This window comes from Capsicum annuum, chromosome 2 (assembly GCF_002878395.1).
Source record: "Capsicum annuum cultivar UCD-10X-F1 chromosome 2, UCD10Xv1.1, whole genome shotgun sequence".
Lineage (NCBI taxonomy): Eukaryota > Viridiplantae > Streptophyta > Magnoliopsida > Solanales > Solanaceae > Capsicum > Capsicum annuum.
In genome coordinates this window covers 131,766,715-131,838,392 of record NC_061112.1, presented here as the reverse complement: position 1 = coordinate 131,838,392, position 71,678 = coordinate 131,766,715, and the positions used below count along the sequence as shown (strand labels likewise).

General features: G+C 33.8%; 7 protein-coding genes across 10 annotated transcripts; 4 read left to right on the top strand and 3 right to left on the bottom strand.

The window, feature by feature from the left end:
* The first annotated feature begins 13,436 nt into the window (after positions 1-13,436).
* Positions 13,437-19,557, top strand: LOC107859497 (26S rRNA (cytosine-C(5))-methyltransferase NOP2B). Its single transcript, XM_016704536.2, has 17 exons — positions 13,437-13,828; positions 14,278-14,462; positions 14,547-14,610; positions 14,694-14,827; positions 14,924-15,007; positions 15,096-15,170; positions 15,310-15,381; positions 15,469-15,542; positions 15,881-15,933; positions 16,472-16,581; positions 16,854-16,922; positions 16,997-17,071; positions 17,601-17,693; positions 17,786-17,865; positions 17,943-18,042; positions 18,756-19,093; positions 19,199-19,557. The coding sequence occupies exons 1-17, from the start codon at positions 13,588-13,590 to the stop codon at positions 19,257-19,259; spliced, it is 1,908 nt and encodes a 635-aa protein (XP_016560022.1). The 5' UTR covers positions 13,437-13,587; the 3' UTR covers positions 19,260-19,557.
* Positions 19,558-22,004: 2,447 nt separating this feature from the next.
* Positions 22,005-24,335, bottom strand: LOC107859495 (universal stress protein PHOS32). The gene is made up of 2 exons (XM_016704535.2): positions 23,415-24,335; positions 22,005-22,305 (listed from the first exon to the last, which is right to left on the bottom strand). Exons 1-2 carry the CDS (start codon positions 24,097-24,099, stop codon positions 22,286-22,288), a joined length of 705 nt encoding a protein of 234 aa, XP_016560021.2. The 5' UTR covers positions 24,100-24,335; the 3' UTR covers positions 22,005-22,285.
* Positions 24,336-32,323: 7,988 nt separating this feature from the next.
* Positions 32,324-35,782, top strand: LOC107859494 (E3 ubiquitin-protein ligase CSU1). Of its 2 annotated transcripts, XR_007052384.1 has the most exons (3): positions 32,510-32,868; positions 34,550-35,288; positions 35,473-35,782. XR_007052384.1 is itself a non-coding variant. In XM_016704534.2 (2 exons), exons 1-2 carry the CDS (start codon positions 32,630-32,632, stop codon positions 35,223-35,225), a joined length of 915 nt encoding a protein of 304 aa, XP_016560020.1. In that variant the 5' UTR covers positions 32,324-32,629; the 3' UTR covers positions 35,226-35,425. The 2 variants fall into 2 exon arrangements, 1 of the variants encoding a protein (XP_016560020.1); XM_016704534.2 differs by lacking the exon at positions 35,473-35,782 and having other exon boundaries at positions 32,324-32,868; positions 34,550-35,425.
* A 6,785-nt stretch (positions 35,783-42,567) lies between these two features.
* LOC107859493 lies at positions 42,568-45,906 on the top strand. The gene is made up of 5 exons (XM_016704533.2): positions 42,568-43,057; positions 43,823-43,886; positions 44,295-44,459; positions 44,992-45,054; positions 45,231-45,906. Exons 1-5 carry the CDS (start codon positions 42,789-42,791, stop codon positions 45,372-45,374), a joined length of 705 nt encoding a protein of 234 aa, XP_016560019.2. The 5' UTR covers positions 42,568-42,788; the 3' UTR covers positions 45,375-45,906.
* A 330-nt stretch (positions 45,907-46,236) lies between these two features.
* LOC107859491 (pentatricopeptide repeat-containing protein At1g11290, chloroplastic) lies at positions 46,237-51,131 on the top strand. 3 transcript variants are annotated; one of them, XM_047407019.1, is made up of 3 exons: positions 46,237-49,197; positions 50,384-50,584; positions 50,817-51,131. In XM_047407019.1, exon 1 carries the CDS (start codon positions 46,489-46,491, stop codon positions 48,934-48,936), a length of 2,448 nt encoding a protein of 815 aa, XP_047262975.1. In that variant the 5' UTR covers positions 46,237-46,488; the 3' UTR covers positions 48,937-49,197; positions 50,384-50,584; positions 50,817-51,131. The 3 variants fall into 3 exon arrangements, with proteins under 3 accessions (XP_047262975.1, XP_047262976.1, XP_016560017.1); XM_047407020.1 differs by lacking the exon at positions 50,384-50,584; XM_016704531.2 differs by having other exon boundaries at positions 50,384-51,131.
* A 499-nt stretch (positions 51,132-51,630) lies between these two features.
* Positions 51,631-53,793, bottom strand: LOC107859492 (putative cyclin-D6-1). Its single transcript, XM_016704532.2, has 6 exons — positions 53,440-53,793; positions 53,218-53,304; positions 53,023-53,118; positions 52,721-52,922; positions 52,481-52,611; positions 51,631-52,213 (listed from the first exon to the last, which is right to left on the bottom strand). Exons 1-6 carry the CDS (start codon positions 53,593-53,595, stop codon positions 51,977-51,979), a joined length of 909 nt encoding a protein of 302 aa, XP_016560018.2. The 5' UTR covers positions 53,596-53,793; the 3' UTR covers positions 51,631-51,976.
* Positions 53,794-61,785: 7,992 nt separating this feature from the next.
* LOC107859490 lies at positions 61,786-68,417 on the bottom strand. The gene is made up of 2 exons (XM_016704530.2): positions 68,241-68,417; positions 61,786-63,309 (listed from the first exon to the last, which is right to left on the bottom strand). The coding sequence occupies exon 2, from the start codon at positions 63,301-63,303 to the stop codon at positions 62,005-62,007; it is 1,299 nt and encodes a 432-aa protein (XP_016560016.1). The 5' UTR covers positions 63,304-63,309; positions 68,241-68,417; the 3' UTR covers positions 61,786-62,004.
* Positions 68,418-71,678: the final 3,261 nt, after the last annotated feature.

The following is a 71,678-nucleotide window of genomic DNA, read 5'->3' as shown; positions in this document are numbered from 1 at the left end:
AAATTTAGGCATATTCTAAGGATTCGTAATGAAATTGTTGATGTTTTAGCCACTCTGTCTTCAATGCTCCAACATCCTGACAAAGCTTACATCGATCCAGTGCATATACAAAGTCATGATCAGCATGCTTACTGTAATGCGGTTGAAGAAGAGCTCGATGGAGAACCCTGGTTCTTGGATATCAAGCGGTACATTCAGTCAGGAGAATACCCATCATATGCCATCAGCGATCAAAAGAGGACTATTAGGAGTTTGGCTAGCGGATTTTTCTTAAGTGGGGGAATCTTGTATAAGAGAACCCCAGATCTGGGACTTTTGAGGTGTGTAGATGCGAGAGAAGCCTCGGCAATCATAGTTGAAATACACTCTGGAGTATGTGGGTCGCACATGAACGATCATGTCTTGTCAAAGAAGATTCTTCGAGCAGGTTATTACTGGCTTACTATGGAAAGGGATTCTAATCAATATGTTCGAAAGTGTCATCAATGTCAGGTACACGGTGATCTGATACGTTCTCCTCCTGTTGAGTTGCATGCAATGGCCGCTCTATGGCCGTTCGAGGCTTGGGGAATAGATGTGATTGGGTCGATTGAGCCGAAGGCATCAAATGGGCATAGATTCATTTTGGTAGCCATGGACTACTGCACAAAGTGGGTAGAAGCAGTAACTTTCAAGTCAGTGAAAAAGAAGGCTGTGGTAGATTTTGTTCATGCCAATATCATTTGTAGATTTGGAATTCCTAAGATGATCATTACAGACAATGCTGCCAATCTCAATAGTCATTTAATGCAAGAAGTGTGTCAACAGTTTAAGATCGCACATCGAAATTCTACTCCATATCGCCCAAAGGCCAATGGTGCTGTAGAAGCCGCCAATAAGAATATAAAAAAGATACTGCGAAAAATGGTACAAGGGTCTAGACAGTGGCATGAAAAGTTGTCGTTTGCATTGCTAGGTTATCGCACCACTGTTCGTACTTTAACAGGGGCAACTCCATATTTACTGGTATATAGGACAGAAACGGTCATCCCTGCAGAAGTTGAAATTCCCTCTCTTCGAGTCATTGTAGAAGCAGAGATTGATGATGACGAATGGATAAAAACCCGACTAGAACATTTGAGTTTGATTGAGGAAAAATGGCTAACGTCTGTGTCATGACCAGTTATATCAGAGGAGGATGGCTCGAGCGTAAAACAAAAAGGTCCGTCCCAAAAATTTTGAACTTGGTCAGTTGGTATTGAGACGTATCCTTCCTCACCAGGTTGAAGCAAAAGGCAAGTTCTCCCCTAACTGGCAAGATTCCTTTGTTGTAAAGAAAGTGTTGCCCAATGGAGCCTTATATTTGACAGATATTGAAGGCAAAATGGCAGAAATGGCTATCAATGCTGATGCGGTCAAAAGATATTATGTATGATATTTGATCCTTTGTTGGTTTTATTGCATGTTTAGTACTTACATTTTTTAAGATTAACATGATGAAGATATTTTATTCTTCTATCCAAACATGGTGTCATCCTTTGTTTACCCATTTGAGCTTCGTTTTATTTTTCTTTCATATCCCTCTTTTAGAATCAAAATAGAGTCAAAGATAAATGTCAAGAAAATAAGAATACAAGACAGAGTTCGAAAATGAAAAAAAAATCAAAATCAAATCAAAACAAAGAACAAGCTGATGGAACTACGTACGACCTGATTCTCCTTTCTCAGGAGTGAGATACGTAGGCTGCCCTATTTCGGGCTCGGTCCAACCAAATAAAGATTTATGATTCACCCAGTCAACAAAAATGGGGCATGAGTTAATGTGTCATTTGAGTCGATTCCAAAAGTTGTAAGTCCCACCCCCACTTCAAGTATCGTTTGAGCCTCTTACCATCTTTTCTAACCTTAACCAAAAGCCAAGTTACAACCAAAGAAAGTCCTTCAGATCAATTTTTGAAAATGTTAAGGCTAAGCATGCAATGGATATGATGATAAATTGTGAAGTATCGTTTGTCTCCCTCAGCATAAGAAATCGGGAAAGAAATATAAAAATAAGAAAGTCTTATTGGTGAAAACCCCCGTAGGCATCATAAGGCGATGGTGAGTTGAGAGAAATGAAAATGAGAGAGTCTTATTGGTGAAAACCCCCGTGGGCATCATAAGGCGATGGTGAGTTGAGAGAAGATAGAAAAAAGAGAGCCTTATTGGTGAAAACCTTTACAGGCACCATAAGGCGATGGTGAGTGGAGAGAAATAAAAATGAAAGAGTCTTATTGGTGAAAACCCTCACGAGCACCGTAAGGCGATGGAGAGTTCAAAAGAAAAGTGAAAAGTGAAAAGAAAGAGATTTATTGGAGAAGTCATTTAAAATGTCGACAATCGAACATGATGAATGAGTCCAATGGATTTGAAGAAGCGGCTTAGAGGCAAAGGTACGAACTCAACAACAAATGGGGAGTTTGGATAGGAAGATCAGGCAGCTCAATCCAAAATGCATGTCATACTCATTGGAGTTGGTTGTCGTATTCAGATAAGTTTTCTTTTTGAATATGGGACATTGCCCTTTTCTTTCATTTACATATTCATGTTTTTTGTCTTTTTATGTCATTTATCAAAATAAAAGTCACCGTCATTTCTTTACATTTTAAGTCAAGTCTATGTCAAAACAAGCGAGAAAGGATTACAAAATTAACTACCAGTCTTTACAATTATATGAGGAAAAGCCAAGGAACAGCAAAGGAAAGAAATATGATCGTAATTCAACACGAAGCAAAGGAAGTCTATCAACCGACAGGCTATTGGATTCGTGGAAACATTCAGATTTGGGAAAAGAGTGCACCTCAGGGGCATGGTAAAATGGAAACCCATTGTTTGAGTCAGAACTCACTTCCCTCAATATGGATCCGGGTCAATGATGCGGCAAGACAGGGCAAGTGTTAGCAATTTGGAACAAAAATGAAAGGAACGAGTGCTGGCCAGATACCTGAGAAGCCAAGATCTACAAGCCACCACTAAGTTTTTAACTGACAAATTTTCTTTGTTGAAATAGGGGCAAATTCGCTTTACTTCATTCAGCTACCATTGGAAATGCACATCTGTGAGATTTTACTTTCTGCTCAGGACCCTCCTGAAAAATAGGATTTTACTTTATGTTCAGGACCCTCCTGAAAAATAGGATTTTACTTTCTGTTCAGGACCCTCCTGAAAAATGGGATTTTACTTTCTATTCAGGACCCTCTTGAAAAATGGGATTTTACTTTATGTTCAGGACCCTCCTGAAAAATGGGATTTTGCTTTCTGTTCAGGACCCTCCTGAAAAATGGGATTTTACTTTCTGTTCAGGACCCTCCTGAAAAATGGAATTTTACTTTCTGTTCAGTGATTTTACTTTATGTTCAGTACCCTCCTGAAAAATGGGATTTTACTTTCTGTTCAGGACCCTCCTGAAAAATGAAATTTTACTTTATGTTCAGGACCCTCCTGAAAAATGGGACTTTACTTTATGTTCAGGACCCTCCTAAAAAATGAGATTTTACTTTCTGTTCAGGACCCTCCTGCAAAATGGGATTTTACTTTCTGCTCAGGACCCTCCTGAAAAATGGAATTTTACTTTCTGCTCAGAACCCTCCTGAAAAATGGGATTTTACTTTGTGCTCAGGACCCTTCTGAAAAATGGAATTTTATTTTATGTTCAGGACCCTCCTGAAAAATGATATTTTACTTTATGTTCAGGACCCTCCTGAAAAAAAATGGGATTTTACTTTATGTTCAGAACCCTCCTGAAAAATAGAATTTTACTCTATGTTCAGGACCCTCCTGAAAAATGGGATTTTACTTTCTACTCAGGACCCTCCTGAAAAATGGGATTTTACTTTATGTTTAGGACCCCCCTGACAAAATGGAATTTTACTTTATGTTCAGGACCCTCCTGAAAAATGAGATTTTACTCTATGTTCAGGACCCTCCTGAAAAAAATGAGATTTTACTTTATTTTCAGGACCCTCTTGGAAAATGGGAATTTACTTTCAATTCAGGACCCTCCTGGAAAATGGGAATTTACTTTATGTTCAGGACCCTCCTGAAAATGGGATTTTACTTTCTGTTCAGGACCCTCCTAAAAAAATGAGAATTTACTTTCTGTTCAGGACCCTCCTGAAAAATGGAATTTTACTTTCTGCTCAGGACCCTCCTGAAAAATGGGATTTTACTTTATGTTCAAGACCCTCCTAAAAAAATGGGATTTTACTTTATTTTCGGGACCCTCCAAAAAAATGAGATTTTACTTTCTGCTCAGGACCCTCCTGAAAAATGGGATTTTACTTTCTGCTCAGGCCCCTCCTGAAAAATGAGACTTTACTTTCTGTTCAGGACCCTCCTGAAAATGGGACAACGCTTTCAAAAATGAAATACTACTTTACTATAATTTTTGTTTGGGATAATTTTTGTTCTAGTTTTAATTTTGGGTTTCAGGAGCCCGCCTGGAGAACAGAGTGAAGAAATGAAAATTCCAGTAACAAAGTGATAGAATAGCAAGTCAGGAGCCCGCCTGGAGAATAGGGTGAAGAAACGATGGAATAGCAAGTCAAGAGCCCGCCTGGAGAATAGGGTGAAGAAACGAAAAGTCAAGCAACAAAGCAAAGCAATTGAAAGCCAAGTAACAAGTTGGAAGAAATTTTAAGTCAGGAGCCCGCCTGAAGAATAGGTTGATAAAATTCGAGTCAAGAGCCAACAGAAGCTGTATAGATCGGATTTTGTAATTTCATTTATGTTTTAACTTGTAATTTTTATTTTTTGATGTAATGACAGAGCCGCGGACCGGAACCTCGATGGAACCTCACTCGACTCTCCAACTCGGTATAGTCCACTTTTCTTCCAATCCTTTGAAATACCCGTGACTTGATTCTCTCATAACTTGGGTAGTAGGATGTCTTAAGTCAAGACCCGGTTGTCCTTCTTCCTTCTGTTTCTTTCTTTGAATAATGATTGGGTCAAAATTTGGTCTCGCTGTCTACTTCTTTGTCTGAAAACACTTCATGTTTACATTCAAAGGGGGCATGATGTAGACACCTAATTTCGTCCCTCCCCGATATTGTTTTTACCCATTTTTACCTTATCATATCATGTACCCTCACTCACGTGAGACATCCCACAAAAAATACAAAAAAAGTAAATCTCAACAAAATCCCTAGCAAACTTTTATTGTTTTAACACCCTAACAACCATCTCCAATAAGAAAATGACAAATCACCACCTCACCACCCCATACCCTACCACCTAACCCTACCCCACGTCCCCCCCCCCCCCCTTCTTTTTTTTCTTGTCCAAAAAGAAAGGACCCAAAAAGGAAAAATACAATATATATACACAGATACACACATACAAAAGGAGAAGATTTTTTGGCATGAACAGTAACAAACAAAGAGCTTAGAAAAAGAAAAAAAAATCAGCTCCTTCTCTCTCTAGACTCAACTCTCTCTCTTCCTCTCTTAAAAATTGAACTTCCACCGCCACCTCGCGACCAGCCGGCGATGTTCATCGCTCACCGCCGCCTCCATCTCCCCCCCTCCGATTCGCTCCTCTCTCACATCGACGAGCCTCGACGGATACGACTACCGCCACACTGTCCGCAAGCCTCAGTCGCCGTTTTTCTCTTCCCCTCCGGCGAACTAGCACCAGCACCGCTCCATTCTCCGCCTCCCAGATCTGCCTCGCCAACCAGCGACTGGATCTGCCACGCCATCAGCCACCAACGACCAGCAACACGAGCTGCTCCTCTGGCCACCAACCCGACCCGATCTCTTTCCGGTGATGGCAGCAAGCACCGAAAACAGCGACGCCGGTGATCGGCAATGACACCCAGTCCGTTTTCCACCAATTTCGACGAAATTTCGCGTATGGGTCTTCTCGATTTTTCATAATTTCAGTGTCGGTTCTTTTGATATTTCTTATTTCTTAGGGTTTTAAATCCATCCGAGTCGATTTGGTTCGTACAAGGTTAGTTGGAAATCGATGGTTTCGGGGTTTCAAATTTGAGATCTTGGGTTGTTTTTGAGTTTTATTCGGGTTTGTGGGTCATTCATCGTGAGGCTTTGTCGTGGTTTTCAATCGTCCGGTTGAATTCAATATCGAGTTTGGAGTTGTTGGTTATCAAGGTTCAAATCGAGAGTTTTGGATCCAACTTTGTCTTTTGATCGCATATTTTGGCACAATAAAAGCTACAATCGAGGTCCAACTCTACGTTTTCTCTTATTTATTTTATTATTTGGGATGTTTCGTATTTCGATTTGGTTGTTCGTCTATTGCTTGATGCTTGTTGGTGATGAACGTATGTTGTCTTGTTTGGTGATAGTCTGATATTTTGATATGGACTCGTTGTTTAATTTCGTTGAAAAGTGATAGTGGGTCGCTGAAATAGAAATGGTGAGTTGTGAAAATTTAGTTTAAACTGAAATTTGGGGACGGAAATCGAAATTGATAAAAGTGAATATTATGATATTTTTGATACATTGTTGATGTTGAATGCGATGTGTCGTCAAGCGGGTAGGCAAACAGTAAGCTCGGGTAGGCAAGCTTAGGATCGGTGTAGTGTTGGAATAATTGGAATATTTGTTGAATGTCTTGTTTATCGTATTTGGAAAGTGTATTTTATTTAACCGGGGGATGCCCCGAGGTAATTTGTATTTACTCACCGGGGAATGCCCCGAAGAATTTTATATGCTAAGGATGTTCGTGATCAAGGCCCGCGGTATCGGGTAAGGCATGGGAGCTTAGTCTAGATTTAGTTTAGACTAGGATTTATATTTTTGTAGTTTTCTATTTTTGAACTGTATAATTGGACTGGACTTTACATTTTTGGATTGTTTTGTTTTTGTTTTTTGTTTGATTATTTTGCGTGCTTTTGTGTGTTTTATACATTTCATAATGCCAAAATAGTTGATACACTCTACCAAGCGACCGTGGTTGAACCACGAGATCGAGGGGTGCCCAACACCTTCCCCTCGATCAACAGAATTCCTTAGCTGGAATCTCTATTCGCAAACCAGTTTAAGAGTCAAATGGTTTTCGAAAAGGATTTTCCGAAGGTGACTTGGCACACCTGATTATGCCAAGTGGCGACTCTGAATAAAAATACAAATAATCCTTTTCTGAAACAAATTTTCATTTCTTGTCACTTAAATAATAAAATCTTTCGAACTTTAAATTATACATTTTTTGAAGTACGTATAAAAAAAGGGGTGTGACACATGCATGTATTATTTTTAGAACTTTTGAAACACTATTTTTTAATTATGTAATGAAACTTTCATAATCCACTGAAAAATAAAAATTCAACAATTACAAAATAATAAGTTAACATTCCTAATTAAAAGGAAACGTTACATTTTTTCATTATCCAAAAAAAAAAAAAAGCATTCTGATGATTATAATTAATCAAACGAATCAAGAAGAACTATAAGCAAACAACAAGTCACAATATAGCAATTGAAAATTACTTACGAACCAACTAAGATTGCTTTTTTTTGTTAATTCAATACAGTAACAAATTATAAATAAAAAATAGAGCAAAAAAAAACAAAAATCCTTACATAGATATGCTTTAAATATTAAATTATAGAATTATTAAAATAACTTTAATCATGATTTAATTCATAACATAACTTATAAAATAAATCAAAAGAATCTGAATTAGAACCTGTATGATAAGTTAACAAAAGATAAAAATCAGAATGTCGCCATCGAAAAGTTCGAACGAAATCCAAACTCTAATATTCAAACTGAAAGAACTTTTTTTTTTTTTAATGATTTTCTAAGTTTTCTCTTTCACAAAATGTTCTCTGTTTTTTTGTTTTTCAAGTGTTTGCTTTTGTCCGCGTGTGTGTGCCAATGCTAATTTTTGTTTACTCTCCAAAATTATCCTGTCCGTATAGTTTAGTATGTATATATATATAGGGGTGTGGTGTGGGAGGTTCAGTGAGTTGGAGGAAAAATAGGGGGTGGTTGGGGTAGGTTAGGATAGGATAGGATAGGATAGGATAGTTAATTTTTTTTTTAGAAGATAATAATAACAAAATAAAAATAAATAAATATATAAATGAATAAAATAATAATAATAAGAATATAATAATAATAAATTAATTTTTTATTTAAGAAAATATAATAAAAGTTTAGAAATACTTAAAAATAAATATAATTAAGAGAGTAGTAAAACTACTAATTTATTTGTTTAAAATTTAAAAATAAAATATTTTTAATTTTTTTTGTATTATTTTTTTAAATAGAATAAAATAAAAATAAAACATCTCAAAAATAAAATTTATTTATTTTTAACTAAAAATTTATTCAAATAAAATAAGAATTTAAATAATATAGACCAAATATAAATATTTAATATCGAAAAATATATATATTAAATTCAGGGAGGATCAAAATCACGTGTCTACAATTAACACAAATTAATTTATGTTAATGATATCCTAAACAAGATGGATAGTTGAAAAGTAGAAGAATAATGTTATGATCCTATTGCAAGGGGTAACATGAGTCTTATATAGCTTTGAGTTCGCTCACCTTAATAGCTGGCTTTTAGAGTGGGATTCTCTCTAAGATGTATCAATTGTACCAAGTCACCCGTAGCCCGTTGTGACTTGAATGGCCCGTAGCCCGTTGTGACTTGAATGGTGAGGCCGATTTTTTTACAATTTTTGCCCGGGGCTAGAAATCAAATAGTCTAGTGCACAACCGTCGATGCGGAACATTTTACTATGATCCTGTTACAAAGTAGAGCTATTGTGGGGTTTTCTTTGGACGGTCTCAAACAAGAGGCAGTCCATCTCAATTGGAATGTCCAAAGAAGGAAACGAGCTGTATAATTTTTGGACCAAACAAGGATATACAAGACAAAGATGTCCACAGTTTTCTATTGATCGGAACTCATCAGAAGTACACAAGATTTGTCCCATAGTTAATAGGTGTGGATGGTGATGACAATCTCATGAAGTATTTCAATTAGGAGATAAAAAAAAATCCAAATGAGATTTTTCGTCGTTACCTAACCATGGATTTTAACAATACAATACAATAAAATTAAATTAACAATCAAACTAACACTGTATTTCTACTCTGTTGGGTTTCTGGACTAATTGGTATTTTAATCCGTGTTTCCGTTATGCCAGACTACTTAAGAGTTAAAGACTATCAAATACACACATGCATAGAAAAACTATCATATCTTTGTGTATTTTTTGCTTATGTACATGTGCATTTCAGTATTTAAAGTTTTAACAGTGTTAAGTATGTTGCATCTTAAGCAATGTGTTGTGCTTAAGTATCTTGGTAGTCAATTTTTTCCAAGCAAATGAGGAACCTTGAAAAATGGCCCTTTCTTAAGTTCTGCTTTTGATTTATTTACTTAAAAAGCATCACTCGAATTTTTGAGCTGTAATTTGATGCATGTGTTGGTGGACCTTTCACTTCAGGAACATATACCCATATTGACAATTTTCTTTGTCCATTTGGAGAATTCATGATAAAGTCACAAGACTTACAAAAATGTACTCTATTTCTTCCAATTTCTGACGAATTTCGAGTACATATTTTGAGGCCTCCATCTTCCTTTTTTTTGTGTGTGTGTTGGGGGGGGGGGGGGGGGGGAATAAGTTCCCAATCACTTCTTTTTTTCCTTTGATATGACACCTGCAAATAACCAACACTTATGATATATTTGGTCTAAACACTTTTGCTAAATGAACAAATATGTGTTTGGGGATGGTTGTTTAACTTGTGTCCGATTTTTAATTCGTTTCGCAAATTTACTCACTTGGAAAATTTCAGAAGTACACACTGGAATTGAGAATTTGTGTCTGAAGGATGGACACTTCTATAAAAATTTGATATGACTCGTCAATGTCAACTTTAATTTTTTTTTTTTTTTACTTGAGTTTTGATCTTTACAAGTTTGAAATTCGGACGTTTGTTACTTAAATTTTACCTCGTCAAGAATAATTTCACACATTTTAACTTGAGTACATGTAAAAATGATTAAAATTTCACTTTGGTGCATGAAGTTTTCTTGTGCCAGAAAATAAATTTATTTTTTGAATTTCAACAACCCAATACACAATTGGACATTTAAATCTAATTCAAATAAAACTCTAGTTTAAAATATGAGTTCCTTATATCTTGGAGAACAAACTTCAATCATCAGAATAACAACAATTCTAACGAACTCATTTAACTCTAATAATTTCTTTTCATTAGGGATAAACTTCAATCATACATGACTTATCGAAAGACATGTAAAAATTGGTTAAATTTTGATTCACTAAAAAAGCAGCACTCAATTTTTGAGCTGTAATTTGATGCATGTGTTGATATGAAATATGTCATGTCATATTTGTATGAAGCTTTCATTAATTGACAAGTATTCTTGTGGGTCCATGTCCCCCATTTCTCCTTTCACCATTCCTTCCATCACCTCCCGCCCTCACCATAAAATATAAATACACGAAAAATCCTTACAATCTTCATTTGTTTCTTAACATTAACATATGTTTTAGTTTGTTAAAATTTAAATGATACGTTAAAAAAAAAAAAAATCAATTGAAGTCAGTTAAGGCAAAAAAGGATAATGATGAAAATAGTACGTTAAATTTTTTAACTTTTAGCCGCATCATAAGGTAAAATTTTTAAATGGATAAAACAAGCATAAAATTATTTTAAAAAAAAATCTGCCTAAGTCACATAATTATACTTTATAATGAAAAATCATAAAAATTACACTCTATTTATAAAATCATAAAATAATTCAACCATTTCGTGACTGATAAATATTGTTTGAAATCTTTGCCCTCTATTAAAAGACTTCGCTTTAGATAAAATCGTCTTTTTACTATTTTTTCTAATATTTAAGAGTTAAAAATTAATTAAATATATTTATGGTAAAACACTTCCTTATTAGAAGTCAACAAAATTTTACTATTGTTTTTAATTTAAAAGTTGAAAATAAATTAAATATATTTATGAAAAACTTTTTCTTATTAGAAATCATCAAAATTAATGACAACTAAAATTTTTTCGTTAGTTTAAGAATTTTAAATCAACTAAATTTGATTGTAAAAAGATTTGAAAAATCTAGAAATAAATATAAAACTGCTAGAATAAGAAAAATTTATGAAGTACCAGATTTTTAAAGTTTTAAGTACGTAATAAGAATGTCAAAAAATTGACTTTAAAAAATAAGGAACAATTTTAAATATAAGAAAGAAAAATAATCATAAAACAAATATGGTTCAAATTGATGCGTCTCTCTTAACTTATAGCAACGAGGGAAAGAGGTACTATATGTCAAACGGAAAAGTGATAATTCATCAACCACTTGAAACTTCTGATGATAAAATATAGATGTGTATATGTTTATGTTTACATTACAACAACAACAAATCCAGTGTATTCCCACATAGTGAGGTATGGAGAGAGTAAAATGTACGCAGTCCATACCTCTATCTCTAAAAAAGTAGAAAACTGTATTCTATATGTTTATGTTTACGTTAGTATATAAAAATGTGAAAGATTTTTGAAAAGCGATTTGAACGTAAACAAAAAAAAAATATAAGAAAAGAAAAAAATGAGGAGAAAGAATAGTAGAGACAACAAGTACTAGAAAGTGGGACCTAGATTCCACTTGGCAAAATATAATACGCATTTCATACAAGTTTTGTATGCCACATCATACACACAAAATAAAACTTTTCGACCTCTCAGTTCCGGAACATGTACCCAAATTGACAATTTTCCTTGCCCATCATTTGGTTCTTATTCATGATGAAGTCACAAGACTCACAGACATGTACTTTATTTCTTTCAATTTCCGAGTACATATTTTGAGCTTGAAGTTCCCATTTTTAATTTGGTAGGACTTAGGAGGAATAATAGCTTGGTTGATCAAGCTTATTTTTCCTATAATTATTTATTTTGGGGAGAAAATTAAGTATTTTTAGTGAATCGTAGAAACAATTTTTTATAATCTATATTTTCTAAAATTTATTAAAATAATTTTAAAAGTTTGACTAAACACTGCCACTCAAAAGTGCTTTTTAAATATATTGATCAAACACAAATTACTTCTCATTAAAATTATTTTTTTCAAAATAAATTAATTTTACAAGTTTGAGTGTTTGACCAACTAGAATATGAGTTTGCCGTCACTTCTTTCTTCTCATAAGGACACCTGCAAAGCATTAAAACACTTGGAATCCCATGAGTTCCACTAATCACTTTCGCTGAGTGTATAGATATTTATTTTTGGGATAGTTCATTTTAATTTTTTATTTATTTTTTTTGCAAATGTACTCGCTTTGAAACAACCTTAGAAGTAAACACTGGACTTGAAAAAATGTGTCTGGCAAACATTGGACGCTTTTATGACTTGTCAAGGTCAACTTTCGATATTTTTCTTTTATTGAAGTTTTGAACTTGATAGTATTGAAATTAAGACATTTTTTTACTCAAATTTAACCTGATTTGCTAAGGTTAAATTTAGACATTTTGACTCGAGTATACATAAAAATTGACTAAAATTTCATCCATGTGTATGAAGCTTTTTCGTGCCAAAAAAAATAAATTTAATATAAGATCAAATTTAAAGCATAAGCTTCATATATCATAAAGAATAAACATCAAATCATCAATATAACAATGAACAACAAATATATCCCAAAACAATTGATTTTAAAGATTTGTCATTTTTTTCAAGATTCATTTAATTTGAACCCACTTTTTATATTTTAAATTTCTTCAAACTACCATATTTCAATTGTTAAAAATTTGAAAAATAAACAACTAAGAAGATGTAGTGGAGAATAGCAGACAATTTTATCTGAAGTATCTAATACTAGCAAGGGCGAACAACATAAATTTCGACACTTTGGAGCTTGATTATAGAAAATTCAGATACTTTGTATAATTACAAAAAAATTCAATTTTGAATCTGTCGAGATACATAATAGCTCCTGATACATCAAAAGAAGACATATTTTTTTCTTTATAAAGATACATAATTAGTTTCCGATATTTTTTTTTATTTTGAGTATATCTCCTTTGTTAAAAATACATAATTAGTTTTCGATATATTTTTTTAATTTTGGATCTGTCGAGATACATAATTAGCACCCATACATCCAACTAAGATACATAATTAGTTGGAATTTTTATAATTACTTTGTAAGACTGGAGATTTCTGTAAATATGGTAAGTTAAAGGTATATGTTTATGTAGTTTTCCTACTAAATATCAATTAAATAAGTACTTTTTTTTTAGAAAAAGTGAACATTGGTTAAATATGTCAAATAGGGTGCCCAATGAACTCGTGTCAAAGCCCACATTCCTTTTAATTGGGCCAAAATTCCCAAGAACAAGACGAGCCCAATATGATTACTAGACCCAAATCCAAACCCAAAAGGAGCCCTCAAATTAACTTGCCATGCTCAGCCGCTTCCCTCCTTCTTCCTCCTCTCTCCTCGAAATTTTAACTGAACAACTACCAAACCCTTTTGTAAATTAGGGTTTTATTATTTGTGACTATTTTTTTCCGTTGCATTGTACTTGGCTTTAATGGCTGGTCCCAAACTCAGTGGTAAGAAATTAGGGAAAACCCCTACAAAAAAGAAGCAAAAAAAGGAAGCTTTACCACCCAAGCAAGTGGAAAAAGAGGAACTTTTTAGTGACAGTGAAGGAACTGATGAGGATTTTCAAGAAAAAAATGATGATAAAGAAGTAAATTCAGATTCTGATATGTCTTCTGATGTGGATGATGACCCTTTTGCTGCTGATATATTAGCAGCTGATGATGATGGTACTCTTTTACAACTTGTTTGTTACCTCTTGCATTCTATCTTTTTTGTTTGTTTAAATGCCGTAGTTTGTTTTGGTTGTTACTTCTTAATTTTTATTGTATTGTATTGTTAAGTCTATCATTAGTTAACGGTGGAAAGTCTGCATAATTTGTCTTTGTTTATTCTTTTATAATCCTATTTTTATACTTTGTCGGACCTTTTTATAGTAGCTCTACCCGTACCATACTTATCTGGTAGGTTTATCCATCAAATTGTTGATGGAAAATGATACAATTTATTCAAACGTTGTGTTCAGTAAAACAACACAGTACGCTACAATACGATACACTAAGAAACAATATGTAACAACCATCCAGATAGAGTTTCGTGCCATTGGTAGTACTATAATTTTAGCCATCATTTATGACTGACTAGCAATTCTTATTTGTTTTGTTATATTTTGTTGCAGATGATGGTTCAGATGCTCGTTCGGATTCAGACGTCGATTCTGATTCAGATGGAGATGATACTGATCTTGTAAAGAAGTCAAAAGCTATTGATGATGAAAAGGAAAGAGAAGAGAAGGAAGGTGATGAAGAACTGCAGCTCAATATTAAAGAAGAAGCTGATGATTTCAGGCTGCCAGCAGCTGAGGTTTGCCATAATGTTCAAGTTCTTGATTAGTTGTTTAATTTGGAAAAAGAATTATGAATGCCTAATTTGTCAGTGTGTTTTTAGGAGCTTGAAGAAGAAACGCATAGACCCCCTGATCTCTCCAACCTCCAAAGGAGGATAAAAGAGAGTGAGTTTCTTCTCCTTCATTGAATTACTTTTTCTTCAATGAAGTAGGTTATAGCATTCACATATGTAATAAAACAAATGCAGTTGTTAGAGTGCTTTCAAATTTGAAGTCACTGAGGCAAGAAGGTGCGACACGTAAGGATTACATTGATCAACTTAAAAGGGACTTGGGTTCATATTATGGATACAATGAGTTTCTGATTGATGCATTAGTGGAGGTAATTTCCAACTTATAGTAGTCTAGACTTTGCAACCTTTCCCTTTTCAATTTGCATTTGTCGTTTCAATGTGGATGATATGTAACCCTACTGCAGTTGTTTCCTCCTGTTGAGCTGATTGAACTTATAGAAGCATTTGAAAAGCCTCGACCGATCTCTCTACGGACAAACACTTTAAAGGTCATGTTTTATCTGTTTTTTTTTTTTAATCCTTACCTTTCTCCCTGTGATGGTCGACTCATTGTGGATTGCTTTGACGGGATTTCAGACCCGCAGACGGGATTTAGCTGGTGTTCTTCTTAACAGAGGTGTGAATTTGGACCCATTAAGCAAATGGTCGAAGGTACGATTACAAAGATTAACTGTGATTCTATGTTTTTTCTTTGGGTTTACCCATTACTTAGGTATCAATTCGGATCTGTTATTTCTTATTTTCACATGTATGCTTACTTATTTTATCATATGCATTTATGACTTTGTAGGTTGGACTAGTTGTATATGATTCTCAAGTTCCAGTTGGTGCCACTCCTGAGTATATGGCTGGTCATTACATGGTATCTTGACATTACACTTTAAAAGATGTCTATGCTCTTTGTATGCAACTTTGATGCTAATTTCTAATATAACTAACTTGCTTACAGCTCCAAAGTGCGAGCTCTTTTCTACCTGTAATGGCTCTTGCACCTCAGGAGAATGAACGTGTCATTGATATGGCGTAAGTAACTAAGTTTTTGTCTAAAATAATGTTAAAACAAATTGTTTGCTGAAAGAGTTTTCTGGTGCATACTTAGTCTAGGAAAAAGCTAATCGAAAAATAAAGCATCTGTTTTTTCTCTTTCACTTTTAATTTCTCCTTTCGTTAAACTAGCTGCTTTGTCTTGGATATAGCTTTGTCCATATTAGGTTCAAGTGACGCACCTAGTATCTTTTCTTGTGAGAAGGAAGCTAAAACAATTTCTGCCAACTTTTTACTTCTTAGTTCAATAAGCAGAAAAGTGAAACATTTTGGTAACTTTTTGTTCGCCTAAAGTGTTGAATTTTTTCATGGTGCAGTGCTGCTCCTGGAGGTAAAACAACTTATGTTGCTGCGCTGATGAAAAATAGTGGTATGTAATCATTGCGCAGTTAATCGTGTTTTATTCCTTGTTCAGGGATCCATTTTCTCCACAATGCATCCATACTTCTGGATACAGATGGGAGAATGAATTTGAATACATTTGGCTTCCCTGGTGTCTGTATTAATTATCTCCATTTCCTTGTAAAAAAATCCATCAATTTCCAGTTTTTGTCCTGCTATTTTAATGCAGTATACAAAATATTCTGGATTGATCGTTCTATTTTACTATTCTCTCATGGACATCATTCTTGATCAAAAAGTAATAATACATAATAACCTGTTTTGTCAATCTGTTTGCTTGCGCCAGTTGTCATTCCTGATGTGTCTTATATACTTCTTGTTGTTTGTCCTAAGCTTTTGTGACATATTAAATGTTTACCATGGTATTTTTCTAACTTCTCTATTCTCTCTGGTTCTGCTTTTGAAGTTACTCGTAAATAACTCCATCTTCCTTCAAAGTGGTTAATAGCATTTGCCATTTCAATCATTGTCTGAATTACACTTACATTTTCACCTTTAAAAACTAGGTATTATTTATGCAAATGAGATGAAGGAGTCAAGACTTAAATCGCTCACTGCTAATTTACATCGCATGGGGGTAACAAACACCATTGTCTGCAACTATGATGGAAGACAGGTTTGATTCGCCTATTTAATCTTCCCTTTAGAACTGGCTGTATTTATTTTTTATATATGTATTTCATTTGGGGGCAATGTTCTATTTTATTCCCCATTATTAGCACTCATGCTTGTTGGCTGAAGTAGGTACTTACTAACTTCATCGAGCTACAGGCATTGATCTGACAAGATCTAGTTGTCCTTGTTGCTCTATTTCTTGGTTTACATTCTTAATGCTAAGGTATGGACAAAGTCTTCTGATCTAATACCTTGTTTGGGTGATCATTTCAGTTGCCTAAAGTTTTGGGTCAGAATACTGCTGATAGGATTTTGCTGGATGCTCCCTGTAGTGGTACTGGGGTATGTGGCAATATTTTTATGCATATGCTTAGGTTAGATCATGTTTAAAAAGATGAATATTGTTCTTTCTGCAGGTAATCTCCAAGGATGAGTCTGTTAAAACTTCCAAAACTGCGCCTGATATTCAAAATTGCTCACAACTGCAGAAGGTATAAATGAATTTGGCATGTAAATTTGGTGATTTTGTGTCATCCATATTTGTACACTTGCAATGATTTGCGTTGTGAGAGGATATCGTGAAAATTTCCATGAATTAGTTACATGTTTGAGAGATTGTCATGATTCATCACAGGACACCACAAAGTATGTTGCAAGCATCTGATTTCTCAGGCTATTTGAAAATACTAGTTTCTGAAAGTGTGCATTTTGAGAGATATTAAGTTACTAGAAGAATTGAACATTCTTCCATGTCTCCAATGATTGATTCCATTGATCTTAATTGTTGTATAGGAGGACATATTTTACATTTCTAGTTGTCTTATCGCCTTTCTTTTTTTATGTGTTATTAAATGTGTCCTCCCAAAGCAGGAGGGTGTTGGTGATGGTATTGGAAGCTTCATGTCCCTCCTTCAGCAGTGTTAATTTCGCTCCATGATGTTTATTTTCATTATATATTCCCCGGTCACATATTGTTGTGGCCTCTGACTAACCTGTTTCCTCGTCAATTTTCATTTGCAGGAACTAATACTTGCAGCAATTGACATGGTTGATGCCAACTCAAAATCAGGTGGATACATAGTGTATTCGACCTGCTCCATTATGGTTGATGAGGTATCTTTCTGAACGTATATTTCCAAATGAATTCTCAAAAAAGCTGGTGCTTTTCAAAGTGTTCAACTCGTTTGTCTAACTTGGTATTGCAGAATGAAGCAGTTATAGATTATGCACTCAAGAAGAGAGATGTTAAGCTTGTGCCGTGTGGACTTGATTTTGGGAGGCCTGGGTATAACTTGTATTGTGTTGTGCATTTACTTGAAAGGTCTAAATTTTACAACTAATTAAAGCTGCCTTGACTCCCAGATTTATCCGCTTTAGGCAGCACCGTTTCCACACATCTTTGGACAAGACAAGGCGATTCTATCCTCATGTGCATAACATGGACGGGTTCTTTGTAGCCAAGGTGTGCCTCTTATTTTTGGTGATTATTTGTGAGGTCAATAGCTGCATAGCAAATGCATTAGTTAAGAACTTTATTTAAATAGAGATGACTATGTACCCGAGAGAAGGATGAGAAGTGTCAAGTTGAGAGAGCACAAATAGTGGCGTTAAGGTCGTACTTTTACTGGCCATTTATGTCCGTTCTTAAAATTGATTACAGTAAATCCTAAGTGAAGTACAAGAGGATTTATTTCTGTTCTTTTATTCCATTGAAAAAAAAAAGAATGGCAGGAGAAGAAGCCACATTAGTTATTCTGACTTGGCATATTATTGAATTGTCCTCTGAAAATCTCCTCTCTTTTCTTCTCGAAATGTGTTTTCCCTTTTGTTCTGCTTGGTCTATATAGTTTTGGTCATAAACAATATCATTTAACATAATACGCACTAGGTTATGTGTGCTTCTCTTCAGTTTTTAGGCTTCTGTACTCGTGTAGAAAATCTAGCTTCTTCATGCCAAACAAAAATTTCATCTTTTCATTATGCTTGTGGAAGTTGAAAATGATCAAAGATTTTCTTACTTGTAGGAGATGCGAGAAATTATTATGGTTTCTGGAACTGATACTTGTGGTTGCAAAAACAAATGAAAGATTATAAACATATTTCTTTTCTGGAGTTGCTGCATAATTTCTTAAGAGTGTAGAATATTTTGCCCATTATGTCATGTTTCTTTTTCAGTTGAAAAAGATGAGCAACTCCAAGTCTGCAAAATCGTCCGTGCAGTCTGAAGAAATACAAGGTGTTGAAAGCATTGAGAGCAGTGACCAGCAGAACACTGAAGGGGGCGATGACAAGCATTCAGAGCAAGAAGGCATTGCAGACGAGAATGGGAAATTGAAAGAAGAAGTAGCGGTTGATAAAAAGAGGAAGAGGGATGTCCAAAAACATTCAGTTAAGAAAGGCGTCGGACAAAACAGCAGTGTAACTAAAACTGGGAAGGCAGAAAACCAATTGGTGGCAACAAAAAAGAGGGAAAAGAAGAAACCGCCTCCTAGAGAGGAAATCGCAAAAGCTAGGTACTTTTTTGTAGTTTCACCATCACGAGTTGGTAAACACTGATGTGCTCATGGAATGTTCATTTCAAATAGTATAACTTATTCTTGTCTTCAACATTTTTACAGGGAAGAGAAGAGGCAAGCTCTTAGGGAAGCAACGCGAATAGCCATGATGAAGAAAAAATGAGGTCTCTGCAACTTTGGGCGGAGAGGGGGAGGGGTGAGGTGGTGATACACCAAGGATATTTTGTCAGAGTCGACATGAGCGGAAACAGAACTTGAGCTGCTCTCTGGTGATGTTATCAAGCTTACCTCACATATTATTCGCACTTGCCGCCTAGTGGTCATGTATGGTTTGCTATAGAAAAATGAAAGTTAGGATTCATGGTTGCACGAATCCAAAAATTTTGTGTTTATACTTTTAATTTATTTGGGAGTGAGCAATGAAAATTATAAAAGGAAAAAGGTGAGTAGTTTGTATTCCACCATCTATGTCAGTCCGCTTCGATCATAATTGGAGAAAATTTAGTTGATACTTAATATATTTGGAGGAACTCTCTATCATTGTGGTATCTACTCAAATCATCACATCCAATTTTAAGTATTTTGCTAATAGGCCGGGATGAAATAAGCAAGTCAATATTAAGAGAGTCGTTGGCTTTTAATCTAATTAGATTTGGAGCTTGATAGGATAGGATTAAAATTTGGTCAAATCAGTTTTTAATTTTTTCTTTTAAACTTTTTTAGCTTTTTGATAAAATTAAAAAATGTTTAAAAAAGGCCAAAAGTTGATTAAAAAAATTAAAAATTACACAAATATATAATTTATGTTTTCAATATTAAAAAAAAATTTAACTCCCTAAACATATTACAAAAATCTCACATATACACAGAATGTTATGTATATGTCGGTATGTATATTAATAGAAAGAGTAAAGTAATTAAAAAAGTAGGAGAAAATGTAATTACTTTAAAAAGGTTGGTATTTATGTTATTTATATTTAAAAAAAAAAAAGCAAAAAATGAGAAGCTGGGTATCCCAGTTTTTTATTTTTTACATTAAAATTCTTTTAGATTTGATTAAAATATTTCTTTTTTTAGTCTTTATATTTTCCTGCAATTTCAACAATATTCTGAACTTATAACCCTTAAATATAGCGGTGTGTATTGATTGGTTCGGTTTGATTTTATATATTATCGATTCGATTTATCGATTTTCGATTTTTAAATATGCTAAACCAATAACCAAATCAATAAGATATTTTTTGTTTGATACTCTCTTGATGAGAGCTGCGCGTCCACCACCATGTTTGGTTCAAGAAAAAGCATAGGAAGATAGAAGTGAGACAAATATTACAATAACTTGGACAAGTACCTAAAACGCTTCACTTTTACTTCCTCGGTGAAATTGAACCATGGAAATGATATCATGGAGAAACGTACCCCAACGTCTCAAGTAAGGCTATTCATAAAACAAAATCAAAGAGTCACTACAGGAAAAGGCCTTCATTTAGCTTATGGGAAAAAGTAATTTCCTTCGGTAAATTCTTTTTTTTTTGGTTTCCACTCTATGTCTAATACCTACATTGAAAATCCGACTGGATCGCACACTGCAGGGCCTATTCTGAGGATGACGCTTCCAACAAAAATCTTTTCATACTTAAAACTCGAACCTAAAACCTCTGATTAAAGATGAAATAGTCCCATCACTGTACTGCACCACAACCCATGCTGGTTCCGGCACCATATTACTTAAACAAATTGTTGTCAAATACTTACTACTTGAAAAAGATGGTCAAAACATATCGTCATAAACAATCCTACGCTTTCTACGAAAACATGTCATCAACTTTTATACTTCAAGGATTCTTTTTAAACTTACTAAAAATTACACAAATACACAACTTATATTTTCAATATTATAAAAAAAATCTCAATTCCCTAAACATATTATAAAAACCTCAACATATACACAGAATGCTATGTATATATCGGTTATGTTATGTATATTAATAGGGAGAGAGAGTAAAGTAATTAAAAAAGAAGGAGAAAGTGTAATTACTTTTAAAAGGTTGGTATTTATGCTATTTATACTTAAATTTATGCATACTATTCCTCTTAAGTCCGCTGTAAAGTTATCTGACACTATGGGTGTGCAAAAATCGAACCGACCAATAAATCGAACCGATAAAAATGTTATTAGGTTAACGATTTTTTATTGGTTTTATAAAAAAATTTATTGGATAAACGGTTCGATTTCGATTTTAGTTTATTGGGTTATCGGTTTAACCGATAACCCAATAAGGATACACTATATTATTGTTTTATATCTATTTATGTTATATATATAAATATCTCTCTATATCTATCTATCTATCTATATTGATAGATATGTGTATGCATATATATTATATGCACTACTTATTCATAATTCAGTGATTCACAAAGTATTAATCTATTTAGGACAACAAAGACACAATATGAAGCTCGACTATTATCGTATTGAAAAGCTTGAAGCATTTATAGATTCCAACAATAAAGATTTAATTTTTTTTCTAACTAACATTCAATTCAAGTTTGAAGATTCTTGTAAACTAAAATGCATTGCGTAGAATTTTGACGGTAACTAAGATTTCATTTTTTTATGTTAGTCATTACTATTTCTATTTTATAAGAGTTTTCTTATTGGTTAAACCGAAAACCAAACCATTAAGAACCAAAAACCGATAAGAAAATATCTTATTGGTTGATTATTGATTTTCCATATTCAAAAACTGAAAACCGATAAACCGAACTAATAACACATGAAATCGAACCGAACCGAACCGAACTGATCGATGAACACCCCTATCTGGCACACATAGGATCGTCGCAATTGTATCGAGAGGGGGAAGGGGGAGCAACTCTACACAAAAAGAGAAAAGCATAGTCGTAAATGCAATCAATATGGAATGTTGAACTTGCGAAGCAGCATCAAACTTGCAGTTATTCCACATAAAAAACAAACAAACAACCTATGTTAAAACCTAAACAAAGAAAAAAGATCATGAACAATTACAACCATTCCAAACTTCATAAACTTGACACACACAGCAGACAACCATAAGCAGAAAGAAAGCACTGAAAACCACCAAACTCGTGTTCCAAAAGGTGCATGCCAACACATCAAGGCCATCTCACAAGTACTCAAACACCTCTGCACCTTCAACTTATTCACGAAGCCTTTTCCGAATCTGCATCATGAGGAAAGCTTAGGAATTAGCGACAACATCCAGAATAACGAGTGAAAGCATGATTGATGTTTATTTAATGGAAGGAGGGGGAGTTATTTAGATGATACTAAATCTAAGAGCAGATAGAATGGCCTGTTTTTGTCGAGTCTTTTTCCACAGAGAACTAAGTAGGATGATTATTCATATGAATTTTGTCATAAACAAGACAACTCAAATATTCGATGAAAAGGAAGCACACACAACACCAGCCTTCACTTTCATCAAGAAAACAAGAAATAATCATTGCTTAGCTACATTTGGTGGTAACCACAGTTTAAGAATAAGGCACTCAAGAATAACATGTACAAAATTCAAATCCATAAATTGAAAATTAAACCAAATGGAAATGCTCTTAAAGAAAGAATTACTCGCTTAGTTCATCAAACAACTTCCAAAAAATAGCACAAGAAGTGTCCCATTAGTAATGAATACCACTACGAGGACCAAATTGCTTGTTGTTGTTGGGCATGTTTCATGTAATATCAACACATGTACTCTCTTACGAAAGTTAAAACAATATTTACTAAATTAACCATGTTGAAATGCATTCTCCTAATTTTTTTTCCCACGAATCGAAATGCAGCTAATGGTTGTGCATCATCTACTGGTCTGGTAATAAGTTTACATGACATGTATACCAGCTCAGAAAAGAGAACTGCACGAGATAGAAAACAATAAAGAAAATAGAAGCAGATCATCAAACTGAAACAAATAGCCGAAAATTGTATACCACGACAGCTTCACAGTTGATAAGTAATACTAACTAATATCTATCAATTACGCCAAAACCCAAACAACTAATTCCATAGGCCAAAAGAGGAGAATTACTCAAACCCTGCTCAGAGGCTACAACCCCACAAAAAATTCTCCCAAAACAAATGCACTACTTACAACTAGCTTAATTGATTGAAATATCAAACTAGACTCAGACCGCTTCCACATATCTAAAAGTACACAAAAGAAATCAAAGGTTCAAACTGATCATCACGGTACTCCTTTGATCAAAACTAACTTACATAACTAAACAAAGACCACAAATAATCAATGTCTACTTGCAAACGTATATATACCTGCAGTTTTATCGGCGGCGTCATGGTATACAGGTTCCTCCTCAGGCACAGGATGAAGCACATCGCTCACTGATACAACCGAACCTTCATTGCCAGCACTACCATCTCTATCATCAGGATATCTAACAACAACAACAGGACAAACACAATGATGCACACAATAATCACTTACACTACCAAGCATCCCTCCTTTCGGGCTACGCCTCGATGCACCAAACCCTCTACTCCCCATAATAACAGCACTCAAACCTAACCTCTCAACTTCCAAACACAGCCTTTCCTTCATATCATGATCCTTCACAATATGAATTCTAAACGGTATATTTGCCTCAACAAGTGGCTGTGCTAAATCATTGGACTTGGTAGTAGTAAAATTATCAAAATCATCTTCCAATTTCTGCTGTGATTCTTCATTTGGAGGATCGATAGAGACATCAATAGCGCCCCAATCAGCACCGTAAAGTACGGAGGTTGGACGGACGTGAAGGAGAATAACGGCGTCACCTGGACGGAGGTAATTTTGTACGGCCCATTTGACGGCGTAAGCACTTTCGTCGCTAAGATCAACGGCGATAGCGACTTTACGATTGTCACCGGAAGGGAAACGAGGAGATGCCGGTTGATGAGTGATCGCCGTTAATGGACAGTTGGATTCAGCTGGTGGCTTTTTTGGTGATGACGTCATGATAATGAATGCAAAGAGATTAACACGAAGTAGGTATATTGGTGATCTCCGAATCCGATGCCTCTGTCGGTGGGTGTTCTTCTATATCGTTGAAAATGGTAGTATTTGGGAAGAAGAAAGGCTACTACAGGAAATAGCTGGGAATGGAGTCTTCTGGAAACTTTATTTTCTGTTTTGGTAACAAGAAATGGTCAATATGTTGACTTTTGCCTAATTCTATCCAATACTAGTACTCCCCCGTGTTGCCATTTTATTTTTGATTCGTTCCAAAAAAAAATTTGAAAATCGATCAGGTGCTGGGGAGCGGCTTAGTGTGGGTCATTAGGATTGTTAGGGCAGTTTGGGTGGTCAAACGATCGAAACGGAGCGAATGAAGCCATTTTGGGGTCAAATCGGTATGCTATAACCCACGATTTGTGGGGTGGGCTCGAGGTCCGATTGAATTTTGGGCTGAAAATCGACCGGGCTATCCTAGGGAGGCTGAGGAGTGACCTAGTATGGACCATTGGGGTCTCAAGGCGGTTTGGATGGTCAAATCGATGTGATATATACCCCATGATTTGTGGGGTGGGCCCAAAGTCCGGGTGAATCTTACCCTATTTGATAACTATTTAATAGTATTATTCTCATTTTATTCTTAGTGAGTCCCACTTATTAAGAAAATACAATAAAAAAGTAAACATTAAAAGTAACTTTAAAAGGGATAGTTTTGTAAATTTCACAAATTCATCACTTATTTCTTAAAACTAAAAATTATATAAACTCAAATCTTATGTTTCATTTATTACAAAAAATCTCACCTCCCCAAACATATTACATTTATCCAACTTTTTTATTTTCTCTCTCCTAAATTATATATACATAGAAACCTTTTTTTACTTTCACCATTTCTCCCCCAAAAGTATGGCTACAATCAAGCGACTATTTTTAAGTTTGAAATCAATCGTGTATCTGTGCAACTCTTAGTCAAGAGTATTCAATTTCAACTTAATCTTCTACAATTTCAACTGAATCTTCTTTTAACATTCTTTTTATTTAATTTATGAGGATTGTTAAAAAAAAATTCATTACATAGTAGAAATTTTCGAGAATTTTCAAAGAAGATATGGTTGCATGTTTTGATTAACTAATTTTATGGGTTTCGACTTTACCAAATTATAGTTTAATTATCTGCATTTAAAAAACATTTCATTATATAGTAGAAATTTTTGAGAATTTTCAAAAAAGATATTGTTGCATGTTTTGATTAACTAATTTTATGGGTTTTTACTTTACCAAATTATAGTTTAATTATCTATATTTTTCTTCTTTTTTTTTTAAATCGTCTATTTGAAGTAATAAAGTAACAACTTAGTACTTAGTTAATGCAGGATTCTCCTTCGTTTAGTTTAGGATTAACTCAGTTAGATAATACCGAGACAACAAATTCGATAGTTGATTTTATTCCCGGAGTTATTTGATTATGAGGAACCTAACTTTGATGAAAACAAATCAAAAAATCTTAACACCCCCATCGAGATGAAAAAGATTATTAAAGCATCAATTTCAAGGTCGAAAAAATAAATTGAAGAATCATCAAGAAAATTTTTAAAAAAAAAAGGGCAATGATCAGCCTCGTTTACCAAAGGTATTTCATCTATTATCATATTTTTTTGTTATTGTTATATTGTGTTTTTTGAAACTGATAATTAACTGCTGTGATTGTTTTTTGAGGTTATGAAGTTACGTATAGAAATTGGACGTACAAATACAAAATTACTCTGTGTATATATTCTGCATATACATTTTTATTGATGTTATTGGTTTGAATACATTGATATTTGTAGTTCATATACATATGTGGTTACTGCTTGTATCTATTAGTAAGTATGTATGTGTTGTACACATACATTATTCCTTTCATGTTGTTGAACATATACATAAGTTCTATTATGTGTGTTTTGTGTACTGTGTTTTGATGCATTGGATTTTTACATATGCATATGTAAATCATATATATATATATGTATGAGTTGTGTCTTGTTGTGTATTGTGTTTTTGAGGTAATGAATATTACATTATGTATGTGTAAAACATATACATAAGAGTTCTATTTTTCATTTTGTTGTGTCTTGTTGTGTACATATACATTTAACATATGTATATTTAGTAAATATACATATGTTATCATGTGTTTAAGATTATGAATGGTACCTATGTATATTTTTAACATATACATGTCTTATATATGTTGTTATGTGTGTAATGAAATATCTTGTTTATATTCATGATTTTTTATGTATTGTTCATAAATGAGTCTATGTGTTAGATGTTGTTAGATGTGTAATGAAATGACTAGTTATTATGTGCAGTATATGTTTTGACCATATAGACTCACATATTATGTGTTCTTCATTTTCAATAGGGTATGAAATACCAGATAAAAAATGTTCTTGCGCATTCTTTGCATTTTGATAGTTATTGCAACCGCGTATTTGATTCAGATATAAAGAATTGTGCTGGTGAAGAATCTAACAATATTTTTTGTCAAATAATCTTTGGGTCACCCTAGTGTAATTTTCAGGGTCAAATTTTCAAATGTATACTTATGCTTGAGATAGAGCAAGAAAATTCGGATGAAATTCACGTTTACGTGCAGGGAACCATTCTCAAGTTTACTATCATTGAGTTTGCTTTAATAGCTGGACTTAAATGTACTGGGAACACTGAGGAACACCTGTATACTCAATCATCTAAGTTCGTATTAATGGCGAAGTATTTTTCAAATTTCAAAAATTCTGTCAAAAGATGTATTTTTGTACAGCAATTCAAGGCGAAAAATTTCGACAACAATACCGATGCTTTGAACATGTCCATCCTATACTTTATTCATACCTTTTTGTTTTCACAAATATACGATGCTAGTATTAGCAGATCGGACTTTGTAATGGTGGAAGATGACAGGTACGAACAATTCCCATGGGGGAAGGCTTCTTTTCAAAATTGATTGCAACATGGAGACAAGATTTTTTTGTTGAAAAACAGTTATATTCTATTGGGGGGATGCCTCATGTGTTGAATGTTTAAATGTATGAATGTTGTTCTGAGGTAGACAGTACTATAGCTGAGCGCGTCGGTAATGTAATTCCAAGAATTTTTAACTGAAAAGTAGTTTGGATTAAGGTTATGTATGAGAAGTTCATGGTCGGTATGTTCAGCAAGGTAAACATTTAGTACTATATTTCGAGTTAATTTATTTCACTCTGCTGACTTTTCGGTGAATCTTAATGTAGCCATTTTTATGCTTAAGAGTTTGTATACACTAATTTACGGCCAACTCATGAAAAAGTGAAAAGGCTTGATTTGTCAATGATCGACGACATTGAATTAAATGATGATGAATCTGCCTTCTCACATGATACTTATCTAGACCGCAGTGGTAAAAAGCACGTTTTCAACATACATACTCAATCGGAAATGGACCATCAAGGTTTTGAGGATTTCAATACTGTCCCATCACCTGAAATCCTAAAAAAGGCAGGTCTGAGTACTAATGCATCAGCATCGCAACCTACGAAGAAGATGAGGGCAGTCCAATTTGATGCTACAACTATTCCTATGCAAGATAGTGAGAAAACTCCATCGTCTGTTTCAGGAAAAAATATGCCAATAGATCAATTACGAACTTTTGATTCAGAGCGTGTTGATGCACCAACGATAACTCTATCATCATCCGACAAGTCAGCTCATCAGGACAATTCTGATCAAAAGTGGAATGAGATGAAGTTGTTCTTAAAGTCTTATGTAAGTTTCTGCATATAGTAAACACTATGTACAATTAAATTGTGGAAACATTAAAAAATTTGTTATCCTTTTATATGTAAGTTGACCAAAAATTCACCTTTCTTCACAAACTAACGGTTAAACAACATAAAGAATCAAGGGTCAAAAGAGATAAACAACACGTTGAACTAATGAGCATGCTGAAACACATCAAACACACCGATGAGAAGGTAAATTAAATTGGTTTTACGTTTCACAATTAATGATTTTGTATTTAATTATTGAATTATATTTGTGCCATTGTCATTTTTCTGGTTTATTTTTTATTTTTGAAATTTTCTTCTATAATATTGATATACATCATAAATTGTTGAAAGAATTTTTTATTTTAATTTCATTCAACAATATTCGAAGTCATCATCCGACCTCTGTTTACCGGTGAATGACACGTACTCTACTTTTCATATCCAACTTCTTGTAGATATTTTTTCACTCTTAGATCAGCGTTTTCAATCTTTGCCATTAGGTAGTCAAAATTTTCTTTTCGATAAGCCTTACCCATTGAATAATACAAATCACTAATACTTTCTTTGCTTTTTCGAAAGTAACCATAAACATTTTTTCAGAGATGTCAAATGCATGCAAGGTGTGGGACATTTGGATATACAATACTAACCGCTTTGATGATACTTTCGTTACGATCAGAGAAGCCACACATGTTGTCACGTTCTCCAAAAGTAACTTTGAACTGGTTGAAAAATCAGGACCATGAGCTGTCATTTTTCGTATCCATAACCCCGTACGCAAGTGGTAATATGCATCCTATGTTACGTATAAACTATATTAATAAAAGTCAACATAAAAATTTTAAATATTGATAATTTATCAAAACTAATTTGTTATACAACATCAAATTTTTATCATGAAATACAAATCTGAACAAATAAAAGAAGAAAATACCCATACCTGCACCGTCCAATGTACTTGCTGAGAGAAAAGTCCCTTGATATGGTCCACTTAAATGCACACCATCAACAACTACAATGGATCTGCAAAACTCAAAACCCCTTATCATTGAATGCAACACTATAAAAAGATACGTAAATCGATTATCCCACGACTTACGCATTTCAATGTGTGAATTTGGATACACATTATTCAACATATACATGTATCTCGACATCTGTCTATAACCATCAATCGGACCACCCCCAAGCATCGCTATGGCGCACCCTTTTGCATGTCATGCCTTCATATGGTTTATATCACACCATATACAATTTTTATTTCTTCCATGATGTCTGTCGGTGTGTGCTTTCTCTTATGGTTAACTAATTTAGGAGCCGTGAAGTCACACACAAAAGCAGTAGTCGCCAGAATATTCTTCAGAACCCCATCACTCAAACGACATGAATGTTCTAGATTAAATCTTCTGATGATAAAAACATCTAATTTTTTTTATAGCTAGATGCTTTCAATGTCCATTTACAATCTTCATTGTAACATCGGAGGACATAGCTGCAATAGGTATTAACATATACTATAATAAGTTTCTGTGGTAATTTATATGTTCTTAACATTTTAATGTTATTAATCAGGTATACTTTAACAAAATCAGAAAAAATATATATACAATACACCTAACTTTTTTTGAATGTAAAACACTTTTATATAACACAGGACATAATAAAATTGATTTTATTCCACAATTACAAAATATAGATTATTTATATGTTATAAGTTAAAATTTTAAAAATGGTTATGCATATAAAATCTCTCATATATTTTAACTGTTTATACAAAAAAACATATACATAAGAAATACTATGTATATGTTACACCTTAAACATTACATTAGCTTCTGAAACTTCTTTTTTCGATTGTTCTGCTACTACAACACTACATTAACATAAACAAAGAATATAGAATGTTTATGTAAACTTTCAATCAATCACTTCATGTGACATAAAATTGCAATTTATTTTTCAATTCAGTTCAGAACAAATTCAATTCATAAAAAACATCAACATAACTAACATAACATAATCTATACAGTTTACAAAAAAATCTTTCAAACACAATAAAATAAACGTATTACCTTTTTTTGTCGGAACGTTTAGTTCTGCAATTGAATCCATGTGTCATAACATATTTTGACATCACAGAAACGAGCGTCTTTTTATCCTTATACATCTGTTTCACCTTTACATCAATACTCTTGCTATCACAAATCAGATTATCAACTTCGAATTTCGGAACATACAACGCATATTGATTATGCGTCTCTGCAACAGCGAGAGCCATAGTGTCTGATTCAACAACCTCCACGCAAACAACAACTCCTGTATCTCTACCAAACTGTATGTCATTGAAAGACTTATCAATTGTTGATATGCACAACGGATATATCATGAATGCTGGTTGAGCTTTCTTCAACTCGACATACAACCGTACTCCATTGTCATTACGGATATGAAAAGGTGAAGCATTGCCGTCGACTACATAACGTACATCAATATTTTTTTGCACTTCATCAATGTTTAATTCGGTAGCGATTGACGAAATCAACCTCAAATAACTTATTGGTTCCGCAACAACTATCCCTTCGCTTTTATAATTTACATATTCTATTTCTGTTCTCCATTGACCAGCATACCTCAAAATAATAGCAATATTCATCTTCTTGAATTCGAATTCAAATTTTTTTCTTCAAAACAATCAACAAAAACAGTGACTCGACTTTTTTTTGTGTGTGAATTTCGTATTATTTGTTTTCTAGAAATCAAATACAATTTTTTTTCTTCAACAGGATCAACAAAATCAGTGATTCTTCTTTTACGTCTGTGTGAATTTCGTATGATTTTGTTTTTAATGTATTTGATTAATTCAAAATTTAAAAATCAGAAGTTATTACATAATTTAAGGAATGCAGTAATTCACTTAATTAATTTGTTGACTTAAAAGCGTCCTTGAAGGAAGGAATCCGTTATTTTCTTTTTCTACGCCAGTAACAATATCACATATACATAGGATGCTATGTATATTAATCGTATCCTATGTATATTAAAAGGGAGAGAGAGTAAAGTAATTTAAAAAGTGGGAGAGAGTGTACTTACTTATAAATAGTTGGTATTTGTGTTTTTTATACTAATTTTGTAAATTTTACAAAATTCATTACTTATTTCTTAAACTTAATGCTCGATTAAATAGCGACTCATAAAATTGAATGAAGGTAGTACTACATTACACTTTGTATTATACACTATTTTATCTCAAAATTAAATCCACAACTAGTGTTGTGCTTTTTTATAAGGGAATTCTTCTAGGTACACCATTTGCTTAATCTTATCTTCTAATACTAGTAGTACATTACACGGATTATACACTATTAATCTCAAAATTAAATTCATTAGTATACTAATATCGTATTTAAAAAAAAATAATTTATTTTGACTAGATAAGAAATTTTTTAAGAAAATAAATCATGTGATCTTAAATTTAAAACATATTATTATTTTTAAACTGACTAAAAAAATAGGAGTCATTCTTTTTGAAATAGAGTAATTACTTTTATAATGAAAAAAATTTAAATATATCCCTAAACTTTTAAAAACGATATGAAAATACTGTTTGTTATACTTTTAAACTGATAATTCTTTTACCATCATACTTATGGATCATATATACCCCTTAGCTTTTAGAAAATGATACTCCATATAAATATCATTTGTTGCACATTTAGCTTGTCAATGCCCTTATTGTCACTGTGCATATATACCCATTACCTAAAAAATACATCGCATTATCATTGTGCATATATACCCATATCCAAAAATTTAAAATCAACTCATATCATATTATTTTGCCCGCATTAAATTCTACTAAAACTTTTGACCTACAATTCTTTCTACCAAAAGACCATCACCATTATTTCTTCATTTCACTCATCCTCAACGAAGAATGAGGATCTTTTGGTAAAAATAATTACGGGTTAAATTTTTATTTGAATCTAACATTGATAAAATAATATTATATGGGTGGAATTTAAAATTTAAAAATCAGGTGCATGTATAGTAATGATGCTATGTGTCTCTTCAAATAAGTTAATATGATAAAAAAAAATATGACATTAATGACATTGACAAGCTAAAAGAATAACGAACGATATTTGTATGTTATTTTAGAAAGTTCGGGAATATGGACCGGAGGACTATCAATGCTTCTTGAAATACTTTCTTCGTTATTTTTACTTGTCACTTTTTGACATGACACATTTATTAAAAAAATAATTATTGATGTAATTATTTTACCATACCATCCACTCTATTAAATGATGTGTAGAGTAATGTCTTGAATATAATTTATAATTAATGCTAAATGTAAGATTTGACTTTTTTTTTTTTTTTTGGTCTATTCTTGATATTTTAAGGGTGACAAGTGGAAATAAAAATTTAATTAAGAAAATAAATGACAAGCAAGCGAGCGGAGGAAATTGAAAACAAATAGGAATAGGAAATGCCAAAGAAAAAAGAAAAACATAAATGAATAAGGACACGGATTCTCCCCCCAAAAAGAGAAAAATAGCAGCCACGTGTACCAACATTTTGTCACCGTCAGTCACTATAAAATCAACCCGACGACAGCAACTGACCCGGTTGGATAATCCAGTTAATTTCAATTTTCATCTAGATCTTCATAGGGGTTTTTCTTTTCTCTCCCCCAATCTTCCCCCAAATTCAGCTTGAGTTACAATTAGGGTTTTCCGAAGATGCCGCAGAGACACTCCAAGAACAACAACGATCTCGCTTTCTTCACGTACGATGAGAAACGAAAGTTAGGTTACGGAACACAGAAGGAGAGGCTGGGTAAAGACTCAATTAAGCCTTTCGATTCTTGTTGCCTCTGCTTAAAACCCTTCATTGATCCATTGTGTTGCCAAAAAGGACATGTCTTTTGCAAAGAGTGCATTCTTGAATGCCTTTTGTCCCAGAAAAAGGATATCCACAGGTGCCTATTTTTTGTCTTTGTAGATTTGCAAAAAGATTTTTTATTTGAAGTGCCTAGTATAGTTGTAATATTGCTCCAGTAGTTTCTGGTAATTCGATTTCTGTTAGTATATGTTGTTGCTTGTACTTCGATTATCATATTATTTTGTTGTAATTAATGTCCTGATACTATTGCTACTTCTTTTTATGGAATCCTTTGGATGGTTTTTCCTTGAGCCGAGGGTCTACCGGAAATAACCTCCCTATCCTTGAGGTAGGAGTAAGGTCTGCTACACTCTAACCCTCCCAAAATCCCACTTGTGGGATTATTCTGGGTATGTTGTTGTTCGTGTTCTTGCTTATGTTGTGTTTGGTATGATATACGTCTTGGTTTGCCCTTACTTAAATCCTTTGGCTAGCTTAGGTGTATCTCAGTTACTTTGTTGTGTTTCTCAATTTTGTGTCCAGGTTTGTAAATTTGTGCTTGTGAGTAATGTGTCAGCTAAGATAATGGCAGTATGTGTGGTTATTTATTGAAGAGTAATGTGTTGGAGGGTGGCTTTAAGTTAAATTTCCTTAATAGATTGAAAAGTGGAACTGTGGTAATTGGTCTCCAAGGCAGTGAGGTGGGTATTTTGGAAGGATAATTTCCAAAATTAGCATCTACAAGGGCCATATCTAGTACTTTCAGCTGTTTGACACCAAAACAGAGAACATCTTATTGGTTAAGGGGCTCCTCTTTTATGTCCTTAATACAACTAGTTAGGATTAGATGGAATTGTCTTAGGTTCTTGTAAAGTGCTTATGAAGAGAACCTTGGGATATGCTTTAGTCTACGTTGTGGTCGTGAAATTTACTTTCGAACACGCTATATCATCTATCGGGATTTGGTTTAGAGGCAAATCTGCCCCAGAACTTGTGGACAGGATACTTGACTTGCAAACAATACTTGTAGCCCCATGGTTAACATGAAAAATGTTGGTGTTCGATTCTTCTGACGAGGCTAGAGTCTCCTCCACTACCAAACTGCAATAATCTGATGTGGTTAGTTTTAAGAAGGGTACTGTCATTTTTCAGCTTCTTCTTTAATGTTGTTCTTTAATATTACCAAAATATTAATATGCAAGTACAACAACTACGACTCAATACCAAGCAGGGGATTTGGCTATATGAATCCTCACAGTCCATGTGACCCTCTTAAGCTCATCTCAGTCCAGTAATATGCAAGTCAAAAAAAAAGGAAAAAGAAATAGGATAACACTGAATTTTCATGAGGCACTTTAATATTTGCCTTCCATTTATTATCCAAATCCAATTTTGTGTCCCATAAAGTGGTGGATGAAATGAAAGAGTATTAGTTAAGCTAGCTAATAAGGAATTCTTCATACCAACTTGTGAAATACTTTTTTGGAATCCCTTTCAAGTGAAAACTGCAGCCTTTCTGAGTATGTAGTTACCTATTGTTAAGTTGCAATGCATGTCGTTAGTTACTTCTATTAACAAAACAGTTGTCTGCATTCCACCTGGTAGGATAACGTTGCCTAATTCATCTGCCAATCTTGCTTCAAGCTTGTATTTCTCTTGAAAAAGAGAAATGGGCAGTGAGTAGTGGAAAGGAGTGGGATTTGGTGACATTCTTGTTTGTAATCTTAGAATCATCCTTCGAGAAATTTTATTTGAGAAGCTGTTACTTTGTCTTGCAGAAAGTTAGCTGCTCATACTGGTCAGCAGAAGCAAGAAAAAGAAGATGAAGAGGAGAGGTTGATGCTGCAGAAAGCCAGGGAGCTTGATGCATTTGATCAACAAAATCATGGTCCAGTTCCGCAATACAACGATAAGAACTACAGCAGAGACAAGAATGGATTCCATGGGGCCAACAGCGTGAAAGCAACTTCTTATGAGGAGGAAGCACTTAGAACCATGAAAGCATTTTGGTTGCCCTCGGCAACACCAGATGCACCTGCTAAAGTGGAAGCCCCATCCACAAGCACAATTTGTCCTGAAGGGAAGGAAAAAATTAAGATGAAAAACCTTTTCCCTATACACTTTACTGAAGATACCAGTGCACAAAAGAAACACAAGTCTCTTGACAAGAGTTTCATATGTCCCAGTTGCAAGGTCACACTCACCAATACTTTGTCACTTGTAGCACTTAGTACTTGTGGACATGTCTTCTGCAAGAAATGTGCAGGGAAATTCGTGGCTGTTGACAAGGTTTGTGTGGTCTGTGACAAACCATGTAAAGATAGAAATCTGGTGAACTTGGAGAAGGGTGGAACAGGATTTGCTGGCCATGGAGATAATCTTGAAGCAAAAGACTTCAAACACTTGGGCAGTGGAAGCGGGTTGGGCCTGGTGAGGCCTGCCATGAAGACATAGCTTGCAGTATATCAGTTTGCTCATTAGAAATAGTGGGGCTTGGTTGTGGTGTATTGTAATACGGTATGGCATCTTCTACCCGGACAACTGAGTATTTTCCTTCGTCGTGTTTATTCAACTATAGCTCTGCGAACGCAATGTAACTTATAGCCTTTCCAATTCAAAAGGGTTTTATTTAATTTGATGATAATTGATTGGAACTCGTTCCTCAACTGCTGCTTTCGTTCGTTTGCCACTTCTTTTTTAGGTACAATGCCCCATTCATCCTTGGAGCTGGATGGAGCTAATCAGTTTCAAGTCAACTTCGTTTGTTAAGGGCTGATACTTGTTCTGTAATACACTCTTGTCAACTCAAATTTAAACTATTTTTTCGTTTTTAGCAGTTAACACTTCTCCAATGGGTTTGGGGAAGTGAGGGATTTGAAAGTTGTGGATCTAGCTTTTGGTTGCCTTCCAACGCATGCCAACAATTTATATATAGAGGGTCATATTACTAAGCTTTAAGTTCCAGAATTTTGTGTAGTTTGATTGGTTCATTGAATGCTTTGGTTCACTCATTTGTTGGTTGCACCTCTTTGGACCTTTAATTGATTGCTTCAAAAATTACAAAATCCTTTTATCCTGAATTTCTTGAAACTCATTCCATCTTTATTTCAAATCAAATTTTGTCAACAACATTTAGTACTAAAGCAAATAAAATGAAATCCGGCCGACCATAATGCATTAAAAAAGTAGAAATTTTTTATTCAATGGATTTTGTGAACATCATTAACTAAATTTGTTTCTTAAAAAGTTACATCATTTGAGTTCATACTCCACGGACCACCAGCAATTAAATCAAATGAAAGAAAGTAGGTTGAACATGAAAGTGTCAATTTTGAACTGCTCAAATTGTTTAATAGTAATACAAAATGGTATATTATTAAACAAAATCCGAAAGCAAAGTATGGAGGATAAACACATTCTCCTAGTCGACCACAACAAAATAGAATAGTATGGTCAATTGGTCCATTTATAAGTGACCTTTTTGGCACTAGGGGTAAATAATGGTCAAATTGTTGCAACTTTTGGTAGTAGTATATATAAAAAAAGGTTTATAATTCACGTGCAATAGTTGAGGGTGTTTCATCTGAATCTTATCCAAAACAGACAACTAATAGTCATTGTCCAATGTCCACTAGGCCACTTTGGTTCCTACCACTGCTTTTGCTTTTTTTTTTTTTTTTTTTTATAAAAATATAAAAATCATATGAGTAAATCAACTTGGACTTGATCAAGAATCATTTCCAATCTTTGAAAGGGTAAAAAGTGAAAAAGCATTTTGATTTCTAAAAGTTGTTTTTGGTTCTCCTACATTATTATATTGTGAGTGAACCATCTCCACAACTTAAATTATTGGTGCTTAAAAAACAGAAGTCCGAACCTATTTGTTTATAAGTACTGAACTGTTCTATCTAAGTTTGCTTTTATTATTATTTTGTGACCGAGAAAATGTGTGTTATATGATACTCCCTCAGTCTCAATTTATTTTCTTTACTTTTTTTATAGTTTTTATTAAAAAAATATCTTTTTTTCTTTTATGATAATTTTTAAATTTCAACTTTTAACGTGATATGTTTAAGACCATAAAATAAAATAACATCTTGATACATTCTACGTATCCTTAGTTTAATACAACAAAATTAAAAACTTACTTTACTTTTTAAAATTTCGTGTATAGTTTATCACACAAACAAATTAAGTGCATAGTTTGTACCCACCACCATATTATATAATTTATTTATGCCCACCTAACGTATTATAGATATTATTAGTAGGCTTATTATGGGCTAATTCATGAATTAAATCATGGGTTAGTTCAATGGAACAATTTATGCTTAGCTATTCCCTGTTTGAACTTAAACTATTGAGTCACGCTCTTTAAACGATATGAGAATAATTTTTTCTAGTAGGAAAACTCTTAACCAATTACATAACTTCAATGAGACAGTCTTGTGTATACGCATTTTAAAATGTAATTTCCTTAACTATTAAATTGTTCAAGAAAACTCCTTCCCGTTTGTTTAATTAAAATGTTATGATAAAGGAAGATTTGCATAAGAAAATATGCTTGATTTTGAGAAAGTGAAAACTCATGATCGATCAAGAATCTAAGGATCCGTTTAAAATAACCATAAATATTATTTGTCATTTGGTCATGAAAATTATAAATTCAACTTAAAGTTGTATTTTAAATTTGAAAAACAACTTACATATAATCTATTTATCAGCTCATTTTTCACTTTTTAAGTCGTAACGTAACCTTTGGACGAAATTTTGGTATGTATACTATCAACACCAAAAATAGAAATGACTTGTAGAAAACGATAAATTGGAGTGAGGCTTTTTGCAACAAAAATGTAGAAGGCTTTAGGAATTGTGGCAGGTTGTATTACGTGAAAGGATGATTTACTTGTCAAAACTGTTTGTGTTTTGTTTGCTTTCTGCTCTCTATACCTTTCAGTTTCACCTTTACAGCCATTTTAGGCAGAAACAAAGATTGCTTACTTAACTGGAGATTCACAATAGAGTTTTTTCATTTCCCTCTAGTTGAGGTCATCTTGTTTGAAAAGGAAAGCCACGGATTTAAGATTTAAAATTTAAAATTTATGTGTCTTTCGGAAACAATCTCTCTATCCATGATTGACGTACACGGTATCCTTTCCAGATAGACATAGAAATAATTTCTCTATCTATGATCTGCGTACACTCTATCCTTTTCAGATTTCACTTGTGTAAATGCACTAGGTTGTTGCGTTCTGTTTATTATAGATATTGTTATGAACCAATTATCCCACCTTGAAAAAAATACAGAAATGCTAATGGATTTATAGACCAAATGGGTTCTCCATCTATCAAATTAGTTTTTTGGGTTGGGATATCCCATTTGATTTATAACATTGGTTCTCTTGTTGAGAGTCCCATGTGTGGGGCCGTGACTCGGAGTGATGGCCTGTGAACCCAAGAGGGGAGCCAGCCGTGACCAACAAGGATCAATTTACGCGTGGAGCCGCGACTCAGAGTGGTGGCTTGTGTGCCAAGAGTGGTGGCCTGGACCTAAGATAGGTGTCAATGAGGTCGTTTGTTCTCAAACGGAAATGATTGTTATGAACCAATTATACCACATTAAAAAAAATAGAGAAATGTTAATGGGTTTAAAGACCAAATTGGTTCTCCCGTTTGGTTTATAATAGATACATATTCTTTTTTATATACATAATTACTCATAAAATTTGTTTCAATCATGATAAATTTGATCGAACTCGTTGTGTTTATCCTCTTTAGAGATGCAGTCCATTTCAGAGGCGGATTCAAGATTCAGACTCTCTGGGTGCCAAATAAACTTATCGACAGTGACGGAGCAGTGGCGGAGTCAGACTTTTGGTTAAGGGTGTTCATATTTTCCCTTGGGCAAAGAACTGTTTAAAAAATAAAGAAAATAAAGCAATGCTGCACCAGCCAAGGTTCAAACCCGGATTGTTGATGCAGAAATACACACTCTTGACCACTGGACTATGCTTCTCTAGCTTGTCAAGGGTGTGCAATAACATGTAAATAACCATAAATATCTATATTTAACCTATATACTCAAAAAAAAATTCCAACGAAGGGTGTTCATCTGACCACCCTTCGTTGGTTGTGGCTCCGCCACTGGGGCGAAGTCATCTTCGATGAAGGGTGGTCAGATGCATACCCTTAGTTGAAAAATTATGTAGTGAATAGAGGTTAAATGTTAAACATAATGAGTGTATATTTAATTTTGCACACTCTTAACACAACCGAGAATAAAATTTGCACATCCTTCGATGAATTTCTAACTCCGCCACTGCTTATCGATTAAATTATTTATTTTTTGATATATAGGACAATTAACCAACTAATTAATTAAAAAATAATAATAATAAAATGACAAAACTTGATCTTTCAATAATATTACTAATATCATAATATACTATTCATAGAAAATAATTTTCAAAAACAAATATTGTAAATCGAGATCGAACACACGACCTATGGACAACAAAAGTGCCACTTTGCCACTTGCACTAGATAATGCTATGGCAAGATAAGTGACAAATTTAATATTTAACTATATCAATATTAAAAAAATAAATCCTGCAAATTGGGATCGAACGCACGACCTATGGGCAACAAAAATAATGTTATGCCACTTGCACTAGATAATGGTTTGGTAATATGGGTGACAAATTTAATATTTGACTATATCAATATATATATATATATATATATATATATATATATATATATACCTATATATATAAAGTTTTCATCAAAATTTGCGGATGACATGCCACCCCAACGACAATGAATAGATCCGCCCCGGATCCATTTGGTATGGAATTAGCTCGATAGGTCGCTTAATAATGTATCGATGGCTCCATAGATGAAGAAGGTGACAAGAACAACTAAATTAAATGTGTGTAATGTGTTTCTTTGAATAATGTAAAATTCTTGAATGTTAAAAAAAATAAAAATTCTCCATTTATTTTTACTTGTCATTAATATTCTTACTGTATTTTTAGTTTTACTTATCACTTTTGACATATCAAGAAAAGTAAACTTTTTTTTTTCTATTTTACCCTTAATATTAATTGTCTTTTCTCCAAATTAATTTCAAGACACAAATCACAATATACATATTATTTAATAGGGGTAATATGATAAAGTAATTATGTAATTAATTATTTTTCTTAATGAATATCAACAACAACAACAACAAACCCAGTGTATTCCCACATAGTGGGGTTTGGAGAGGGAAGATGTACGCAGTCCATACCACTACCTCCGGAGAAGTAGAAAGACTGTTTTCTATAGACCCCGGCTCAAGACAAAGAATAATAAAAAAATCCGTAATAAAGAATGGAATAAGATGACATAACATAAATACAACACCCATAAGGAACAGTAAACAAAGAATAGTAAACAAATTTGTAATAAAACATGAAACAAGATGGCAAAACAAGAATAATACACCCACCAAGTAATGTCATATACAAATGACCCAAACTGGATCTAACCTTTTATCCTAATTCATGTCCTCCAGATCTTCCTATCTAGGGTCATGTTCTCAGTAAGCTGTAACTGTTTCATGTCCCGCCTAATCACCTCTCTCCAGTATTTCTTCGGCCTATCCCTACCCCGCCTAAAACCATCCAAAGAAAACCTCTCACAGCTACGAATCGGGGCATTCGTGCCCCTCCACATCACGTGTCCGAACCATCTCAATCGGACTTCCTGCATCTTGTCCTTCACCGAAGCCATTCCAACCTTCTCCCGGATAGTCTCATTCCGAACTCTATCACCCCTAGTAAGCCCACACATCCAACGCAGCATCCGCATTTTCACCACCTTCAATTTTTAAATGTGGGAGTTGTTGATTGACAAACACTCTACTCCATACAATATGGTCGGACGGACTGCCACTCTTTAGAATTTACCTTTAAACTTAGGCGGCACCTTCTTATCACATAGTACCCTCGAGGCGAGCTTCCACTTCATCCATCCCGTCCCAATACGGTGGGAGATATCCTCGTCAATCTCACCATTTCCCTGAATCATGGACCCGAAATACTTAAAACTATCTTTCTTATACACAACCTGGGAATCCAACCTTATATCAAGCTAAAACATGACAAGTAAAATCGAGCCAGGAAACAGAGCTCTATAAATTTCGATTATCTTCCCATCCTCGTCCAAACAAATCAAATATAAAAGATAAGAATTATGCAATCACCAGTCACAACCAACACAATTATTTGAATATACAAGTTAATTCATTATTGATAATATTCCTGATCCCACTTTCATGTATAGACAAAATTTACAATCAAACTTTATCTCAAAAAGTTCCAGTGATAAATTATTGATGTAACAAAATACATAACCAAGGAATAAAAGAACATTTAATTGATGAGAAATAATGATTGTGACCTCAATAATAATCTAATTAATTAGCACAACGCCCACCAAGCCATATTATTTATAATACAATTAATACAGCTAATAGTAGGTGCAATGTAGGCTGGCTCACAATTCGCACTTAAGTCAACCCCTTTAACTTACAATTTTTTTTTTATTCTCATATTCAAGTTGTCCAAAAGTTTTAATCAACAATTCATTATAAATGATCCAAAATTCTAAGTTAGGCGAATATAAATTTATTAAATTTTATATATTATATGTATAGTTCACCAAAAAAAAAAAAAGAAGTACAGGCAATCGTAATACAGTAGCATGACAAAATTTTAACTATCTAAATCATCAATAAATTAAGTTCGCCGATTATATTGTTGACTTCATGCAATAAACAAAAAAAAAAACATGATAACAAGACTAAATAAATTCCCTTGTTAATCCAACATAATCACATGATGTATTAATTCGTTTTGACTGAATGCATTGAGAAATTCATAAAATTTTCAGTAGATTTTATTTAGGTAGTTGAACATATAATAAAATATTTTTTTTAGATACTTTCGCCTCAAATTTTGAATATTCTTTCATATGTATCTCAAGCACTCATTATAATCACATAAAATATACCACTTCCTTTAATTATACTTTACAACTTATTGAGTCTATTGTGAATAATTAAAGAAAGTGATATATGTTTAGGTAAATAATTATTTACGCAATGAAAATTTGGAAACACGAGTAGAAATTTTAGCGAAAAATTCTTAACAAAAATACCTTATAGTGTATATTTAAATAATTAAATGTTTAATTGAAGTAGTTGCAAATGAAACTTATGTGTATTCAACTTCTATTTTTCCTATCATTGGTGAATTATGTAAATAAATATTTTGAAATATACTAAAATAAAAGGGAAGAAGAGAGAGACCTATAAATATAAGAGAATTTTATTTTCTTCTATTTTAACGTGTTTTTACAATATAGAATAAAATATCTTTTATAGGTAATAATATGTGAAAAAAATATACTATGTGAAAATACATTCACAAATTTTACACATCCAATAATATGTGTAGCTACAATAGTATAGTACATGAACATCTACCAATATTTACAATATGAATGTGGGTCAAATTAATATGATCCCTGTCCAAAAATGACACAAATAAATCATGGAAAAATGTTGGTCAAATATTTTTGACCGATAAATCCCTGCAAAGCTATATTTATGTTCATACGTGTCACCAGCTGTACCGTCATCCAGAAGGGCCGTCCTTCATTATTTCTCGCGCCAACCAAAATGCCTTTTTTCCTTTTTTGTTTCCAATCCAATAATAGAAGCCCCACCAATTAATTATCCAGCCACCATATACAATATATATATATATATCCTCCTCTAAAAATAACTAAACATTATGCTCCACTATATCCCCTTAATTACCAAATATATATATAACTCCATTAATCAAACAACATACATCTATCTATATCTCTTCCATTCTCTTCGCCAAAAAAATTACACCCCAATCCACAGATATAGGTGCAGTAGTTGAATTAAGGAACAATTTTGGAAGAGAGATAAGATATATAATGGATGTGTTTGAAAAGAGAGAAATGGCGGGCGAGAAAGCAAGAGAGGAGGAGGAGGAAGAGAGGTTGCTGTCGGAAGGGGTGACGGTGGTGGATTTTGATATGTTGTGTTCGACGGTGGCGAGGCAAGCGCAAAAGGGACAGTGGGTCAAGTTGGATTTGAATGGAGATGAAGATAATGTTGGTTATGGTGGTGTTTTGAGGATGTGGGAAGGTGAGCTCTTTTGTGATTCTCTTGAAGATCGTCGCATCGCTATTCAGTCCCTTTGGTAAACTTTTCTTCTTTTTTTTCTAGCTTTCCTGTTACTCCCTCTGTCCTAATATTTTTTTTTTGTGTTTGTGTGTTTACCTTTCGAGATTCAAACAAGTCATTCTTTCACCGGAATGTGTTCTAGAAAACTTAAAAGAATCCATCCCCAAATCAATGGTCAAAAAACATCTTTTTACTCTTGAAATTCAAATTGTGCTACATGATTTGAGACAGAGGAATTATTTCTTTCTTCTGCTTTTCCCCCATCATTTTCCTATGTGGGTTTTGATTCTAGACAATTTGGTTATGGTGTTGGTTAAATTCTTCTCACTTTTGATGTGTGTATTTTACCTTTCTTGGGTTTTATTAATTGAAGTTACTAGAAAATTCATAACTTTTTAGCTTCTAGTTTAGCCAACCCCAACTAATTTGATATTAAATTCCTGGTTGATTGATTAACCTTTATAGTTAAAATTTTCAATGGTTTTCTGTATAATACAGATTTCCAGATTTGGCGATAAAATATGTTTTTTTCTTTTTCATTTCCTTTTCTATTTTTGTTAGCCTCTGTTATGTAAGGGTCATCTTTTTGCGAAGGTGCAATTAATTTTAGCTGAAAGGGAACCATTATATACCCTTGTTTTGGGGAATTTTATTAGTCAGCAAAATTTGACTTATAGTTGAACTTCTTCTCCTTTCCTGGTAGAAGTTGAATGCTTTATTCATCGTCAAATAAATGGTTTTGATTATGTTGGTGATTTTAATTTTTGCTCATGTGTTGCAGCTGCCCCTGGTACAGATTTGGTAAGAATATGAAGCGTGCTGGTTTTGGTTCCTGCTTTCTCCAGGTCAATATTTTTTCGCATTTAAAATTCGTGTTAGTTGTTGACCTACCCGCCCCCTCATCTTTTAATTTGTTTCTGTTGTAGTGATTAGCTATGTCCTCTTTCAGCTATGTATTACTAGCTGGTAATCTATCTTAAATTGTTAATTTACCTGGTCAACATATATTGGCTAGAAATAGAAGGGTTCTAATGATTGTTCATTGTACGTATGTATGTTGAAAAAATTATGTTTCCCTCTGAATTTCATTACACAATGTCTGGTATAGATGTATAATTTGATGTGTTTTTGAAATGTTGGCGAGATTAGATTGGAACTGAAGAAAGTTTTCCTGCTTAGTTCTTTGTCATAGATTTGTCGGCTTTCCATAAAATACGTGTGGACTGAAAACAGTTCGTTGTACTGCTCTGCAGGGCTCTATCTATTTGATTCTCACTCTTGTTGCTCTCCTAAGCATGCTGGCATTCACCGTCACAAAGAAGCGCTGCTTTCTCTATATTGGTGGTGCTTTTATAATCTTTGTTGGATTATATATGGGTTATCACCGCACGAAAATGAGAAACAAGTTCAATATCAGAGTGAGTAAATTTAATCCTTATTTTACTTTTTTTGCTACTTCTCAGTTCTTCATGTTTGATCATATTCCTGGAGTTGTATCAGCTGTGTGAGAATTGATTAATTTATCGTGAAGGTTATGGTAGATTACCATAAAATATTGTGTTTAGAGGAAGTGGAAGTAGGCATGTATGAGAACACGAGAAGTTCTTTAAGAGTATGCCGGTACCTGATAGTCAATTACCATATTTGGTCCTCTGAAGAACAATCTTGTGATTGTGGTGTGGTATATATAGCTTGTTATCTTTCTCTAGTTTTAGTAATGATTTTTCTGCAGTCCAGTTTGCGCAAAAACTAATCCATCTTCATTTGTCTTCTTAAATCTACCTTCTTTATTGGTTTTCACGTTCTCATATCTTTTCTTGTATTTTGGGATACTTAAATGCTGATTAGTGGCACCATATTTGGAAGGACAATAGTATTTTACTTGCATCAATTATTGTTTTTCTTTAACTGTATGTTGTGATAACTCTTGCTATGTTTACACTTCTTCAGGGTGATAGTTCTTTGGATGATTGCATCTTCCATTTGACCTGTCCATGCTGCACGTTATCTCAGGTTCGTTCTATGATTTGCTTTTTTTTTTTCCCCTCATCCCTCAGTCCCTAGGAGAAGCTTAATGAATTAAGCAAATAGATTGACTCAGAAAAGCACAATCTAAGTCCATGGGGATTTGCAATTGGCATATTTTGCTTTATTATTTGGTTTTGATTTTTTGTTGTTCTATTGAACAGGAAGCTAGAACATTAGAGATGAACAACGTTCAAGACGGCATTTGGCATGGTAGAGGTGATACCATATGCATAGGAAGTTATTCTGAGCTTAACAAGACTCCATTGGAACTAAGTCCACCTGCTATTGTGTCAACAAAGTCCTGAACCATAAACTCTGCAGGGCTTAGGGCACAAGAAAGAACGAGAATTCACGTAGCTAATTAGCTAGAGTAGAGCTTCCCTTCACATTGTTCTCTCCCTTAAAAAGCCAAGCCTACAAGCGCGGTCCTGAATTAGCAACATCCTTTTTTCCAGAGAGGAAGAATTTCATTAAACTTGCCCATGCACACAAGGGGAGAATCCCGAATAGGTTATCACATGCAATGCTAAGGCACAGAATGCCTGCTGGTTTTAAGGAAGCAAGGCATTTTCCAGCATCAAAGCGGCAAAATGCTTCAGAAAGGCGTGCTTCCAATTCAAAAATGTATTGCGAATAGGAAACTTGTAAGCAATGTAGTATATGTAATATAGCAAATGCTTCCAAAAAGAAATGAGGGAGGCAAATGCGTATTAGTCACATAGTTGAAGTCCAGTTCTTCATAGAATAGAACAAGCTTTCATGTGTAAATATTCCATTCAGCCATAAAATGAAGAGATTTTACTTATCTCCTGAGAATGAATACTCTTCTTGATCCTACTTACTAGATCTCTTATTTGTTAATGTTGTGGTTCAGTTTACCAAATATGCTCTCCATTCTTGGTCTTTATTTTCTATACCTTTCTCTAATCATGACCATTGGTACAGGAGGTTTTAGAAAAGGAAATACCACTGCAAGATGTTAAATACTCGAAGTTGACTAATCAGTTTTTCCCCTGAAAGGCTACATATGTTTTCAGAATTAATTCTAAACTATTTATATAGTTAAATTGGTTGATCTTCAGTTTTCCCCCTGAAAGGCTACATAAGTTTTCAGAATTAATTCTAAACTATTTATATAGTTAAATTGGTTGATCTAAAAAAAAAAAACCAGGTCTTTCAAACATAAAATTGAACATTGCCTTTTAAGTAAGCTGATATAGTTATATCTTTAGCCATCGAACTTATGCCTAATGGGCCACAAATTATGGGCAAGACTTTAAAAAAGTTATGTTGCAAAAATATAAAACTATGCGAGCGAAAAAGTTATTTGATCTGAGCCCCACTTTTAAATGATACTATATCCTATTAACCGCTAAAAGATTATGAATATTGTATGCAGATTACAACTCAGTAGACTTCATGAGTTTCCCGCTGTTAGCCAGCTCCGGCACTCCACCAGCACCACCAACGCCAACGGCGGCGATTCCCCGGCCGCCGCCGTCACTAGCGCAAAGGGTCCACATCCCACCACATATATACAAACACCCAACAGCAATCCTCCTCGAGCTTTGCAATTCGATGAAAGAACTTCACCAAATTCTCCCTCAGATTATCAAGAATGGTCTATATAACGAACATCTTTTCGAAACAAAATTAGTTAGCTTATTCACCAAATATGGTAGCCTTAATGATGCCACCAAAGTGTTCGATTTTGCTAAGCTCAAAAATGAACCAATGTATCATACGATGCTTAAAGGCCATACCCATTACTCTTCTTTGGATTGTTCGTTGGGTTTTTACGCTCGTTTGAGATATGATAATGTAACGCCGGTGATATATAATTTTAACTATTTGTTAAAAGCTTGTGCGGATAATTTTGATGTTTTAAAGGGTAAGCAGGTACATGCACAGTTGATTCTTCATGGGTTTTCGGATAGTTTGTTTGCGATGACTAGTGTTGTGAATCTTTATGCGAAATGTGGGATGGTTGGTGATGCATATAAGATGTTTGATAGAATGCCTGAGAGAGATTTGGTTTGTTGGAATACTGTTAGTTCAGGATATGCACAAAACGGGATGCCAAAAAGGGCGTTGGAGTTGGTTGTGAGGATGCAGCAGGAGGAAGGGGGTAATAGGCCGGATTCGGTAACGGTTGTGTCCATTTTGCCTGCTTGTGCTGCGATTGGGTCCTTGCGAGTGGGGAAGTCGATTCATGGATATGTTTTTAGAAATGGTTTTGAGTCGCTTGTGAATGTCTTGACTGCTTTGGTGGATATGTATGCTAAATGTGGGTCAGTGGATATTGCTAGGTTGGTTTTTGATAGGATGGATTCTAAGACGGTTGTATCGTTGAATGCTATGATAGATGGATATGCACGGAATGGATATTATGATGAAGCTCTTATCATCTTTCGGAGAATGTTGGATGAAGGATACAAACCGACGAATGTGACTATTATGAGCACTTTACATGCGTGTGGTGAATCAAAGAATATTGAGCTTGGGCAATATGTTCACGAATTAGTCAACCAACTAGGTCTTGGTTCTAATGTTGCAGTTGTTAACTCGTTGATTTCAATGTATTGCAAGTGCCAAAGAGTGGATATTGCAGCCGAATTGTTCGAAAACCTGAAAGAGAGAACACTAGTCTCGTGGAATGCTATGATATTGGGCTATGCACAAAATGGATGTGTAATGGATGCATTAACTCATTTTTGTGAAATGCATCTGCAGAACATCAAACCCGACTCATTTACAATGGTAAGTGTTTCTACTGCTCTTGCTGAGTTATCAGTATTGCGCCAAGCTAAGTGGATACATGGATTTTCTGTAAGAACCTGTTTGGACAGGAATGTTTTTGTAGCCACTGCACTTGTTGACATGTATGCAAAATGTGGAGCAGTTCACACGGCAAGAAAGTTATTTGACATGATGGATGATAGGCATGTTACAACATGGAATGCCATGATAGATGGATATGGCACTCATGGATTTGGAAAGGAAGCTGTTGAATTGTTTGAGGAAATGCGGAAGGGGCATGTAAAGCCTAACGACATAACATTTCTCTGTGTCATCTCAGCTTGCAGCCACTCTGGCTTTGTAGAGAAGGGGCGCAATTATTTCGCGCTCATGCAGGAAGAATACTGCTTGGAGCCTTCAATGGACCATTATGGGGCAATGGTTGACCTAATTGGTCGCGCTGGTCGGCTGAGTGAGGCTTGGAACTTCATCGACAATATGCCTATCAGCCCTGGACTCAATGTCTATGGTGCAATGTTGGGAGCTTGCAAGATTCACAAAAACGTAGATTTAGGGGAGAAGGCAGCAGATAAGCTATTTGAGCTAGATCCCGATGATGGTGGATATCATGTTCTTCTTGCTAATATGTATGCCACGGCTTCAATGTGGAAAAAAGTTGCCAAAGTCAGAACTATGATGGAGAGAAAAGGCATTCAAAAGACACCTGGATGCAGTTTGGTTGATTTAAGAAACGAGGTCCACACATTCTACTCAGGAAGCACTAGCCATCCTCAGTCAGAGAAGATCTATGCTTACCTTGAGAAGTTGTTTGATAGGATTAAAGCTGCTGGATATATACCTGATACTGATTCAATTCACGATGTGGAAGACGATGTTCAGGAGCAATTGCTAAAGAGCCATAGTGAGAAGCTTGCTATTGCATTTGGGCTTTTAAATACAAGTGCGGGTACAACTATTCACATCAGGAAAAATCTCCGGGTTTGTGGTGACTGCCATACTGCAACAAAGTACATCTCGTTTGTCATGAAACGAGAAATTATTGTACGTGATATGCACCGTTTCCACCATTTTAAGGATGGAGCCTGTTCATGTGGAGATTACTGGTGATCTGAATAATAGATAACTCTTCCAAGTTGTTACCTCATGTTAATTTTGTATAACATTTTATAATCTGATATAAAAGAACAATAAGGATCCACCATATGTGGAACTAAGGTGGAGAGTCATGAATGAGATGGAATCATTTTCTCTAACTGGTTCAAGTCAGATAGGCGCCGTCATAGGTATTTAGCCCCTCAGACTCGGAAAGTAATACGAAAATAGCTAGTTATTGAATTGGGGAATCATCATATTCAACAATTTGTCCAGGTATTTCCTGCCTACCCACAAAAATTTACTTATCTTCTTTAGCTGTGGTTTAAATTTCCATGTGTATGAAACTTATGAGTTACTTAATATTTGATGTCTATTTTCTATGCACATAGATTTGTACTTTCACTTTGCTGAAATCTACACTAAAATAGTCCAAGCAAGTTAATCTGAAAAAGTTTGAGAGGAACTGCAAAAAAACAACAAAATTTAGCAGTTGCAGGTTGAGAAAATGAAAATTCCTTTCTTGAAAAATGAGCATTCATAATAGATGTTCCCTTCGTAAAGACATGCATTGATATTTTCCCCTATAAATTTCTAGCATTTCCAGGTCAAGAATATGTGTGCTTTAGTCTTCATTTTTTGAAACCCAAGATTAAGCACAGTAGGTAACTGAGCAATAAGGAGCGGATATTTAATATGAAAACCTCTGGAGCTCATTATGTATGGTGCTTTTAGCACTTATAATTGTGTTCTTATTTGTTAGTTGTCATCCGGCGGAAGTAAGTTTTCAGAAGCTAAAATGACAAAACAGTGACAATGCTTCTGTGAATAATGCTGTGGCATTTTAAGTATCTGGAAAAGATGCTGACGATCAAATCCTTCATTCTTGTGCACTTTCACTTCCTTTCATCAGTTTCCATCATTCTTTAGTTTTGATAAGTTTGAATGCTGTAAGTTGCGACATTTGATAGTAGTGGATTAATACATAAACTGCGGTAATATCATGACTTGAATTATGTTGCCATGGGTAGACATTAACATCCATATCATTACCTAGACCGAAAGAAAAATTATTGGCCTCCTTGAATCGGAGATCTATGGTGAAATTTACAGAAATGTGCACTCTCAAAAAGGAATTACGAAGTTCAAAGATCTGGGCCTTGTCGGTATCACATAATAAGCGAGCTAAGAATTTTATAGGGCTTTCACAAGCAGTAAATCTTTGATCCGTTAATATGCAAATTAGATGCATATTTTTTCTCTCTGCCTATTATGTATCACAGACTGCATTAGTACTTACTCCTTCTAATCCCCTTAAAAAGAATCTACACTACATGATATTACACTTCTACATTAACATGAGAAGGTTTCAAAGTTATAGGTTTCTTTTTTCCTAGGCATGGTTATCTGTAAGTAAATTAAATCTGTAAGTAAATTAAGTGTCAGATTTTCTTGATTTCAGATTGTCAACAGTTGCGTTCTACCTGGAAGAACTGACAATGAAAAGTAGTATACTTGGTTCAAGGAACACCTGATTAACACAATGATACTATTGCACTCTATGCAACAAGTTGAATATCACTTCTGAACACTATCTCACTTCCCAATATTTGGAAATTGAAAGAGAGAAGATACCTGTAAACTTTGCTGCTTTCCAATGAAGGTAACCCTTATCACAAGAAAGGTTCAATGTGGAAGACTGGCAAATTCAATTGATATTTAGCATTATGCCATATAAAGAGCCCTTAATTGCACATATCATATTAGCGACTTATTTCAGATATTCTAGTGGTGCAAAATAAGTAATGGGTAGGGAAGCGCCCCAAGTATCTGCAATCCTGTAAGCTTTTACCAGTGCCTGGTAGCTGACGCTGTCTTTTGTATTGGTCTTGTAGTAGTCAAGTGTAACAGAGGAGCAGCAAAGCTGAAAGAGTAGCTATATGCAGAAAGGTTTTGAAATGGTAGATCATGAGTTTCAGAAAATAAGAAGCCCTGGGATCGCTTTAAGTGTAGAGAATGATTTTGTAACCTCTGTAAAGGCAATATGTTACTGTGGACGTGAATCATTTGGGTTGAGGCTGTTGGGTGTTGACCCATAGGCATGCTTAATTTTGTAACTTGTAATTTTTACTGTATGTGAGGAGTGGTTGCAAATTACAGCGATTGAGAAACGGAAAACGCTGGAACAGAAGAAAAATGGACTTTTATTTCTATTGAATTCCGTTTGTAAAGAACTAACCTACTTCTAAATTGGACTATAGAAAGTGGTTGTTGCATGACATGTGCACCTCCAGAGGGAGAAGAAGAGGAAAAATGCTAACATCAGTAATTTAGTTCCCCCTCCATAAAAAAAAAATGAAAAGAACAATCTCGAGCTGTTACTTTCAAAGAAGTTAATGACACGTCTCTTTGTCCCACACTCAAAACAACTTGCTAAAATCTGCTTAATAATAACGTTTCCTCTCTCTAAGCCCCACTCAAACCTTTTCGTAATTCATCAGTCTTAGCCCCATTGGTAACTGACAAAAAGAAATACAGTCAATTATTCCCATGCGCCGCTTCTCTTCTACCAGTGACTGACTGCACATTGAACTGGAAATTTGTGTAACTATTCAGCTCCAAAGTACTTCCATCTTTGTTCACCCCCTCTCAACGCCACCCTCAGTTACAAGTAAAATCATCTATCTTTTCACTAAAAATGGGAGTTCAAACCATTAAAGAACAAGATGAAGATTTTTTGGTCTGTTCACAGATTACATCGACACAAGTAACTTCCTGAAGTTCTTTACAGCCTTTTTGTCCATAAAGAGATTGAATAGTACATAACTCGCTTTAGCCAAATGGAACATACTATCGACATTTCGAAGCACAAAGTGGAACCTAAAGAGATTGTGCATCTAATCGTTGCAAACTTTAATGTAGAGTTCAATTCATTTTAAAGGTCTCCACTTTTTAGCTATTGACATATCTGTTCCCACTCCGACAAAAATATGCACGAGGCAACAAAATCATCAATGAAAACAAAGCAGGGAGGCTGATATGCAGTCTTACTATCTTAGCACCACTGAACCTGAGAAATCTGGAACGTGTGATCATCCCTTAAATCGCTCAATCTCTGCTTGTTGATGTTGTCCCTATCCTGATTTGTGGGAGTCTCGCATTGAGAGCTTGTACGCTCGCACTCAAGAACACTTTGTGGCGTCAACATACTACAAGGCTCTGAACCGACTGTGGACTCCCGCCCTTCTATCAGCATTTCCCGCATTACAGCCAAAGCATTCATAAGTTCCTCCTAATATTGCAGTATGATTCCGCAGTTAGAATTGCAAATAAAAGAAGAAAGTACTACTAACACAGACGGAGAAGATATCATACATATTATACAAGAATAACAACCTTTGGAGTACCTTTTTGGTCTTAATTATTTAGAATAACAATTCACTACTTATTTATTTTCGAAATTACGCCTAAAGTAATGTATTACTATAAAGTAACTGGAATATTAGAAAAAGTCGGTCAAAAAAAGATGAAGGAAGCACCTTATTTAAAGAAGACTTACTTTATTTAAGTATTGGCATTCTGAAATTGCAGCTAAGCAAGAAGAAAATTGCAAGGGAATCAACTCATCAGCTGCACACAGTAGTGCCGATACTGCTATTACTGATGGTTTGTACTCAAAAAGCTTAATTTCTGCAATAATTTTGCAAGTATGGCGGGCGGCATTAATCAAATGTTAGATAGCCTTAATTATCTAACTAGTATTAACAAAATTTTGAAATTACTGGAGAATTAACAATACCGCATTGAGTACTGAAGATGATATCTGAAGCTCGTTGTTTAAGAGACTGAGTCAGAGACGAGTCACCGAGTTGAAAAACCGAGGTGAATAAATGCAGAAACGAGAAAGGCGTGATGGATCTTAGTCGCCATTTGAGTGCATCGAGAATCAGCAGTTCCATGCGGTGAATTGATTGAGCGTCAAAAATTATACCTACATCTCTCTGTTACAGTTTTCTAACCAAGTCATATTGAATACAATTTTTCGCAATGGTGAGAAATTGAGATGAAATTTCACTGTAACAATATTGACTTACAGATTACCTGAATATCGGACAGTGATAAATCGACGTTCCTCATTTTTGCAGCAAGCGAAAGACTAGCAATGACGAGAATCCGTACCATCCATGGCTTATTCTCCTGATGAAGTAAGTTTTATACAATTCTCATAAGATTTTCAACAATTTCATTACACCTCTGTATATAAATAGATGAAATCATGAAATGAAGACCGTTTACCATAACTGCTTGTTCAGAAAGAAAACGATCGATGTAATTGCCGGCGAGGTATGCTGTATAGCCATCAAATTTGTAAGAACTTTGTGCCTACAAAAATCACACGTACAGTTAACTGCAGATTAATATACTATTGATATAGTTTTTGAACATTTACTTAAACGCAGTTCAATGAAAGAGAAAAATACAAAACCGAGTATGACAAAAGCAGTGTGAAGTGTTTACTTGAGAAATGAGAGAGAGAGAGTGACGGCGAAGAGAAAAGCGAACATCGGTGGATTCGAAGCCGATAAACGACGGCGTGTGATCGGATTCAGCGGCGAAAAGAGCTGATACGGCGGCGTCGAAGCCTGTTAATGAATTCTCTAGATCGAATTCCATTTTCCTTTTGTTAATCCTTTCAACTTTAGTACTACTGTACTAGTAATGAATTTAAGAGGCAATAAAGTGAAAGGTGAAAGTGAGAGCGACTCAACTTGTTGAATTTTGTTCAGTCAGAATGAGTGAAAACAGAGCACTTTGCTTTCTGAGCTACTGCAACAGAGAGGAAAAAGATAAAAGAAGAAAACTGTTAATAAGAGCATTTTCCTAACCTTCGTATGTATAGGCTCCCAAGGAAAGTTAGGTACAACTATTGCTGTACATAGTACAAGTCTTTTTTTTAATTTTTTTTTTAAAAAAATTTGTGGATCAACATACACATTTTTTTAAAATTTTTATACCTTTCTTGGGGAGGTGTAGAAGGATGAGAAAAGTCGGGTGAGAATTGAATTAAAGTCTGTTTCGCTTATTTGGAGGACTTAGATTAATTGAGACAACAAAGTAATTTAATCTTAAGATTGAAGCATGTTATATATAGAGAGATAGAGAAAAAGATAACTTTTATTTTCAAATTATGATCGTCTATTGGAAAATTTTAATTTGGAGGGGGGAAACAATTGATACAGAATAAAAAGGCTGTAGTGAAATTGAAGGAGTAAATTAAATTATGGTATTTGACATATACATACGACACTCAAATAGAATTGACATGTTATAATTCAAATATTTGATCAGTTATACACTAATAACTTACAACACACCTTAAAAAATAATAAATTACCATTTACCATTTGAATATAATTAATTGAATGATTTGAAAAATGTATTGAATAATGACTATTATAACTATTTGATATCTCATTTTTGGTATATATTTTTTTTAGTATGGTAAACAAATATGGTTGAAGGGTGGAATAAGGTTTAAAGAGACGGGATTCAACAGCCATAAATCTCTCCAATCTTTCCTCTTTCATTCCATCCATGTCTCTTCTCCATCTCTCTCTATTTTTTATTCCATCTCCTTAAGTCTCTCTAACTAAAAAGCATATTCCATTATATTGATATTCATTTCAGTTCAAATTATGATAATGCATATCCATTTAGTTATATATATGATAGACTTAATGATATACATTGCATGTTTAGTGGCATAATGATATACCTAATGATATACATTGCATGTTTAGTGGCATAATGTGTCTCAAATAAATGAGTTCTATACATAATTATATATTTCAACATATATATATATATATATCATTTCAACTATACATGCTAATAATAATGTGTGTACATATTATGTACACAATCCTTCTGTCAGTAAACTTGGAGAAAAAACATGTATCAAAAAATCCCATGTATTCATTCACCTTTCAAGAATTTCTTTAAGCTAACTTAACTCTCAGATAAGGCATGCATGGAATTAAATGGGGAGTGCTCAATCTCTACAGTTCTCTCTCTCTCTCTCTCTCTCACTTTTGAACAATTTATATTATCTGTCGAAAATAAAATCTGACATTACAAGCATAAAGACTAATTTAAATATAAGCTACTGCTAGCAATTCGATGCGTAAAGATAACTATAATTCTTCTATAATGTCTGATTACCGTATTGAATACAACTTGTGGCCAAAGTATAGCTAATTGGAGAGAGATTCAGGAGAAGATTTGAGAAATAGAAAAGGAATTTTAGATATAAATCTTATAGTCTGAAATGTATGCATTGACTATAAGGTGTCAATGTTTTAAACTTAGGTTATTTTGTGACATTTAATGAGGATCCTTATCGTACTGTCCTAGATTTTTAGTTAAATTAAGTTTATTAAACAATTTAAACCCCATAGTAGGGGATGTAATTGTTTTAGAACTTGTTTTATGGTGAAGTTGTTGCCTTGGTTGTTAGATGAAGATCTACTTTTAAGAGCTGGAGTGTCCTTTACATCTGTTAAAGATGTCAGTAATTCCCTCATTTTACACATTGTTAGCACTATATATATATTGACTTACGATAGGCATGTAAATCATTTTATAGTTTCATTATCATGTGATCAAATTCAGAATAATTATTAGTGTCCCTTTGATATATACTTCTTTTTGAATTATAGAAAATATCATTTAAATGTTTCTTTTGCGGATAGGAAATCATATCTTATCGTTTATATGTTGTATACTAAATACAGTAGTTTTTGTTTGACTTGGTACATAAATTATTTCGAAAGTTATACTCAATACTATAGTAAATAGTTATAGTTTTTCTCATTCATTCACTCTAAAGTACTACATACTGTGATTATCCTTTAGGTGGAAAACTTAGCCTTATGGTCACCGCAGTGGTTGCTGTTAGGCATTGTAATTAGTCTTTGGAGAACACACAAGAAAGTACTTCATGTGCAAAAGTAGTTCTCAGTTTTGACACAAGTTTGTATACAATATTTGGTTTGCCATATACTAAAACTTTTGCATCAGACATATAATTTTACATAACTATAATACTACAATATTTAGTTTTCAATGTACAACTTTGCTTAACTTATGTGACATTTGATTTTCAATATTGAGTTACGTACTAATTATTTTATGAGGGCCGCGATAGAACAAAGTAATAAGAATAGTAACATCTAGATATCCTGTTCAAGTAGGAGCATCTTATATTATTAGGCACGATCTAGCATTTTCAATATATATTAATATCCACACCCTAACAATCCTTATACTATAATATATAATTGCCTAACTAGATTGTAAACCAAATGACCATCTACATTTAATTTTTCTTTACCTATAAAATTACTTAAAATTTACTAGAGAAAGAAAGAGGATAAGTAACTCGTTACAACAAATAACACATACTAATAATTGTAAATTTTCATTGTCAGTGTATATATCTTTAAAAAGGAAAGAAAATTATAGGTGAATGAAAGGAGAATTGGAATGTGTGGTCCTATATATATATATATATATATGTAGGAAACCATTTGTTAAAAGATTAAGGAGATGAAGAAAGAAAAGAGCAGAGTCTCACATTTGGAATGTATCTTATCTGAAATATAGAATATAGCAAAGTGATAACAGAAAAGAAAGTAGTGGTAATGGCACTAATGGAGTACAATGTGTGCAGTGTACATACTTGTCGTTGCTTCTCTATTTCTTTCAGTCTTTAAAGAACAAGGATGCCCACCTGCTTTCATTTACTTTCACATATAAAAAAAAAAAAAATACTAGTCATGTTTTATATTTGGACTCAATCAATTTAATGCTGCTTTGTATTGTTCTCTCCTCACTTACTGCCTTTCTACTAATACCTCCTCTTTTTTTTGCAGAGCTTTCACATGTTCTGCTCTGCAGTCTCTCATTTTATAAAGGGAAAAGGTTGGAAAATATCTCTCCTTCCATATATCAGTTAAATTTGTCGCTAGTTATACTACCTTGTCGATTTTAATCTTATGAAACTAAGCAAAACTCAAAGTACTAAGAGTTATTATCTTATAAACTCATTTTTCTTCTTGACTCCAATTTTCTCAATAAAAAAATTAACTTTATGAGATAACTGCAGTGCAATTAGTCAGTGGCGGAGCCAGGATATTCACTAAGGGGTTCATAAGTGAACATACAAACTAACCGAAGGGGGTTCAACATCTAATATATATACATAAAAAATAATTTCAACCATGCATATATAACATAATTTTTCGCCGAAGAGGATTCCCCTCGGCAAAGGGTAGCAATCCGCCCCTGCAATTAGCTACACAAACCTATTAACTCTTCCCAAGGGTTAGCTGGTCAATTCACAAAAGTTGGGAGAATGGGACTTCGATTATAGGTTAGATCCTTCACCAAATGAACTATATTTAGTAATTGAGAAAGGGTCAAAACTATTCTTGAACTATCTGAAATGAAGATAATAATATCTTTCGTGCAGAGGAATAATTTTTACTCCATTTCAGATAGTTCAGGATAGTTTTAGCCCTTTTTCCGAAAATGAGATCCTGATGTGGACTGGACAGGTAAATTTTTTTCCACGTGGCGTGCATGGTGGCATTCTGTTAAAGTGATGGGTATTTTGGTACCAAAAAACAAACATAAGAGTATTTTTGAGCCAAAAAATAAAGAGAGGTATTTTGCTCCTTTTAGAATAGTTTAGGCATAGTTCTGACCTTTTTTCGTTTAGTAGTTAAGTAGAAGGTGAAAAGGCGTAACCCTTATCCCCGAGCGTCTAAGGTCGCAAGTGATTCAAAAGATCGACTCCAGGTGAATTTCTCAATAATGAAAGCAAATCTCATTGAGCATGCGAAGACATGAGAGAATTGTTTTACCAGATAGGCTGATTCAAGCTAGGTATTGCCATGGCCCATGACATAAGTATTTTTGAGGTATATTTTCCAAACATTGCAGAAGAAACAGTAAGGACATTCACATGATTCTTGGTTGGAGTGGGTCATCTTGACACAGGCCCCATTTTCTTGGAACATCTATCCCTGATTGAATAACACATAACCAAACATTTTATATACAACATCCCTACAATAGTACTCCTATTTTACAATATAGTTTAATTTCTTTTATGCATGTGTGACACACGTGAGTACAATCAATATATACCTTTATTCATTTCAATTTTCAGAGTATTTAATCATGAACTTGGAAAATACTATATTCAGGGAAGGCAGACAGGTTGATCCTACACGGCAGCTATTTATATGGACTAGGATTTTTATAGTATTATAGCTGCAAAATTAATATAGCTAGTTCATATATTATATTTGGAAAGATATAATAGAATTCACTACAGAAAAATTAATGGATCTGCTACTAATTTGTTTGATATATACAAGAAGCCAAGAAGAGCTAGTTGTTAACCTCGAAGAAAATCGAAGTACATGTCGGTTTCTTTAATGTAATGATAATATAATCCAAAGAATATGGTTGCTCTTTCTTTATCATGACAGGGTGAAACCTCTGTTTATGTCCTGGTACATATAAAATAATAAGATTATATTCATAATTTGTATTCACATCTCATAAAATACTTGTTTTATATTTCGATTAATTCAATTCGCAAGGTCCATAAAATATAGGAGTGCTTAATAAGAACCCAAACTCGAATACGAGATCTTTATGATTTCAGGACGGACTTACATTCATTTGTGGGGTGTTCTAACACCCACTAAACTCAATGCGGAATAGGTAAATTACATAAAAAATTTATGAAAATAGATACATAATATATAAAAGCCCCCACATAAACAAAAAGTTGGTTGGATGAACATTTTTTTAAGGAAGAAACAAAAAAAACAAAAAAAGTTGGTTGGGTGCATTGATATTTAGGTTGATTTTAAGGTTCTCCATTAGAAGGGATGCCCTGAGTTCAAACCTCATTTGAGGTAAATTTCTATTTTTTCTTAAATCCTGGGTCATCGCTGTGTGAAATCTTATTTGCTCCACCACAACCTTGATGATAACGTTCTTAAATTTGTTTGCTTTAAACTCCAAAACCATTGAGGAAAGCATAATTAACCGTGCTTAGTGGGGGTAAGGTTCTCAATTTAACACACTGCACACACCATCAATTGTTGATTATAGAAAGCCAATTTTACTACTTAGAGTAAACCACAGGCATCAATATTAATTGATAAAATTGATGCATGACTAAACTCTTACTGATTTATTACTGATTGAACTTCTATAAAGTAATAAAAAATCACTCGTTTCAATTTAAAAGAGCATTCCATAATAATAATTTATTCATACATTTAACTCTTTTATTTTTTTGGTTCTCTGCTACGATTCCCTCCTTTTCTTTTATTGATCGAAGAGAAAGCAGAAAGTCCCTCTTATATTCCCAACTTTTTTCTGCCAATACATCTTTTGCTTTCTTAGTATCATTTTTATTTTGTTGCTGACCTCCATCGTACTTCTTAATGTCTCTTTCTCAATTTGTTTTTCCGGAATTATATTAGTTATACTGATTCAACAATCTAGATCTGATAATGATGGGATTCAAAATGTATAAGTTGGACATAATAAATAAGATAGAGATAAAATTAAAGGAATAGCAAATAAAGAAAAAATAAATAAATTAGGGAACATAGAAATTATACGAAAGATCAATCCAACAATTAAATATAGTATTTCATTTATGTGATATTTTAGGGAGGATAGCATTTTTGGAAAGGGATGACGTTCAATTCTTCTCCATAACTTTACTTTGATATTTCGACCTTTTATTCTTCACTATGGTACACATCGAATACTGAATTGAAATTAGTTCAATAAGGTTTCGATCGATATTTCTAATTTGATTCGGTTCTTCAATATGAACGTGATAGACTCACTAATTTTTTTACTTGTAAAGCTATTTTCTGTTTTTATTTTTAGAAAAGTGATCTTGCTTAATATTTGAATGCAACTATCTCTTCATTAACTATATTTCCTTACTGAATTATTAATTGAGGACGTATAATATAAGAATAATAAATAATGAGAAAACTGGAAAATTGAAAATAAAGAATCCGTAAATTGAGCAGCAACGATGAGCTACTGGCCCTTGGGCAAAATCCTAAACCACCAAGCAATTGAGCACTCCAGGCTTCAATTAGCAGCAACTTATATGAATAAGCTGTGTATTATGACTAATTCTTAGAGAACTTCTGCATTGTCGCTGCCGGTCATAAGTTTAGAGAACTTTTATATTATTCGGCATAAGCTCAGTACTTCGGTAGTAATAAGTTATGCCTCTTACAATATAATTTTATTGGTTCTGGAATGATTTCATGTCTCTAAAGACCTAGGTTACTAGGAATTCAATGGTGTAACTTGCGATATACTATTATAATATAAAAATAGAAACTTATAATTACGAGTTCTTTTTTGTTTTTTGGGTGTCACTTTTTTGTTACTTAAAGTATTGATGAGCAAAAATTAAAAATCAGAAATTTAAAAGACAAAAAGTGAATATCATTTCAAAATAAGGACATTTGTGCAAATAACACCCTTATTATTCCATGGTCTACCTACCAAGTTTGGGCTATTCTTGTGGGCTTTCATAAAGTTCCAGTGGTCTAAACATGGCTAACTATCTAGAAAGCCCAATCTGAATACAAATAGGAAAAACAACATAAATTTCGACAGTTTGAAGTTTAATTGCAAAAAACTCTGATATTTACATAATTACTGGTCTATCAAGAAAAATTATTAGTTCCCGATACATCCAACGAAGACAAATTTTTTTCTTTGTAAAGATATATAATTAACTCCCGATATATTTTTTCATATATGGGGTCTATTGAGATACATAATTAACTCCCGATACCTCCAACGAAAATACATAATTAGTTAGAATTTTTGTAATTACTTAATAAGGATAAAAATTTATATAAATATGATAAATTAAGGTGTATGTTTATGTTATTTTTCCATACAAGCAAACAAATGTTATGCGGATTGATACCCTAAAGACATGAGGCATTTTCCGCTAAAATATTTTCTATTTCATTCAAGCTAGAGCTTGTGATTAAGGCACAGAAATTCCAACAACCCCATGATATTGCTCCATACAAAAATATTTCATATTCCAAAGTTGGAAATCGAGATTTTTGGTAAAAGGAAGGGGATCTCAATTACAGTACAACACTCATGATTCTCACATAATTAATGTTAAAAATTATTGAGGCCTAACATTTGCACTATAAAACATAGTAAGATTTTGATAATTTTTTCGTGGATTCATGGCTACCCCTATAGAACTTTACGATTTAGTTACGAGTACCTTCATTCAATCTACTCAGGTTAGTTAGTGATTTTGTGGAAAAAGATGATCAATGCTTGGAAAGTATGAATGTTTGGACCCTTGGAAGCTTTTATGCTTCCACTTCTAACTTCTGTTACTTGTAAGTCTTTGATGCCTAATACAAAATGCAGAAATAGCATCTTAATGAGAAAAAAAAGAAGGTGTCAAATAGATTACCAAACATCTTAATGAAAATGAAGCAACACGAGTTATATCTATAAGCTTGCCCTTGCTCTTATCAACAAAATATGAGTCTTAATTTTACTCTTTGACCATAAAGTTGCCCCCATAATTGTACAAAAGTTCGAATGCGTAAATGATTTCTTTTGACAATTTCCTCATTGTTACTTTTTCTCCCACTATTATTGTAACCCCACTAGCTTTATGCTTAAATCAAATTCCAAAAAATAATTACGAGTCCATATTATAAATCGTTATTTCAGTAAAGCACTTTACAAAAATCATACCAAAACCTTTCTAAACTTAATCATACCAAGAAACAGTGCTTAAATGCTTTTACAACTTGCTTTTTTACTAATCAAATACTCCTTTTAAATCACACATATTGGAGGGTAGATTTATCAATTGCAGCTTATTTACCATACACTAATCATTGCATCAAATAAAACAAAATGCTTAGCACAAAAAGTAGCACACCAAATATATGATTCTCAATCAAACCTTCATTGAGAGACCCGACCCGTTTTCCCATCAGCTCCGGATCCCTGCATTTCTTCGCTAACTGAACCTCCAGAACCCGGAACAGCTCCTGATGAAGTCCTAACTCCGTAGTACATTGCCTGATTCGTACCTTCTGTAACGACCCTCGTAGTACCCGAAAATTCATTCGGGTCGACGCTCATTACGGGTCTTAATCCACTGTATACTTGGCCCATACTTGAAATGGGTGGATACCCGATTGGTAACTGATTCGGAGGAACCGGAAAAGGATGAACATATGGAGACCTTAATGGAACGGATTGGACCGGGATGTTTCCGGGTTGAACCGGACCCGGTACATAGTAAACGGGTATGGTTTGAACCGGTGTTGCTGGGTAATGCCATAGTGGACTACTCGGATAACTTTGTGGTTGCTGTTGAACCGTCTTTTCGCCTGCTTCAGTAGTGACATTAGCAACCGGAGTTTCTCTGGATTCAGCTACCGGATTTGGCTTATCGAGCTTCGTTTTAACTGGTGGAAGATTAGGCATTACTGTCATAGCTGCTGTAGGTGCCATTGATGATGATGATATAGAGCAATATGCAGAAGAAACAATAGGTGGAGCAGGTGAACCCGGCTCCGAAAGGTTCCTGTTCTTCACGAATTTTGATTCACGAAGCGGTTCATCAGAATTGTCCAACCCGAATAAGTAATCCGGAACTTCAGAAACAATTGACGATACTTCGGATCGTCCACGCTCCAGACCCGTACCCGTACCCGTACCCGCACCGGCTCCTCCATTGAGAGCATCGACAAACCATTGCTCTCGCTTAGACGAACCGTCAAGTATGGAGCTAATAGTACTAGCTCTCGAACCAGAATCATTAGCGAAAAGGAAAAGCCGAAGCCGAGCCGTTTTCAAATTCTGCGTGAGCCGATCATACTCTTCCATCATATGCTCCAAATCTTCATCAGTGGTAACGGTTATCAAAGCATCCAGGTCCTCGTTAGGGAGCTGGTACTTGATGTAAATGTTTGGATTTCCGGAGAGTTTAGAGAGTTTTCCGAGGAGAGCTGAGAAGGTAGTGTGGCGGTTGACTGCAACGATTCGAGTATCGCCGCCGACGTAGCGGAGTTGATTGTCGTGTGGCCTGAGCATAATTTTGCCACCGAAGCTGCACATGAAACGGGCACGTGGCTGTAGAGCGGTGTTGTCATTGTACATGTGGTGGTGATGGTGGTGCTCCGACCGAGGCGTGGAGGCTACTGAATCGCCGTTGCCGGAGTCGAACTCCGGTGGCGCGTGAAGAGAACCACTCATCGCTCGCTGCAAATGGAAATGAAAGAGAGTGTAAAGTTTGTTACGTACTGTTACAGGTGCTGTTACATTGAAGTTGTAATTGTAGCCTTAACAAAAATTATAAAGAAAAAAGAAAAATAAACTCGAAATTGTGAATAATTTGTACTGGACTTGACAAAAATTCTGTCATGTTTAAATAAGAATTGAATTGCAACCTTTTTTTTTCTAAAAACAATTTATCCACCATAACAGTTAATTATGTTAGTACTATTATTTTCTTTTATAACAATGGTATTCGATATCAAGTAATGGACAGATAGGGATGTATGATAATCACTTAGGGTCGTTTGGTGTGAGGTATAAATAATAATAATCCTTAAAATAAAATATAGAATTATTTTATCTTATGTTTGACTGAAGTTATTAGTTTGTCTCACGATTATTTATTTCACCATTTGCATCATAGTGGCGGGATAAGTTATCCCATATACGTGATGGAAAAACTAATCCCCAAATAACTAATCTCGAAAATAATCATGTCGGGATAAATCTTTCCCAACCAAACAACTTCTAATAGTACACGTTAACTAATGCATAAATTATTTTTTTCAATACACTCTAAAAAACAACCCCTTAATGTTTTTATCTACGCTTGCATTTGAACCATCCGACCACAGAATTATGAATTGTTATATGCCAATTTAAATTGATTATGGGTGTGTTTGGTATGATGAAAAATGTTTTCCTATTTTTTCTTGTTTGATTGTAGTAAAATATTGAGAAAACATTTTCCAAAATAACTCATTTTTCTTTATTTGAGGGAAAATGACTTTCCTCATGGACCAAGGAAAGTCATTTTAGGATGTCATTTTTCGAAAAATGACAAATGTGACATGCCCCCACCCCAACAACACTCATATTCACATGACTCAAATAATTCACATTTCTCAAAAATTTACATTATTCGAAAATATTTTTCACTGTTTGAAATAAAAAATAGCGAAACTTGAATTTTTTTCTTTTTCAATGTTCGTTGAATGTATTGTTATTTTCATATGCATAAAGGAAGACTTACCTATATTACTTTGTTAATTGCATATTTCATTTTGTTATCGGTGTAACTTGTTTCACAAGATTGAATTAGCTTGTCGTTCCGTTATATTTCTATTGTTTGTAGTATCTTGAGATTGTCCGGACAAAATGTTGAAAAGTATCTCCTATATTTGCTAATTAATAGTTTCTTAAATTTAGTGATTGTAATATTTTAGTATTCGATATTAATATTATTTGTTATGCTTAAATTAGTTCTTACAAATTGTTGAGTTGCTAGACACTGATATACTAGTTAAAAGTTAGTAGTATTTTCTTAAAAAAAAATTTCACTCACCAATCAAACACCAAAAAATATTTTCTACTCACCAAACCTAACACCATAAAATATTTTTCAAAAAATATTTTTCACTCACCAACCAAACATGAGAAAATAAGTAGAAAATCAACTTATTTTTCAGAAAAATATTTCCCAAGAAACATTTTCCATTTAAAATATTTTTCATCATACCAAACACACCCTATGTGAAAAATATATGCATTATAAGCGTAAATTTAAATTCAAATAGTAGTATATGTTTCCATAAAGTTGAATGATGACTAATGAGTCACCATCCTCAACAAATCTCTCCGTAGATTAGTAGCTATTTTAATAAAGGTCAAACCCATTGATAAGACCTCAAAATTATTTTGAAAATTTATTTAGATCTTTAAACTAAGACTTATACCTATCAGACATTTCAAGTGCTAAAATTGATATCTATCAGACACAAAATGTTGATTTGGTAAGGAGAGTACACTCTCCTTAGGCACGTGAATAGTAGAATAAAAAAATATTTTACTTTTTTTTATTAAAAAAATTATATGTAAATTATTTTATTAACATAATTTTTAATTTTTATAATTTTTAACTAAGAAAGAAAAAAAAAAAACACCCCCATCCCCTTCCCCATTCATCGTCGTCTTCATCAATCCCCAACCCCATTCATCTTCGTCTTCATCAACCCCCTCCCCCCAACCAAATAGTCGTCACCCTCCAACCCTATTCATCGTCGTCTTCATCAACCCCCAGATCGTCGTCAACTGCCAACCCCCCTCCCCTTCCTGTCATCATCATCTCCTTCTCCATATTTGAAACACAAATAATTTATACCTAATCTTGCACATTTAGGTAAAAATTGAAGGATAGTGGTTCTGCAATTCTTTAAGCATCTACTAAAAAATTTCATTGTAATGGAAAACAAGAATGGAGAAATAAATTACAATTAACAATTTTTAATTTAAAAAAAATAGTGAAAGAGTTGTTCATCATGAACATAGAATTGTTCATTGTTCATCGTGATCTGTTCATCATGAATCTCCAGTTGTTCATTGTTCGTATCGAAATTGAATGAGCTGCATCACATTTCTAGATTTCGCAGCTATGACTTGGATAAAGTTCTCAATGAACACAGAATTGTTTGCTGTTCTTTTTGTCAAGTTTTGATTAGGATTTTGTTGGATTTACGGAATACTTGTAGAGGATGAATATTATAGTATTAATGTCGTTGTTTGTATTCGCGCGGCAGAAATATAGAAGCAATTCTAATAGTGCTATGGAGTTGTTATGTGTGTGTGTTGTTGATGTTATTAATGGAGTTGCTCTGTGTGTGTTTTGTGTTGCTAATGTTGTTAATGGAGTTGTTGTGTGTGTGTGTGTCGTTGATGTTGTTAATGGAGTTTCTCTGTGTGTGTGTGTGTGAAGACGACTGGGGAGAGGTGGGTGGGGTGAAGAAGACGACTGGGTGGGTGAGGGATGTTTTTTTTTATTTTAATTAATAAATTATTAATAAATGATACTAAATAAATGGAAAATGGACAAATCAACATTTCCACAAAAAATTATTTTTTTGCCAAGTGTTTTTTTTTTAATTGGTCGTTTTTTCCACATCGGCGCTTAGCTTTTAGCTGATAGGGAAAAATATGTCCAATTGGAACAAAATTTGAGGGGTTTAGGGATTTGATAGTACAAGTCTTAGTTTAGGTACCTAAGTGAATTTTCGGGACAAATTTGAGGTCTTATCGATGGGTTTGACCTTTAATAAACCACTGCACTAATCAAAATTAGTTGAGAGCTGAAAGCTTCATATTGATGATATCAGCGTTTTTCAACTTGCCATAATTAACATGGACGGCTAATAAACTATGCTTTATAATTGCTTGTTTCAACAATTAGGAGCAGACAAAATTAGAAAGATGCCTATTAAACTCAGCATGTCACCGGATTAGGCCATTTAACACGAGGATTGGCTCATTAATTCCCTAATACTTTAACATTTTCATCAAAAGATAATCACATGATTAAACTGGGAGCATATATTCCAGTTTATTATTGGGCTCAAGTCAAAAAGTCAATGCTTATATTTCTGACTTACAACCCATTTTCCCCTATTCCTTCTATCAAATTTTACATAATAACATAAAGTAGATTATTACTATTATTTTCCCTTTGGTTACAATTTCATTTTAATCTTTTATCATCTTATTATTACAAAACCTTTTTTATATTCCTTGTATAATACTTAAACAAGTATACATACAAAGTAAAGATTCGATTTAATTTCATTGATTCTTTTACACACGTGTATTTTTTTTTTTTTCCTTTAGACTTTCATATTCACGTATGCAGAGGCGGAGCCAACCCTCTTTAGGGGTTCGTCCGAACCCCCTTTATGCATGATTAAAATTATTTTTTATGTGGTTATAGTAGGTGTTGAACCCCCTTCGACTTAGTTTTCTTTGAATATTGAATCCCCTTACTTGAAATCCTGGCTCCGCCTCTGCACCTACGTTGGGGAAGTCCAATAAAAAGCTATGGTTCAATTTAGTTACTGTAATCTAACAAACAGATCTACGCATGATTTACTTTAGAATCTGTATGTAGTAGAAAATGTTGCAATTTAAAATGTGATTGGTAAATATGGACTAAGAATAGATGAGGTTTAAGGGGATTAAGGAGAACCGATGGATGGAACTGGGAGGAATGAAATGAAGTGGTCATCATGTCTTGTAGTTGCCAGATTTTCTGGGCCACGTTACGAATAATGCTCTCTTCTGTTGCCAAAGTTAGGCAAACATTTGGAATATATGCTAAGAGTTTTATGTACCCTTTTTGAAAATAATCATGATGTCCTGGATGACGCATTGAGTGCACCTCAACTAATTTCACGGATGTCAATCATCTCCCATTGGCGATAGGTACCATTAGGTCCGGAGCCAGTCTTTGGCAAGGGGTTCCAAACCCCCTTCGACGGAAAATTGTATTATTTATGCATGATTATAATTAATTTTTTATGTATATATATTAGATGATGAACCTTTCTGGTAGTTTTTCTTCAAATTTTGAACTCCCTTAGTCGGAATTCTGACTCCGCCTCTTACGATGTAAGTCTACTTATCAAGGTTAGGATAGATAAGAAGAAATCGGCTAATATATATGTATATATATTTTTTTAAGTTTTACGTATCCTCTTTTCATTTATTTCTTGTTAAATAAGCCTAGGACAAAAAAAATGACAAAAACAAGAGGTTCAAAACTTGCAGAGTTGATTGATCCATTCAATTTGTGACATTACTCCTAGTTCTTATTTGTTCTTGACTTCCAATCCTATCTAACGAAGAATGAGGATCAAAGGACTATATCAAATATATAACGCATTTAATCAATGAGTTTCACAAGCATATTCGGTCAAAATTTGAATAAAACAGAAGGATTGCACTAATGTAACTATATGTAATAAAAAAGGTCATATAACCGACCTCAATTAGTTTGAGATTGAAACATACGCAATTGTCAAATAGAGAAGAGCAAGAAGAAAATGAAAGCATTAATGCAAATAGAAGATCCTTATAAAATGGTAGAAACTTACATGATGTAGATTCAAAGTCTTTGATGTGTGAGGACCAGAAGACTATTAATTATGATGCAATTTAGGCCTGCAAAAAGAAGAGAGGATGGAAATGTTTGTTGGTAAGAAATATAATGGTTGAGGAGTTAGGATGAAGAGAAGGTATATGGTGGAGTGGAGCTAATAAAAAGGTTTAGAATGGTGGAATGAGACTTTAGGGGTGGTGGGGTCATATATTCATGTCTTTAATCTACCTCTTTCTTTCACAGACGTGGCTTCCATTTTTTTTTTTTTCTCTTTGGTGGGGGTGAGGGGGGGGTGGTGGGGATGGGGGGTTATATTCCCAAATTGTAAGTAGGAAAATGTTTTATGTCCACATGCAAACAAATCCATTTTTAAGGCTTACCTAAAACAATGTGGTCATCTCATATTTGTTTCACATAAAATTGTTCCCATATTTGAATTTCGTATACTGTTGAAACAAAAAAATTCACGGGAAAGACGATGCTAAAACATACTCCATCCACACCATATGTTGAGCCAAGATTTCAACTGAGGAGGTTCAATATTTGAAGAGAACATATTCGAATTAAAGGAAGTTCAATATCTATAAATACATAAAAATAATTTTAATCGGATATAAAATAAAATATTTTTTCGTTGAAAAGGGTTCGAATGCCCTGCCAAAGAGCTGGCTCCGCCTCTGTCCACAATACTTCATGTAATGCTTATTGAGAGTCAAAAGTTTACATAGTTTGATTCTTGAAAATGAAATATAACAAGTTTTATTGGACACAGAAAGTAACTTAAAGCACAGTTATCAACAAGCTACTGAATTGAAAAGTTTATGTTGTAAATTCGAGTGATTATTTCTTAACCAACAAGCCAAATTCGATCAAAATACTCACTTGGTTAACGTCCAAACTATAACTTGGTATTATTTTCATCCCTAAGATTTTAAAATAGATTTCTCATTTTGTTTAGCAAATTAGTTCACAAAATTTTGCAAGATAAGGAAACACCAATGAGTAAACAATTTAATTGAATTATCAGCTCAATGGTTCTTTAAGGTCAATACTCCAATTCCTAATTTTCTACAATTATATTTATGGTACTACAAGAGTTTATGGAGGAGGTCTATTTGGCGGCTATTAGTCGGTGCAGCTAGTCTAGTTTATCCTTTCTTAAACCTTAGGTCTCAGAAAACAATTATATATAATTATTTAATTAAGTTACATTACATTACTTATAATATATAGGAAATATTAATGCCGAAACTAAAAACTGCCAATTTCTTAAAGAGGAAAATAAATAGTCTTTGAGTGTTTTTCCTTTTGTGAAGTCAGCATAAGTTGAAAATCTCACAATAGAATCAATATTCTTTGAGGCAAGTTGGTAATAGCAATTATGTATCCTTCACTTTCAGTATATGATGGTCGGTAAGTAAAACCTTTTGAAGATAAAGACGTTATATACATACATTAATATGTCTTATAGTATAAAAGTGGATGGAGAGCATCTCTTTACAAAAGCAAACCTATCCCACTTGCTTTTTCATATTAGAAGTGGACAAATCTATAATTTCATTTCCTAAATTTAGAAAATAAAATGAGATAGACATTTGGGGTGGGGTGGGGGTAGGGGTAGGGGGGTGGCTGACCAAGGGAATATGATATGAAAAGAAATGTCATATATATATTTGGATTTGTTGTCAAGTATGTTTCAAAATATTTATCTCAAAGATGGATGACCATCATATTCTTTAAAGGAGGGATTTCAAAATAACTTAGCATTATTGGGTTAACTTTTTCAGAAATAGAATATTAGGGCCGGCAAAATGATTTAAGAAATGTCCTTCGGAACTGGCTCACTGGTTTGGAGGGTGGTAGCCCACCACAGCTACCTGGGAGTAATTCCCCCTAATGTCTTTAAGCCATGAGTCTGTCGCACGGGATTTACCTAGTGCGGTTTACATCTCCTGTGTGGTATGCAGGCTACTGCACAGTGAGGGATTTACCCAGTGCGCACCATTGGTAGCGGCTGCGAATTTTCCTAGAGTTCAAAAAAAAAATGATTTAAGAAATATAGTACACCCATTCCTAACCAAATTTAAGTAATCTAATTCTAAGAGAAGCTGTAGTTAAGGTGAAGTAATGAAAAACTATGATTTTTATTAGCAAAAATAATATAACCATTAATTAGCAGATTTTCACTCTAATAAAATAATTATAAAAATCTTAACTATTTTGTATCTTTATTGGATGTATCGAGGGTTAATTATGCATCTCAATAGACCTAAAATCAGGAAAAAAAACATGGGAAGCTAATTATGCATCTTTACAAAGAAAAAAATGTATCTTCGTTGAATGTATTATGTATCTCAGCTACCAAAATCGAAAAAAAAATATTGGAAGCAAATTATGTCTCTTTACAAAGAAAAAGATGTGTCTTCGTTGGATGTATTATGTATCTTGACTCACAAAATCGAAAAAAAATATATTGGAGCAAATTATTTATTTTTAAAAAGAAAAAAAAGTATCTTCATTGGACGTATCAGGAGATAATAATGTATCTCAACAGACTCGAAATCGAGATTTTCAGTAATTATGTAAAATATCAAAATTTTTCGTAATTAAACTCCTAGCTGTGGAAATTTATCTTGTTTGCCCTATTTACTATTTGACAAACAATAGAATTAAACAAATATTAGTGCCTACTTCCCATAACTACACTCAACTTTAAAAAATTACAAACAGTGCATATCGATAGATACACGAGTATGGAGATACACATTTTAACAACGTCTAACATAGCAAATCATGAATCTTCATATAGACTAAAGATGCATGTTCTTTTTTCTTATATAGAACATGTATCTGAGATACAAAGATCCACGATCGCAGTTGATATATACGAGATACATGATAGTTACTATAATTTTTGAAATTTATGTTATACCCTATAATTATGGTCTAAAACTCCTACATTTTTATGGTTGGTCCAAAATTTTCATTTTTAGAATTTTACTCTTAATAATCAAGGGGCAATAAGCAAGCACTTCTTCGACATGCCTGCTTATGCTGTCTGCTCCAGCTGCTTCAATCGTAATTTTACTATATCATCCCTAATTAATTAGTATAAGTCATATAAAAATTAAAATTAATAATATTAAATAAAAAAATAAAATATAAATAAAATATAAGTTAATGAAATAAAAATAAAATAATAAATTAACTCTTGATGTTTTGTGCTACCTTTTTCAGCTGCTTCAATCGTAATTTTACTATATCACCCCTAATTAATTATTATAGGTCATCTAAGCATTAAAAAAAAATTAATCGAAAGGATAAATTGAACATGATAAATTAACTCTTGATTTTTAAATTAACTTGATGTCTTATATGAGACATATTTAATTTTTTTTTACAAGTAATTTTTATCGTAGTTTTGTAATATCAC

Coding starts and splice junctions, on each gene's coding strand:
- LOC107859497 (XM_016704536.2), top strand. CDS start 13,588: ATGGCTGGTCCCAAACTCAGTGGTAAGAAATTAGGGAAAACCCCTACA. Junction 13,829..14,277: donor ATTAGCAGCTGATGATGATG/GTACTCTTTTAC, acceptor ATTTTGTTGCAG/ATGATGGTTCAGATGCTCGT. Junction 17,694..17,785: donor GCTCCATTATGGTTGATGAG/GTATCTTTCTGA, acceptor TTGGTATTGCAG/AATGAAGCAGTTATAGATTA.
- LOC107859495 (XM_016704535.2), bottom strand. CDS start 24,099: ATGACGTCATCACCAAAAAAGCCACCAGCTGAATCCAACTGTCCATTA. Junction 22,306..23,414: donor CGCCGCCGATAAAACTGCAG/GTATATATACGT, acceptor CTCATGATGCAG/ATTCGGAAAAGGCTTCGTGA.
- LOC107859494 (XM_016704534.2), top strand. CDS start 32,630: ATGCCGCAGAGACACTCCAAGAACAACAACGATCTCGCTTTCTTCACG. Junction 32,869..34,549: donor CAGAAAAAGGATATCCACAG/GTGCCTATTTTT, acceptor TTTGTCTTGCAG/AAAGTTAGCTGCTCATACTG.
- LOC107859493 (XM_016704533.2), top strand. CDS start 42,789: ATGGATGTGTTTGAAAAGAGAGAAATGGCGGGCGAGAAAGCAAGAGAG. Junction 43,887..44,294: donor TTGGTTCCTGCTTTCTCCAG/GTCAATATTTTT, acceptor ACTGCTCTGCAG/GGCTCTATCTATTTGATTCT. Junction 44,460..44,991: donor GAAACAAGTTCAATATCAGA/GTGAGTAAATTT, acceptor ACACTTCTTCAG/GGTGATAGTTCTTTGGATGA.
- LOC107859491 (XM_047407020.1), top strand. CDS start 46,489: ATGAGTTTCCCGCTGTTAGCCAGCTCCGGCACTCCACCAGCACCACCA.
- LOC107859492 (XM_016704532.2), bottom strand. CDS start 53,595: ATGGAATTCGATCTAGAGAATTCATTAACAGGCTTCGACGCCGCCGTA. Junction 53,305..53,439: donor CTCTCTCTCTCATTTCTCAA/GTAAACACTTCA, acceptor TGATTTTTGTAG/GCACAAAGTTCTTACAAATT. Junction 53,119..53,217: donor TTTCTGAACAAGCAGTTATG/GTAAACGGTCTT, acceptor TTACTTCATCAG/GAGAATAAGCCATGGATGGT.
- LOC107859490 (XM_016704530.2), bottom strand. CDS start 63,303: ATGAGTGGTTCTCTTCACGCGCCACCGGAGTTCGACTCCGGCAACGGC.